The sequence below is a fragment of the Paramormyrops kingsleyae genome, chromosome 9, assembly GCF_048594095.1.
Source record: "Paramormyrops kingsleyae isolate MSU_618 chromosome 9, PKINGS_0.4, whole genome shotgun sequence".
Lineage (NCBI taxonomy): Eukaryota > Metazoa > Chordata > Actinopteri > Osteoglossiformes > Mormyridae > Paramormyrops > Paramormyrops kingsleyae.
Window position 1 is genome coordinate 2,783,734 of NC_132805.1, and position 72,089 is coordinate 2,855,822.

Here is a 72,089-nt window from a genome sequence, read left to right on the forward strand (position 1 = left end):
AACATAAAACAAAAAAATGAAAAAATTCTTGGTTCTTATACATAGGCATAGGTACATAATAATAATAATAATAATAATTATTATTATAATAATAACCGCCTAATTACTATATATCTGTATATTAACTTGGCAATAAAATATTTATTTGGCAATAATAATAAATTTAGCCAAAGCACTCCTGTTAGGTCATGTTTAATATTGTTCTTACATAAGCATAAGCCCTAATTGTGAAACCAGGCAAACAGAGAAGAGGCAGACCCTAGAATGCGGGAGAACGGGACTTTAGGGAATCGGGTACACCTGTAGCCAAGGGGAGAATTCAAAAGAGTGGTCGTGACGGATGCCAGGGGTCGGGCTTCGGAGAGGCCAGTCCTACGAAGAATGACGGGACGGAGCAACGACAAGACGGGAGGAACGAGAAGGACGGGTCCGGAGAGCAGGTTGGGCAGGCAGGGCAGGCGGGACCTGCACAAGACGAAAGAACGCTCAGTGAGGCTCACATACATGGCAACAATATTTCGCAATATGTGTGATGTCACTTCCGCTTTAAGTACCGGAGCGATTAGTCGGAAATTAGCTGTCCCGGTGCCCTGTCCCTCTGGGCGTGACACTAATAATACTAATACTAATAGTAATAATAACAATAGTGGTAGTAGTGTAATAATAATAATAATAATAACAGGACAAATACGTTTGAGAAATGCTGTACTAACCAATAAATTTGGTCTTGTACCAGCCAGCCTTGCATCTGCACCACCCCCGTCTTACACAAGGGTGTGACTTCCTGCCATTTTTGTGACTGTGAAACTGGTTCGACAAGATTTCTATTTATCTATCGATGTTTTTACACTAATTCATTAAATTCAGAAATTACATTACTTTGATATTGATTTACAACATTTTTTTCCATGAAATACCATTATTAGACTTTGATATACAAATATATAATTTATATATTAATTTAATATATATATATTTATATGTGTATATATAATATTAATATATATTTAATATATAAACTCATATATCTGACTGGCACAGCAAGTTCCACTGGTATGTATGGCTTTTCACTTGTAGTATTTCAGTTATCATGAGAGAGAGAGAGAGAGAGAGAGAGAGCACGATAGAGAGAGAGAGAGAGAGAGAGAGATGCCATAAGACACCATAGAATACACTTTTCACTTGTGTATGTATGAGGAGATGTCCAGCTCCTCTCTGGAAGCCCATAACCTGAGGTGAGATAGATAAAGGAGCCCAGAGTCCAGGCACTGACTACAGACTGGTCATCAGCACAAAGGCGACATGGCAGGTAAGCGGAGAGGAAGCTACAGATTACACACCTCGTCAGGGAGAAGCCACCTTCATGTTCAACTTAGAGCTGATCAGTTACTTATATTGAAGTTCTGCTTTTCAAGTGATTGAAATGGAGGTAACAAAACAAAGTACAGAATTAGTGCACAAAAAAGAAGGTGAATTTTATTTATATTAAAAATGAAAGTAATGACGTAGCTATTGTTACAACATGCGGGATGAAGGACTCAAAGATGGACATTAGACAGACAAAAGGGTCTTTTTTCAACCACGCAGACAGGGAAACAAAGCAAGACTGGGAGGGGTCAAAACGAGAAGGCTAGTATGGGGAAGGACACGGGCTTACAGGAGGAAGGACATTAATGACCAGACTGGGGATAATGAGACACATGGGTACTTAGATACAAAGACTAACAAGCAACAAGCACAGCCTATGAGGGTCACATTAGGGAGGAGCAGGAGGGTCAGGCGGACGTGACCAGCAGGATATAATTATATATATTACAGTAAAAGAAATGATGGTGTTTCTGGTGTTATATATACATTTTTTGAGAAAAACACGTTACAACCTTTTTCTTATTCACATCATTATTGTTTTGTTTAAAATATGTTTTACTTGATGACATGTTAACATAAAAATAAAAGAACCAGGAAATTCTTAATTATTTAAGTATTAGTAAGTTCATAATTTCTGCACTGCTGACCTCAGTTGCTAAATTGTCTGCAGTGTCTCTGAGTATTCTGGGGCTTCCTGGTGCATTCCTGCATTTCAATACAACTAGACCCAGCTAAGCTTAACCACAATATTCTGTTTACACATAATGGATGATCGTAATGCAGTAATAAAGGTCGACGTCTGGAGCGTTTCTTGGCCATTTATTAACCAAAGACAAAACAGGATCACAACTTGAAGTTGCAAACAGGCAATCATCAAAAAAACAGGACAGGACAGAACAGCAGCAGAATCGGAATTGAAATGACAACGGCAAGAAACAGGTAGAAGGCTGATAAAGAAAGGCAGCTAACAATGGAAATCACAGAAATACTCACTATGGTAGATACTCAGAAAACTTCACTTGGAAGTGATGGAAAGAACTAGTATTTCACTGATCAAACAGGAAATGGAGCACTGGTATATTTAATAAACCGATGAGACGATCAGTGAAGCGTGACTGTGGCTTACAACACGTGAATTCATGGGTGTGGCTTACAAACCTTGACAGGTCACACCCTGCTTTTTATTTTAAAACAGGTTTTTATATAATGCTAACATGCCCAGGGGGGGTAGCAGCCAGTCGATCTTGGAATCCGCAGTTTTTTTTTTCTCCCTACTTGGGAGTTTTTGATTCCTCTACTCAGTTGTCTTCTGGTTTTCCCTCTTTCTCTTTCCCCTGTTTCATGCACCATTTTGTTCAATTGATGTACTGTTGTAATGGATACAACATACTCTTACCAAGTGCCTTGGAGTGACTGTGTTCTTACTGGCGCTATAAAAAATAAACTGGATTGAACTGATTATTATAATGGAAATTTAATTATAAAACACTTACTGAACTGATTTGTCTTGAAATTCAGTAAAGTCTTGTCCATTAAAGGTTGTGTCCGTGGTACAAATTGCCATTATGAGAATGAAGAATGTACATTTAAGAATATTTATCTCTTGAAAAAGTTTCCCAATTATATTGTTCTACTGAAATGCTCTTACCTGAAGTCTAGACCTTAAAAAGGTCTGTCTGCTTCCTAACACATCCTGCTTAACCCACAGTGTCAAATGATGCCTCTGCAGTGTCATCCATGGATTTCAAGAAATGCAGAAAGTTCCATGTCTTTTTGGTTCTCGTCCTGGTCTTTGTCATCAGTTACAGCGTCTCATACAAGTGGTCGATCAGTGGAAGATGGCGGGAGACAGTACGCAGGAAGGTCAACATTCTGATCTGGCACTGGCCCTTTGGAAACATCTCCACATTGCAGAGGGACGAGTGCTGGGACAGTTACCATGTCCCTGGCTGCAACCTTGTGGACAACCGTAGTCTCTTCCCTCAGGCTGACGTGGTGATCTACCACAACCGTGAACTGCAAAATGGCGTTTCCAAGCTGCCCCTTGACCTTCCTCGCCTGCCAGCACAAAAGTGGGTGTGGCTTTCCCTGGAGTCTCCAGCCCATAATGGGGACCTGAGACGTTATGGAGGCCTGTTCAACTGGACTATGACATATCAGAGTGATGCTGACATCTTCCTGCCCTATGGGGAGCTGGTTCCCAGAACAACCAAAGGTAATTATACTATCCCTGCTAAGAAAACCCTGGTCTGCTGGGTGGTCAGCAACTACCAGTCAAGTCACAAAAGATCTACAGTATACATGAGTCTGAAGAGCCTGATCCCTGTGGAGGTTTATGGACGATGGGCTAATAAGCCACTAAATGACGACCAGGTGTTACCTACTATTTCTCAGTGCTACTTCTACCTGGCCTTTGAGAACTCAGTGCATACAGACTACATAACAGAGAAGCTGTGGTACAATGCCTTTCTGGCTGGCACTGTGCCGGTGGTGTTGGGCCCACCTCGAGCTAACTACGAGGCCTACATTCCTAAAGACTCCTTCATCCACGTGGACGACTTCGCCTCCATTACAGAACTGGCCACTTTCTTAAACGAGTTAGCCTCAGACAAAGAGCGATACAACTCATACTTCCGTTGGCGCAGTGATTATTATGTTAAATTGTTCCATAGCTGGTCAGAGCAATTTTGCCAAATTTGTCAAATATATGAACGCCTGCCACCCAGAAAGATCTATGATGACCTGGATTCCTGGTCCAAGCATGAACCATGAACTTAATCTAGGACAGCATTCCTATAGCTATGAGAAAAAAACAAGATATAGTGTATGTGGTTTATTTTTATTAAATATATATAATAATTTAAAAATCAAGCCTTTATTAATAAATCATTATGACTAATGCATTACAATTTGTTAGTAGACATTTCACAGATGTTGATAATACTGTTGATGTTGATATTAATGCTGATTCTGCCATTCTACCCGATTCATGTAAATGTTGATGTGGTTTTCTTTTACATAGACTATTTTTGTACATATTGAATTAGTCCAATTTCTAAATTTCCATCTATTGCAATGAGTTCAAGAACTGAAACTCATAACTTTTCCATAATTTAGAAACAGTAGAAAATTGAAAATGTTGAACAAAGACAAAGTGGCACCTTTCTGTTATGGTATTTTGTGAATATTTCAACACAGTGGAGATATTTGACTTCATTTGATGGAACCTAAGAAGCTTTACTGTTGAGATCATGCACTTTGGTGTCCCTGTGTGCCAGACCCATCCAAAACAAACCCAGGATTGTCATGACCTGCGTTTACGATCCTCGTGTGTGCCACGCCCCCTCATGTGTGCCACGCCCCCTGTTCAACCACGTGTGCTCCCGATTGTGCCAAGCTGTTTTCCATCAGTCTGATATGTTCTGTGTATTTAGTGCGCGTCTGAGTCCGTTTTCCCCAGATCTGTCATTAATGTTACTTTGTCGCTGCCCTGTACTTCACTGGTTTCCCCATAAATAAGCCCTTGTGTCCTGGATCTTCGCCTGCCTGCCTCGTCCTTACAAGCTTCCTGCCTGCCTCGTCCTTACCCGCTTCCTGCCTACTCACCGGACAGCGGTCGTAACAGAATGACGGATCTCCCTCAAGATGCACCGCGGCAGATCGAGGACCAGCGCCTGGGTCTGCTGCAATAAGTTTTATACTGGCTCAACCAACCCGAGGTCTGGGAGGACCCCGCAGCCGGAGTGGGACCCTCCTCAGTGGGATGTCCCCACCCAGAAGCACGGACACATTTCGTGCTGTCCGTAAAAATCTCTGGCAGCTCACGGACATAATGACAGAGAGGCGGCTCCGGCTGGTCATGCAGCCTGCCAGGGAGGGTACCGACTGCCTACCTGAAGTTTCTGAGGTGCTTCCAGCTTCACCGCCCCAAAAGAACCGGAGGAAAAAGAAGAAGCGGAAAGAGAGAAGACCAGAAGGAGAGTCCACCATCTTTCTGGGGTCCGTCTCCATTGCCGCTTCTTCCCCTGCTGAATATCGGGAGGATGTTCTATCAATCAGACACCCAGCGGTGTTCCCCCTAGACGTCGCCACAGCCGCTTCGCGGACTCAGGTGCCCAAAGCCCGCATTACGGCCACTGAGCTGCCACCGCTAGCAGCATACCCCTTCCGGGAAGCACGCCTGGATTTTAAAAGGGCCTGGTCGGTTTGGGATGCCATTCCACGGGCTCCACAGGGCTTTAAAAGGGCAACGCCTGCTGCCATGATGCAACCCCTGGGTCTGTCTTTAGCAGTTCCTGTCGCGGCCATCGATGTTCAGCCCCCTGCGGGGCCTCACTGGCCCATACCGGATGTTTCTGACCTGCTCATACAAGATGTTCCTGACCTGCTTGACGTGCCTGTCCCGCCTGTCCCGCCTGTGCTTCCTGTGCCTGTCCCACCTGTGCTTCCTGTGCCTGATCCGCTTGTCCTGGTGGCTGCCGCACCGCCCAGCGAGGCTCCGCCTGAGAACCCTGCGGTGCCCCCTGCTGGTCCCGAGTCGGCGGTTCCTGCGGCGTCGGCGCCCTCCAAGGTTTCTGCAGCATTGCCTCCCTCCGAGGTTCCTGCTCCACCTGCAGCTCTGCCTGAGGCTCCGCCCGCGCCTGGTGCTCTGGCTCCAGCTCCACCCGAGGTCTCGGCTCCGCCTCCTTTGATGGAGGGAGAAGAGGACCTAGAATGGGACCCCTCGGGGATCTCCTTGATGGCCCCAAGGTGCCCCTCCAAGGAACTGACTCCTCTGCCCTCACCCCGGCGCGGTCAATCCCAGCCAGAACCCCACCTATCGGTGTCCCGGAAAGGGAGAGGACATAGGCGCAGGGGTCGGGTCCCGCCCACCCTACCCCCCTACTCGCCTGTGGTTCCTCGGGCTCCTGCTTTGCTGTCACCTGCAAGTCCCCCGGCATCGCCTTGTCGACCACCTGCGGTCCCACCTCCAACGCCTCATCGGCCCCCTGCGGGTTCGCCCGCTCTGACTCATCTTTTTTATTTTTACAATTTTAGTAATCCTCAAGAATTTTTTACTGTCGTCACAAACAAGTTGTTGCAGCTGACAACAGCACACTGGGCTATGAAAAATGCAGTAAAACAGCACAGACCGTACACACAGAGTATTATTCACCAGACGGGAAACTATGCAGCAAAATGGCAGATGACAAGCTCTGCTAAGTGTAAATTTTTAATTTTATTTTTATTTATTTGAATCTTTAGTAAACTAGCTTCAGATGAATCTATGACTGATTCATATATTCACCCCACATATACAAGTATGCGACTCCTTGCCATTTTTGTGACTTTGAAACTGGTTCCACAAGATTTTTATTTACCTATTGATGTTTTCAAACTTCCTTATTAATTTACATTCAGGAATTACTTTTCTTTGTTGGAAAGCTGGGAAGCACTACAGGATCCAAAGAAATCGAGTGAACACGGGGATTATTAGAAAGCGCACAAGAAAGACTGACGTTAGACTTCATGACAGCCCCCCACAAAGGCGCACAATCTGGGCGTGCCTAATGGTAGCGAAGAGATGAAACCGGAGACACAACGGTACCTAGGGAAACAAAAGCAAAAATGTCAACGAAGCACAGGGAATAGGACCGACACACAAAACAGGCACCAGGACACCAACGGACACACCACAGGGAACAGGACCGACACACACAGGGGCACCAGAAACAGGAACACGGGACAACGATGGGACAACAGCAGGGGACAAACCAACAGGAGGAGGAGCAAAGGAACCAGGTGGGAACAAAGGCACAGAGGGACAAGGAGCAAACACAGGGGGCACAAAGGCAGGGGGCAAGGAGGCAAAGGATGGGGGGAAACGAGAAGCCAAACTGGAGGAGGCGAGGAGGGAACAGAAGCCGTGGAAAGCGAAGGCACCGTCACAGCAGCGACCGACGAATTGGAGCCGGAGGACCCACAGGCGACCGATGAGGCATCGGAGGTGGGACCACAGCCATCCAACGAGGCACTGCAGGTGGAACCGAAGGCGACCGCCTAGCCGAAGCCAGGGAGACCGCAGGCGACCGCCGAGCAGGAGCTGGATGAACCGCAGGTGACCGCCGAGCCAAAGTCAGGGGGATCAAAGGTGGGCCGGGGGGCAGGGCGGGTGGGACCCGACCCCAACACAGGTGCCCTCTCCCTATCCGGGGGACCGAGAGATGGGGACCTGGCCGGGATCTGCCACGCTGGCGTGGTGGCTGGGGTGATGCACCGGAGGGGTTCAGTGGGGCCATCAGGGAAATCCCCGAGGATGGGAGTCGGGGGCACAGGAGTGGAACTGGGGGGACTGGAGCCGGAGGGTCAGGAACCAGGGGGGCTGGAGCAGAAACCATCGGAGCAGGAACCACGGGGGGCAGAGCCCCTGGAGCAGGAACCTCCAGGACAGGAACCACAAGCTTGGATGTGGGCGCCACCTCAGGGGAAGGAGCAGCAGGGACCTCAGGTGCAGCGGTATCTCCTGATGAGGAAGCTTGCTCCTTCTTCCTGAAGCGGAGCAGCTTCCTCAGCGTTTCCTCTGCTCTCTCCAGCAGATAATGTGCAGTCATTATCTGTTAATGCCTCAAAATGCATGTAACCATGGAACCATGGAGAAGGCTGTCTCTGCTTGAATATTTCACTCTTCTGAGGCCTTCCAATGCGTTGATGGCCCTGGAAATTGAAACATGATTCTGAAAGAGAAAAGGTAAGGAGCTGGGCAAGGAGAGAAAAATATAGATCATGACGATCAAACAAAAAGTAAACATGCAATCAAGCTTTGTATTATGCACATTCATACGATTTTCTTCACATCAAAGAGATATTGCGTAATGGACTGTGCAGCTGAATGAACCATTGTTTTTCTGTTAAGGTGCATGGGCAAGGCCACTCACACCCAACATTGTGGCTTCGGCTTCCAAGCCGCCTCACGCCTCCTCCCGGCCGAGCAGCACTGTCTCATTGCCCCATACTGCTGCCTTGGCCAGACACGTCTGGCAGTCGGCTTCTTAATTTATTCCATGACTGTATTTCTTATTGTTTAACAAATTATGATTGTGTATGAGACAAATAAACACTTGAAACTTGTATGGAGCCTGGTTGTATCATAATATAAATCATCTGGTCCTACCTTTAACTGGCTGTCAAGTCAGTGTTTTTAAAAGATGTATTCCTCAATATTATTCCTCCTCAATCTTATCAAGGCAGAAATAATTTACCAGTAACTACTGAAATATGTATAAGCTTGTAAAGCATGAGTTTGGTAAATCAAAGTTTGCAGGCCTGCAGTTTTATCTTCCATCCATTTTCTTGACCACTTGTCCCATTCAGGATCACATGGGGTCTGGTGATGTCATGACCCTGTGTGTGAGCCTGCATGTTCGTATGCATTACTTCCAGGTTCTCCGCTTTCCCCCTACTGTCCAAAGATTAGCTAGGTGAGCTGGCACATCTAAACTGTCCTTAGCGTCTGATTGTGTGCATGTGTGTGCCCTGTGATGGACTGCCTGCCGTCCCATCCAGGTTGTCCTCTGCCTTGTGACCTTGCTGTCTGGAATAGAATCCAGCCCTGTCACATCCCTGTACTGGATAAGTAGTCGGAATAAGGATGGTTTGGAAAAAATGCTGTGCAGATGGATTATAGCCAACAGAGGGCAGTGCAGCACAGGGTACTGTAGCTAACGTTGCATCATCTATGATGTTTCTCTTCTGGGAAGCCATGGTTCTTTTGTAAAGGGAAAGTAACCATTAGTAACAGTTTGGCTCTGTTTCAAATCAGGCTGAATGGATTTGTGTCAAATTCCATTTTCATATGTAATCTAATTTTCCCACGTAATCCTGAAATAATGACAACTGTGACAAGAGTAACAAGATTACTTATTATGTGAATATTTTTCCTTATTTTACCATTGATTTTATTTGAACATTTGTAATGAAAAACATTTTATAATCGTTTATTTTCCTGAAAAGAAATAGAAAACACTAATTTTAGGCAAACATTTGTTACATTACACTTTGTTAAATAATGCTCCAGATGTTTGTAAAGGAGCACCCATGATTACAGACACTTATAGTATTGACAAACATTTCTGCTGTATAAATGAAATATGCAAAGATCTCACAGCGGAACCTACATGCACGTTAAATTAAATTAAACATTGTCTTATCTTAATAAACAGGTTGCAATGCAAGTTGCATCAGTGCACCCAGGGGCAAACTTGGAAATTCTGGGGGCCCTGATCAAATGTCATCCTGGGCCCCCCGAAATGTAATTTTATGTATTGAAGAGCCCCTGTCAAGCACCAGGCCCCCTGGATCTGCCAGGGTATCCCAGGCCCCCTGAATCTGCCAGGGTATCCCAGGCCCCCTGAATCTGCCAGGGTATCCCAGGCCCCCTGGATCTGCCAGGGTATCCCAGCCCCCTGAATCTGCCAGGGTATCCCAGGCCCCCTGGATCTGCCAGGGTATCCCAGCCCCCTGGATCTGCCAGGGTATCCCAGGCCCCCTGGATCTGCCAGGGTATCCCAGGCCCCCTGAATCTGCCAGGGTATCCCAGGCCCCCTGGATCTGCCAGGGTATCCCAGCCCCCTGAATCTGCCAGGGTATGCCAGCCCCCTGGATCTGCCAGGGTATCCCAGCCCCCTGGATCTGCCAGGGTATCCCAATCCCTCCAGCGCCCCTGAGTGCATCCGACTGGCAGCTTTAAATGTGCTGAAGTCCCTTTTGTAACTTTGAGCACCTGCTTCTCAAAAATGACCAGTACAGTGGGTATTACACGGGCCAACAATGCAGAAAATGATTATTTGAGTATTTAGATCTAATCTACTTGCTATATAACGGGGGAGTTTCTAGCTTTTGAAAAGGCCAGGGTCTAAGTTAAGTCTACCTGGGGCTTGACTTTTTGTTTTGATTGGCATTGGGGCTAAAATACTCAGCTAGGCTTAAAATACTTGGGGCTAGGCTTAAAATACTCAGGGCCTAATGATGCCCATGCTATATAACAGTAATTTAATTTTTTCGCAGATGTTCCAGTTTCGAATTACATATTGTTTTATATTAAAAAAATCCTTGCTCATATAAAGTTTCTCCAGTCATAACTCCTTGCAAGGAAGATTTTTTTTCCTGCTTATATTAATATCTAGGCTACCCATATTTCAATCTGCTTTGCAGGGAAGGGGGTGTGGCGGTGGGGGTGCTATAGGTTAAATAAGCATGTAATCCTATGGGGAATCAGTGATTTGCGAGAAAACTGGGCAGTTTCCTTGATGCTGGGCTTCCAGTGAGTCAGTGAGCAGACTGCAGGAAGGACTGAGGGCGAATGTTTGTGACACCTTCTCTGGGGTGATGGAGGCCTTTGCACTCAGCACGTCATGGTGCCAGATCCATCGCTGATGTGTTATTCATCCCCCCCTTTGAAACAAACGTCCACAAAATAACAGTATGACAAAATAATAAATTGCCTATTGTTTTCCGCTTTCCCTCGTCCGTGATAGATAATTAATTTATGGTAATGCAGCTTTATCAGATGCGATCCAGACATAACCGTGACAGTAGTTTCGCACAGAGGAGAATACCGTGAGCCTGCTAGGCCTATTTAAAACCAAGACGCCAGTCAGTTTGTAGCGTGTGACAGAAACCCAAAGCCCATAACAAATGGTTAGGGTCAGTCCTGCAAGACACAGTAGACAGGAATGCAGGGGGAAGACGTCATCGTTAGTCTGTGCCTTAAGCCCGCCGTGGTTTACTGCATTTTTGGATGCAGCTCTGAGACAGCTCTGTCTTTCTCAAGACTACAGATTTATTATTATTTATAAAGAAAATAAGAGCTGCATGCTGATCCTTTAAGGTTGGGCTATATAAAGAATCATCGCTGAAAAGAAAAAATTAAAATTAAAGGCATACAATTTAATACAATATTATATTTCAGCAGTATTATCAAAAGTTATTGGAGTTATATTGTGTTTGCTTAACGTTCAGATGAATTACAGCTTATCTAAAATGGAAACAGTAATATATCACGATCACCGTGATGGGCTGGGAGGGTAACAGAGAGTTCTTGCTTCCCAGTTTTCAGTGCTAGCAGAACATACAATCTGATTTGGTATGCTTCCAACTTAATTATTTATGTTTTTAGGATTGTTCTTGGAACATTACAGTTTATGTTGCCCTCCGATGAATTAGATGAGTTTTGCATGCATTTAGGGATGTTCTGTTAAGCCAACAGCAATTGTCCCAGATGCCAACTCTATATGTTGAAGAGAGTTATTTGGCAATGTTTCCCTTGGCTGTTTGAAACCTTCTGACAAATAGTTTGGGCAGCAGCAGTTGATCTCTCTATGAGCAATTATCTCAAAAACACAAGCTTCCTGATTCTCACCATTTCCCCTGTCTGTAAATTGCCAGATCCTGGTCAAATGGTGGAACAGTGACTGATCTAGCATGTTGAAATGTCAGCCATGAGAAGTTCTTATGTAGATATTTAAGAAACGGGACAAGTGTCCATGTCCGACCATCTTCCAACTGCTTACTGCATGTATGCTGGGCAAGGTCCCGGTGGGAGGGGTACATATACAGTATAGAGTATAAAAATCTTGCTATTCTTGCCATACATTTGATGGTAGACTATGCAAAACAACTCAACATGCCCAGAGTTATTTAATGTGTATTTAAAGTTAAATTATTTAGGGAACATCATTATTGTGGTTGTCAAAGTTTTGATGATCACTACTAAAAAAGAATGCGAAAGACAAGGCATAAGACTGCCAAAGATGTGTTTTAATGAGGATCAATTAATGTTTAAAATACCCACAGCAGTTAGATGGCCCTTTTCTCTCCAGAATTAGAAGTTACGTTCATTGTGTTACTGCTGCCGGTCCTGGATTGGTTCTGACTTGTAATGTGTTACTGTGGCGGAGTTTCGATTGGTGCTGCATCTGTCTGGCCCTGCGGGGTGACCTGTCACATCTTCACTAATTGGGTGATGAATCGGAGCATCTCCGTGCTTTACGGCCAATGGAAGGAGAGCCTCAGCCCCGGGAATAAGCTGCTCATAAACAAGCACCTCAGTGACAGGGCAATTTGGGGAGCCGCGCGACCGCAATTACCTTCAGTGCTGAAACTGTAGGCGAGCCTTTGAATACATACACTTTGGAAAATGCTCCCACGCTCCAAGCCTTCTATTTAAGTCAGGGGACATTTCATGCTCAAGTTATTGCTGTTTCTCCATTCGGTTTATTGGTCCATTTTTTTCAGTTTGTACCGGGCTTTTTCTTCTCTGCCTTATGCTTCCTGTATATATATTTACTACTTTTTGTGCTTAATGCTAATTCTTTTATTCTTTTGCTTGCTCATCTGTTTCTCCTTCCTAATTTTCAATCTAGACTTACCTCTAGTGTAGCTAACTACAACAACAATAATAATAGTTACCCTGCCTTGTTCCATATGTTGATGACTACTACTACTACTCTTACTACTACTATTCCTGCTACTCCTCCTCCTCTTACTACTACTACTAATTTTACTACTACTATTCCTACTACTACTCCTAATGCTACTACTACTACTACTACTAAAAAGAACAATATTATTGTTATTATTATTATTATTACATTTAATATATTTAACAGAGGCTTTTGTCCAAAACAATGTACAAGTGAGACAAACTGCACATTACAAATATAATGCTGTCAAGGAGTCAACTTATGCATAAGTGCAGCTAGACTGAGCTTCCAACGAAGTTCCAGTTACTAGTGTAAGCAGTACTGGAGCAGGAGCTACGCAACATCTTCCAACAAAGCAAGAACCTAATAAGACTATTCAAGGACCAGAAGTGCACCATGAGAACATTCAGAGAATCTAAAGAGGCATTAAGCTAGTTGAGGAATTCATGGAACAGATGGGTGTTGAGGCGTTTATAAAAGGTGGAGAGGGAGTCTGATGACCAGATGTGGTTCAGAAGCTCATTCTACTGTCAGGGAACCAAATAAGAGAAGTGCAGGAGAGAGACTTCTCACATGGTGGAGGGGTAATAGTAATAATAATAACAATAATAATAATAACCAACTCTGTTTGAGCTTTTTGTTTTTTTCATCAAACATTCATCTCGCTGGAAATCTGCTATTGTCCAGATGATTCAGTTGTACTGGCTCCCAGTAAATACATAATCTGAAGGACCATATAAATACAGTGAGTTAAAATGCTCTGAGAGCCTGGTTACTTTAAGGGCTCAGGTCCTCGTTAAAGCAACGCCACCACTGGGGGGCTGAACACACTCCACCGAGGATGGGACACTGTAATTAATCAGGGTCTCGAGGATAACTGGTGTGACGTGGCTCTGTGGGCCTGTCAGGCCCCTACAAGGTGAGGTGCTCATGGCAGCTCTGGGGTCATGTTGCTGCCCCGATCCGCCGGGCTCTGCGGCATGGCAGCCATTCAATCATGACCCAAAGAGAGACCAGACCTGCGTTCTGATAGGTTCCAGACCTATGTTCTGATGTCTAGGAAGGCAGGAAGCAGTAGCGAACAGGGAAATTCTCTGGAGTCGTGGTGGTGGGGGGGAGGGGGTTATTGTAAGTCTGTTATCTACCTCAGGAGAGTGAGTAAGATGGGTCCAGTTATCCATATTGATTGTTTCCACCTGTCTCTGTCTCTCCTGGTGTTTTGTCCCCAGCTCCTTGACCTGAAGTACAGAGCTGTTACCTCCCACGCCACTAAAACCTACTGTGTACTTGGTCCACTCCCCTATAAAAATGATACAAATTGTCACTTTATTGCCATTTGCACTATAATTGCCACTGTTATCAATACTTACTTACTAACCCTACACTTCCATCAACGCTCATTCTAAACATTCCAATACTGTTCACTTTATCATTGTGTGGCAATGTGTCACCCCCACTGCACTCTTCCTGTCCATCGACATACTGTACTTTATGTATTCATGAATATGCACCATGGTCTGCGGAAGGTTCATTAAGTGACTATATGCTGTGTACTGAATATGGCTGGCGTGACAATAAAGCCCCAGTTTACTTGATTTGATAACATTTTTTTCTTCCATGTTATAAGAGCCAGATCAGCTTGGTAATAATAAAACAAGCAGCACAGTATTCGATAGCTGACAAAGTGTAATAACAGGGCCTGGCCAAAGTGACCCTCCACTCCGCTGTGCACTTGAAATAGATCCGAACAGCAAGCGTCTGCTAGGTAATTGTGAAAAAAGTCAGGCTGTCGGACCGCTGTGAACGCCACCAGGAAAGCCCAGATCTTCACACGTCTCCACCGACACCGTCGCTTGGCACCTCTCAGCACAGTGAGGAGGGGCCGTATGTCTGACGTTAGCGCAGTGCCACCCCCCCAGACCGTGCGCTCCGACGGCCCCGGAGCGGGGGAGCGCCGATCCCCCTTCTCTTCAGGTACCAATCAGCCGGCGTATTTTTAGCAACTCCGAGCGCAGCAGAGTTTGTGACGGCAGATGGTCTTTGAGCGGGAGCCGAGTGCAATTTACAGTAAACAAATTTTTTATCCTTGGCAGGTCATGGGGAGAGTTAAAACGCTCGGCGATTTGATAAGGGGCGTTCATGAAAATACTGACAGGAGCCAGTAATGATGGTGAGAAATTTCTGAGCATCCTCTGCTGGGAGCGAGCGAGCGGCTGAGCGAGCATACACTGCAATGCCGTAGAGTAAAGTAACGTAACATGCTGCATCATGTTAAAAAGGAAGGGTATTGATTTTCAGTTCTGCGTACTTATTTTGGATGCGTGCTCAATAAAATCTCACCTAGAACCACCCATTAATCTGACGTGCATGGATTAATTTGGCTCATCATCCAAAAGAACTGCCTGTCGCAAAGGATATCCTTTGCCTCCTCATACAGTTACCTGATGAGTTTTCCTGGCTGTATACATACTGTACTTATCGCTGCCTGATAAATGATCAAGGAGAAGTGAAGAGGACCTTGCGGCTTCCCATGTACTTGCATTTTTTAGCAGGTGGGTTGCGATGTGATTCCCCCACGAGGAGCCACTCGGGGCCAGAGGGGCCACCGTCCAGCCGGGCAGATTAGGGTCTGCAGGCGAGCTCACTGCTGCTTGATCTAGTACTGATTCGGATTCGTGCGGTGAGCCGGTCTGTCGGCGATCATTCCCTGCGTCCCGGGGACCTCTCCCCACTGATACGTAAAAGTCGACCTGTCCTTCACTGCGACCCGGTGGCTTTTGTGGACGCCGCCGTCTGGCTGTACTTGACCCCAGCATCTCCTAATTAATTCTTTTCACTCTCGGTGTCTCATATTTCAAGGTGCCCCGTTCTGGTTTCGAATGCACCGCCGTTTAATTCTACGTCATTGCCGTCTATCTGCAGCTCGTGCAAGAAATATTACGACGTCTATATTATTCCATTAGTAACCTAAAATTAGCTATAGCAAATGCATTACCATAAAACGAAAAAGACATCGAGGGGGAGGAAATTTTGCAACTCCCAAACATAGCAAAACAAAACCACTTTTTCCAGTAAGATCTTTTGGAAAGTCTGTCCTTCTAAACATAGGGAGTACTGCGGCATTTTAAATGATAACGAGGAAATGCTTGTATGAGTATAGACTCTGTGTGGGAATTATGGGTATTTTTCAGGCTCACAGGCTTCACTGATTGTCATAAGCAACAATCTGTTGTGAGTTCATTTCATGTATGAGTTTACGCTGAGCTTCATGAACTGGAATGTAAATGCTGAACATGATTGCAAAAGCATGAATAGTTTATATTTCAATCATGACATTAACATGTCCATTGAGAGGCAGTGATCTGTAGTCAAACCACTAAGAATTAAAAATAAAAAGGTTAAGTTGAAATAAATATGACAATAATTAAACAGCCTCAGTTACTGAAAGTATTGATTCTGTGCCGCATACTGATAAGTTGGTTTTGTAATGGAACCAATGTTTATGTGCCACTGAAAATTCTAGATTGTTACTGATTCGCGTGAATTTTAAACATGTAACTCCGTTGTAGCAGAGCAAGCTAGAAATACACACTCAATCAAACCGTCTGTCCATCCATCCATCCATCCATGGACATCATCGATGTCAGTTTTCCTTCAGAAAAAAAAAACAATGGCAAGCCCCAGATAAACATGACTTAGCCCCCTGATCTTTTCAATAGCTAGAAACTCCCCTGTATCCATCCTGGCTGGAGCTTCTTGCAGGAACCACAGGGAGAACGTACGAGCTCAACACACACAGAGCAGAGGTGTCGATTAAACAATTTGTGTAAATTCAGTCATTAATTAAATTAATTAATTAAACAAAAGAAAAATCAAGGTGTACAAGATTCATGGGGGGAAATGATTAAAAAAGAAATGCAGCCAAAATGCCTGGAATGCTTCTGTTATTCGTCATGTAGGTCAGTGTCTCCCAATCTGGTCCCCTGGGACTCACAGACAGTCCACATTTTTGCTCCTTCCGGCAGTTGAAAGGGAGGGAAAATGTGGACTGTCTGGAAGGAAGTTGGGAGGGAGCAAAAATATGGACTGCTATGGGTCCCTGAGGACCGGATTGGGAAACATTGATGTAGGTCATAAGCATCAACTGTGAACAGCACTCAAAGGGAACACTTTCTACTTAAAAGGAAAAAATATTCCTAACGTGACACTTTAGGCAATGAATAAATAGCAATGATGACAAAGAACAACATAACATAACAAACTGTTAAAGTAAAAGCACTCTCATAAGAATGTACCGCAGCAAACTGCTTTTTACATAAAACGCATTTCAGCCAGTCTGATCACACCAGTTGTACTCTTTAGGTCATTATCCATTTATTATCTATTCATGAATAGGATTTAATTATAGTCCTGTAGTGAAGACATCGCCGCAGGTCCACAGCCATCCGGACTGAAGCTACTTTATTATTCTGATGGATTCTGACAATGAACAACAGGAGGAATGACATTAAGCGGCAGATAGTTCCGTTATTACAGGTCTAATGACATCCACGGTGGACAAGCGGGCCGCAGCTCACGCTGTGAACCTGACCGCAGGGGCTCAGACACCACACGCTTCCCAGATTCCCTCCCGAATTTCAAACAAAAACACCTGCTACAGATCATTGGTCTCAAAGGATTCCTTCTGCCTGGCTTTGAAACCAACGACTCAACAGCTATTCTGTAGCCACTGGAAATGTGCCTCTGATGCAGTGTCAGAAGCAGAACCAAAACTGACAGTCGGGCCCAAGATGTTCATGGGGGAGGGACGGGGTGGGTGGGTGTGGAGCAATGGCATTACCAGGATGCCACTGGGGGCAATGGCACTGTGATAATGGTAAAAGTTGTCGAGCAGCAGCCCACCCACCACAAAGCCAAAAGATACATCACCTGTGCTCAAGGCCACTGTACAGGAGGGAAAAGTTCAGATGATTCCAAGGGTCTCTGAGTGACAGGGGCCCTAAAAAATTTGGAGGATGTGGCTAGGGTTCACTTCCTCGTCTCCCTGCTGATGGGAAGAGCTTGTGAATGGGCCACTGCCCTCTGGAAAGAAGACAGCCCACTACTCAACTCAGTGACAGAACTTCAATGTGCCGTCTGGGAGGTATTCGATCACCCCACCGTGGGACGCAGTCTCGGACACCTTTTTGTGATCTCCGGCAGAGAACAAAGGCTGCCAGAGTATGTGAGACTTTCCATCACTCTGGATACCAAGATTCATGATCACCATCACTAACACTCTCGGGCAGAGACACAGGCAATGGCTGCCGTCTCTCAGGCGGAAAAGTCAGACCCCATGCAGCTTAGTCGAGTCCCCTTCTCCTAATCAAAAAAACAGAGGAGGTACCAGAACCATCTCTGCCTCTATTGTGAAGAGTCCCAACATCTCCTCCCAGCCTGCCCTGTGTGACCCCAACACCACACTGACTCAAAGTAGGCCTTTCTGTTCTTCTCAGGCAAGGCAGACCCAAGTTACTTTGCAGATCTTAATCACTATCGGGGGACAAAACCCGCAGGTGGATTGGCAATGGGCACCCTTGTGTTTGTCTTGATGCCTGTCTCTGCCCTGTAAAATCTCTTCCGTTGAGAGCCCTGAACTGGAGGAGCTATCGACGATATCCACGGGGTACCACGATTACCTGGATGAGTTCAATACAACTCAGTAGTTCCAGCTACCTCCACATCGGGTGTGTGAATGTGCTATTGACCTCCTGTAGGGGCTGCCTGTTTTCCCCCTTGCTACCCTAAGAGGAGGCCATGAACATCTACATCACTGAGGGGCTGAAGCAGGGTATTATCCACCCATCTTCCTCACCCTTGATATCTGGGTTTTTATTCGTGAAGAAGGAAGACGGTGGGTTGCGCCCATGCATGGATTACCGGGCATTGAATGCAATTATTGTGAAGTGTAGAGAATCCTTGCCTCTTAGACTATCCTCTTTGGAGAAACTGCGTGAAACTGTGATATTCAAGCTTGACCTCTGCAGCACTTACAATTTGGTACGAATACATGAGGAAGACTAGCAGAAGACATCTTTTATAACACATTTGTGGCATTATGAGTATTTGGTCATGCCTTATGGGTTTGCAAACAGTCCCTCCATCTTCCAGATTTTGACCGAGGTCCTATCCAGCTTGTTGAACAAATGTGTGGTGGCGTATATTGATGACATCCTCATTTATTGTCTCTCTCCTGAGTAGCATATCCAGCAAATCTGTGCAGTTCTCCAGCGATTATGCGACCATCAAGGGAGAGAAGTGCGGATTCCACCGCCAGACCATAAAGTTCCTGGGGTATGTTATCTGACCTGGATCCCTGGCAATTGATGATGTCAATGTCAAAGCAGTCAAGTAATGGCTGCTTCCCTGCACGGTAAAGGAACTGCAGTGGTTCTTGGGGTTCGTTAACTTTTATTAACGTTTTATCAGAACTTTCACCCTGGTGGCTGTGCCTCTCATGTCTCTCAACTGGGGAAAATATCCAGTCCTCCAGTGGAGGCTGGAGTGCCACCACACCGACACCCATGTGCCTCTTACTCCAAAAAGCTTCTCCAGCCAAATGTAATTATGATGTGGGAAACTGCGAGCTATTGGCCATAATGCTTGCCCTCGAAAAGTGGTGCCACTAGCTGGAGGGAGCAAAGCATCCATTCCTAGTGAACACTGACCACCATTTGCAAAATGCTACACGATCGAACGTCCGCCAAGCATAATAGTTCCTGCTTTTTACAGGCTTTGATTTCAAGATTTTCTACCTGCCTGGTGCAAAAAACCAGAGAGTTGACACCTTGTCTCGACAATATGACCCACTAGAAGCCAACAATCAACCTGATCCAATTCTTCCACCTTCGTGTTTCATGGACCTGGGGCCCGTACTACAAAGCAGGGGTTACCCCTGGGGAACCCACAGGGTCATATACGACCCTTCCTTTTATTTCTGCCTTACATTCAACCCACTCATCAACACTTTACAGCCCATTGTACCATATACAACCCAGTAACTGACATTTAGTGATTACTGACTGAATTAACCAGATTTTTTTCCACAATAAATATGGCCCCCAGCGTGTTTGAGGTTGTTGCTGTACATGCTGCAAAGATTCACGTGTCAAGCTGTGAATAGCTAAGTGGCAGAAATTTGCATGATCAGTTATAATGTTTAGATGTTATGGAACATGTACAATTAGTCCAAAAAGTTATTGCCTATTGCTGCCTAGTATGTATTGTCTTTTCCCTGCTTTTCATGCCTCTCTGCTTAAGCCTGTGAAATACAGCATGGCACACCCCCACATAAATGCCGTCATACTGCCCCCTTGGATGCTACAAGACAGGAACAAGGTGTTTAAGGTCAGTGCCCTCCTGGACTCCCTCTGGAAAGGGAGCTCCAATTTCAGATGGACTGGGAGGGTTACGGGTTAGATGTCCTAGATCCTGACTTGATTGCCTCCTCCTATCATTGTGATCACCCTCAGAAACTGGGACCGTGTCCTCAGAGCCAGCCCCGACGCCTGCTTCGGCCTCCAGGAAGTGGCTGCCGGGGGGAGGGGTATTGTCATGCCCAGAGGGGCGGGCAGCATGCAGCAGCAGGAAATTGGCTCCCTGCCCCTCCAGCAATATAAAAGGAAGCCGTGCCGAGTGTTTCAATAACCTTGTCTTTCGTCTTACCCATTCAGTCTCTGCCCTGCCTCATGCTCTTGCCCTGCTTGTGTTTGCCTGCCTGTCCAGATCCAGCCCGGCTTGCCCTCATTGTCTGGCGTCTTGTCTCGTGCCTCCCTGTCGGACAGCCTCCCCCATGGCTTCGGACTTACCCAGCTCCTCCTTATTGACTATTGCTTTGGATCATCCCTTGGGACTTGGTTGCTCAGGTTTCAAAATAAAACTCCCTTTCTCCTTTATATTGGAGACTCCTGTAATTCCTGTCCGGCTGATGTGACAATGATAGGTCTTTATGCAGCAGGTTTGTGTGTATGATTATGACCTCATATGAAACGGGTGAAATTATGCAAACTAATGCGCAGAAAATATCTAACAAGATTTAAAGTAGGTGACAGCCACAATAAGGTCAACTTGGACTGACATTGAATGAAAAATTAGCTTTATTAGTCACTATCATTGACCGGGAAATTTAAAGTTAAAGATAAAAGTTGCTACTATTCAAGAAGAATTTCTCACAGGAAGTCCCTGGAGTACTGCTGTAGAAGGGGGTTTGACACATTTTATAGTATTACTGGAGTTAAATGCTCTTCTTTCATCAATTCCCCACTTGCAGTGTTTCTGTCCTTAACAGTTACCTGCAGGCCATTTTATAAGCATTTTTTTAAGCGTTTGTTTAGTTTAAGACTGATCTGGATTAGTGGAGACTTCAGAAACTTGAAGTTCAGACTGAAGGTATATATCATTGTCAGAATTTGTGAGCCGGTGGTGAAAATATTTATGTCCTAGATGCGTTACATAAGCAGACTATTGACCAAGTGGCACAGATGTAAAAGGCACATTTTGTACACATCTGCCACATATTTTAGTATATTGTACGTAAGCCTATACATTATTTTCATTGGCAGATGTTTTCTGTGTTTTTTTTCCGAAATAAAAATATTTTGAGCTATATATTTTCCTTTTTTTGTTTTACTGAAATTCTAAACCAGATTTTTCACTATTAATGTATTTTTCCCTGAGATCGGAAGTCCTTCACTGGGGAACTCCTGCGTTTTCCATACTCTCCTTGTCTAGGGACTGTAAAGGTAGCTGCAGGCTGCTCAGTCCCACTGGATACTATTAACTGGGTGTACTATCGATAGCTTACCCTGCAGTATATTCCGTGAAAATGTGACCCAGCTCTTTAAGAGATTTAAAAACATACAGACGTGGTGCAGTTATGAGCACACATCAATTTGTGAAGCTTTTTAAAGTTATATATTTAAAATTACTTTAATGTAATTTATTCATAAAACAAAAACTATTACACAGTAATACATATTTTTATTGAGTATTTTTCATGCTGTTGTATATCTAGGTGCTTAAAATTCATGTAACTCGTCCAAACACCCAATATATATTCAGGATCCATTTCAGAGACGTTGCAGCAGCCAGAATCACCCCCATGCAAGCGTAAGAGCAGCCATCTCCATGGCCGACTAACAGAGACGTAGCATTTGGCCGGGCCGGACTCTCAGACACCGCTGTGCTGTTCAAAGTTGGCGTGGTTTCAGGACAGGCGGCACCTCTGCCAGCTGTTTGTTTTCCAAAAATTGAAAATGTCTTCGGTACTTAGACTTTTCAGGCCGGACTGATGGACTGACGCAAGCACTTTGTGAAATATTCCATGGCAGCTGTCAAGAGAAGCTTTCCCTCTAGGGGGATCCATCACTTTTCATGGTAGAAGGGCGTTGTTATGGCGACACCTTCTACCATCCTCTTACCCCGAAAATCCCCCGAGACTGCCCAGAAAATATCCGCTCTCTCTACCTGCAGGCGATCAAAACGGCCGTATGGTAATGAAGCGCTGCGTTTCACTTTGATGGGTTGAGTCCCGTGTGAAGCTGCTACTGGGAAGTGACCCCTAGGTGGCGACAGAGACCCGTGCAGTAAGGACCGTCCTCCACCGAAAGCTAGACGCCTGGGAATGTGTCTCCCCGCACTCGTCCCACCCTCTTATCTGTAATAAACTAGGATGAAAATTAAATAACACAGAGTTTAATTTTGGAGTTTTCCCACTTGCGTTCTTCTATAGCTCGAGTACAATCCTGCCTAGCGGCACAGTCCTCGAGGAATTAAAAATTATTAGGTATGATCCTTTTTTATTTACCAGGATTTCAGGTTTTATTTTATGTACCTCACAAGTCTTTGCATTAATAGATAGATACAGATACAGCACTGACTGTCGTTTATGAGAAAAAGCAGAAGTCATTCGTTTTCTTTTGGTTATTAATGAATATTTGAGTATGTTTTGAAATTAATGTTTTTTATGTTCACTGTTCCCTGCAAGATGAGGTGTTTAGGAAAACGTCGTTGGTTATTTAAAAAGGGGGAAACAGCAATGCCATCTCTTGTCACTTAACCTTGTTACTTTTACACCCGAAGCCAGAACTCACGACATCAAGAACGGTTCGCGAGAAAAAGAATTTATGCGAGAATAAAAGTTCTACCCTCGCTTCTACGGAAACAATAAGGCTTGGCACAAAGCAAGAAACTACAACATTTCAATAGCAGGGTAATTAAAATAAAGAATGGGCAAAAACAAAGAAACGTAGTTTGATGTGGCCTCATAGAAAGATCTGCCTCCCTTAAAAAGGCTCATTAAGCCGAGGTCAGATCGCAGTACATTTAAGAGGCTGCGCTCTCGCGGCTGTGCGACCCCCCTCCCCCTCCTTTTCCCGCGGGTCCCGACTGGCCACCATAATCACAGCTCAGCTTCATGACTATGCACATTTTGCATCTTTTTTATTTAATTTATTAACGCAGTGAAATTAATCTACGGTGCAGGCATTGGATTTTAATTCGCTGTAGATACTGCAGTCAATATTCCAGAAACTCTTAGATAAGGCATAGAAGTATGCTATTTTTTTTCCCTTTGTTTTAATTCATTGTGTAATACTGTCTGTGTGGTATGTGTTTCAACGTAAACATAAGGCACAAGCCAATGGCAGGCTATTCTGCAAAATGCCTTCGTAGGGGACTTTATTAAGGAACACAGGGCAGGTTGACGAACACAGACAGCTGACAATGGCCAAACGGGGAGCACAGGACTGACTAACAAAAGGAGCAAACACAAGGCAGCTGTGAGTGATTAACAGGGGGGCAGGAACGAGAGGTGAGACTAACAAGCCCCGGGCGCAGCTAGTTTAGATCCACACCCAAATGGAAACGGGGGGATCAGACAGGCCAGGAGGGCTGGACGTGACAATATGTGAAACACTTAACAACTTTAAATGTTAAATGTTGAATTCAGTACTGAAATGAAGCCTTTGGATGTCATAATCCAGTCCGTATACTGAGCAGACCTTCGTGGTTACTGGTTTTGATGAATGTTTTTAGTTCTTAATATCATCATTTACCATTTAGCATTGAAGCATCATGGGTACAAACAAAATATTAAACAAACTTTTGGTGATGAATATGAATAAAATGTTAGAATAAATATGATAAAATGGGTGCCCTTTATGATAATGCTACAATCCATCATCGGATCAAATAAACTTACATATTGATTTTAACAAAACCTGATGAATATTACTGCAGAGGATCATAGTCATGAATATATAAAAGAAATGTAAGATCATGCTAATAGTTACATTTATTTTCACCGGGTATTCTGTTTTTCTTCCACAGTCTAAATACATGCAGTCAGATGAATTTGATATGTGCAGTAACTGTACATTCATTGTTTATTGGAAAGGGGGCCCTTTTTTAGACATAACTGCTTATCCTATATTCAGGGTCACAGGGGGTCCAGAGCTTATGGGCACAAGGCAGGGATCAACCCAGGATGGGGCACCAACCCGTCACAGGGCACAGTCACACACCATTCACTCACACACGCATATCTGCAACCCCAATTAACCTCAGCATGTTTTTGGACTGGGAGGGTAAAGCAGAGTACTTAAAGGGATCCCCACAACAGCACAAGGAGAACCCTGGTCCTGGAGACATGAGGCAACAGTGTTAGCCACTGTGCCACCAGGCCATCCCTTTTAGACATTTCATGCTACGGCGTTTTTAAATGTAGATGTTACGTCTGTCTGTATTTAGGTTATGCTTACGCGAGCCTTGTCATAAGCATTTCAATGCATGGCCAAATCTGCTCATCACGCACAGAACAAATAACGGACTTTGACTTTGAAGTGGCATCGCAAAATTTTCCATAGTGAGGGTGTGCGTATGTGCCTATGTCTTGTGCGTATTGCAATCGGCTACGGGTCCCACTGTGACCCCGTACGTGATAATTGTTTGGAAGAATGATGGATGGATTAAGGTCCTAGAAGAAGGGGACAATAAGAAAGTCAATGATACACCCCGGGAAGTTGCACCCATTCATTTTTATTAGTGTGTCACCCCTCAGTGTGAGACTCATATATTCATACAAGCTTTATGTGAGGATTTGCGATAAAAAGTTAGGAAACCTGAACCTTAGTCCCCAGTCTTCTGCAAAAGGACTATCGATGCTGTGGGAACAGCAGTCATCAAGCTGCCTGCGTTTACTCCTGCAAATTGGCCCTTGAGCTGTGTAGCTCCTCAGTCTTTCTAGTTAAAGTGATGGAGCTGACTTGTCCATTGATTTTTTTCTCCCCTGTCAACAGAGTCCGGCGAGCAGCGGTCATTAAACACACTTCGGCCCCATTGGGTTAGCCTTGTGTTTGCAGCTGCCTTGTAATTTTATTACATCAATCTAATGTCTAATCTTCTGCACTCTGCCCCATTATGTTACCATATATAGGTTTGTTACACTTTCGATATCTTGATTAGTATGTACAGCTAATTTGCCCCTTATTTGACAAAACAAGATGCTTCATCAAAGATTCACCTTTCAGCTACCTACCGTGTGATTTTGACGGACACACTTGCTTGCAGCCGTTGATTGTCAAAGTTCCCAAAGACCGTTATCGCAGAGGTTTAACAAACTTTATTTATGGAGCAGTTGTTGCCACATATATAAAACTTCTCTCATAACATGGTAGCTGATTCCCTAAAGCACGTTTTGGGATGAGTCGAAACCACCTACTGTGGGCTGTAAATAATGCTTAAACAGGTTAGTCTTCAAGGTTCTGTCATTTTATTACTGCAATCAATGCAAGTGGCCAAGGGGCCAGTGTAAGAAAGCCTCTCCTCATTTGTACAGACTTTATCTTAAAGAACAAGGCCTCCCTCTAATAAAGCTTTTATTACTGGATATAAATTTTATATAGTTGAGAAACAGACTAATAAAAAGGCCAATAAAAAAACAAACAATTCATGGTGAGAATATTTAAAAAAAAATTCCTGAAGCAGAACCAGAAACGTTTTTGTGATCTGCATAAAACATAACATAAATGAAGAAATTAATTAATTGGGTATGGTGCCACAGCACTGTTCACCCAGAGCTCTGGGGCTGGCAGTTTGAATCCTCCTTCTGCTGCGTATGTGGGTTTCTTCTGGGTACCCTGGGTTTCTCCTGCAGTCCAAACACCTGTAATTGACTAGTAGTGTGTGTATATGCCCTGTGCAGGACTGGCATCCCATCCAGGATGTACACCTGCCTTCTGCCTTACACTGCCTGGGGTAGGCTCCAGGCTACCCTATCCTAGATAAGGCAGTTGGAGGATGGATGCATTAATTGAAAAAAGAAGAAAATCAGAGATTGAGTCAAAGATTTAAAATGAAATTCACAGAGAACAACAAAGAGCCGCAAGCCATACATTCATCTCTTAACATTTCTTTGTGCTTGGTTTGTTGGAGGAACCACAGAGTCTTGCCAAAAGTACTGAGGTCAAGTTACTGACCTTTAATTAAAACAAGGAAGATGAACCCGGAGTGCTTTTAAACCACTGTTACTCGGGGCTAAGTAGCGCTTTAATGTATATTCATTCCTCCGGTCACTGAAGGGCCAGCAATGTCTGCTGTAACAAATTACCCCGGGCTTCATGCTTGTGACCACATAGCTCTTCCAGTTTGCAGTTCAGCATTTCTTCCCATGTAGACCAGAGTGATGACTCAAGAAAAAAAAAAAATCAGAGAACGTAGAGATGATCTCTGGAGGTGATATTTAGATATGCTGAAAGTACTCATGACTGAATTCTGTTTTTTTCTTCAGTTTCTCCAGTGACAGTAGTTTGTTAAATGCAGAATTTCAGTCTAACTGCACCCCATTGCAGCCTCACAAGACTAAGGTGTCATTAAACTCTACATCATCATTATTCATGTGCTTAAGAGGCACCTTTATGCATAGCATGATAGTTTTGACCCCAGGACAAGTAGGCTTAATTACTTCAATCAAGAGTACCACAGAGTACCACAGAGTACCACAGGTTCCTTTTGGTTTCTTTTGGCATTGAATATTTAAATAAAGCTAAATAAATACTTTATTACTCAGTTAGAACAGAAACTGACACCTGATGTAGTTCTTATAAACATAGATTGGAACTGCAGGTCCAAACATAATATACCAGTCATAGGCTGGTAGAACTTGATAACTGACAAAGAAAGAAAGAAAGAAAGAAAGAAAGAAAGCCAGACAAACAAAGAAACAAACAAACAAGCATAGAGTATTTTTAGGCAAAGTGCTAAATCTCACGTTGCTTGTGGACTGAAGGAGATGATTGTTAAATTGAACTTGAGGTAGATGCTGTCTGGTTTTGTAGGGGATTAAAGGGGGATTAAAAATAATCTTCACCAAACTTCAAACTGTAATTTTGCTGTTTGTCACGGTGCAAATGAAGCTTGGTTTGGAGGAGGGGGGCGATGAAGTGTGCAGAATTAGGAGGTGTGGGCAGGAACCTCGGTGAGACAGATACACTGATGCAGATAAAAGCCCCCCCAGTCCATTCTGGGAGGGTAGGGGAGGACATCCTCTGTTAAAGGCCTCCAACACATGTTTAGGGGAGTGCATCCAAGACAAATTTCTTAGTTTAACAAAAGGGTGTCCGGAAACACTTTATACAACAAAGGCATAATCTCTATGTTCCTCTCATTGCTGATGCTGAAGTCTCATATTTTCCACAGTCTGCTTTCATGGCAATTGTCAATTATTTGTCTTCCACTTTGATTCGGAATAGCTGCCTAATATAAAACAATACAAAACAATAACACAAATACTAAAATACATTTAAAATGAAGAAATAAGCTGTACTAACTACATAAAAGAGAGCCATTATTAAGTTTTGTAGCCTGACAACAATGCGAAGGTCATAGGTTCAGATCCCAGTGAATGCATGTAGATTATAACTTTTTATTTGATAAATTAATAACTGTGAATGAATAAATCCACCTATCATTATATTACCAGTTTTTCAGTACAGGGGCAGGGTGTGACCTCACACCTTTTCCGGGCAATACAGGATGCAGGGTCACCTTGAGTGGGATGCAAGCCAATCACAGCACAGACCCATGCTATGGGTAATTTCCCAGGGTGCCTAACTGCTTGTCCTTGGCCTGAGGAGAAACCTATACACCTCATGGAGAACATACAAAGTGCAGATGCAGAGAGTGGGGGGTAGGGGAGTGGGACACCAGTGCTACCAGTGAGCCATTATACCCCCAAAAAGCAAACCCAATGCACTAGACATCTGTCAATTATTTTATTGAGCTTTCACATTAGTTTAATATTTTGTTTCAAATACGTTTTTATTCAGTATCTATAAATATACATCATAAACCACTGTCTTTTTAGATGAACTTGAATTTGATAACAGTTTTAATTATCAACTTACAGTAAGAATTCATGTAGTCTCAGGTTTTTCATTTGCTAAGACGCCAGGTTCCCTGTGAGACGCTGAATATTTGGTGTCAGCTTCCTGTGTGACTTTATGTGCTTGTCGCATTAGATTCAACTCCCAGAAACACAGACGGTATTCAAACTGTCCGGATTGCTCCACTAATTTTGATATTCCCAAGAAAGGCACTGATAACTAGCAAAGAGCTACCAAGAGAACGGTTAAAAATAGAAACAGAATGTTCAAAACACTTATTATGTAAATTAGGCACCGATAAACGTGCAATGTTCAGTTAAATAAAAATCCAAGTCCTGTAAATCCTATAGGTGACACAGGCGGCTCCCTGGGCGCCAGCTATTGTTGGGGGGGGCACCAACTAGCCAGGTAACTCCACTTTGCCTCAGATGGGGGTCGGCAGCACCGATGCCTGCCAAGGGCACCACATGGGCTAGGACCAGCCCTGAAAAACTGTACATGTGGCGTTAAAAATCTGTGGAATGCACACACACACGCACACACACACACACACACACACACACACACACACACACACACATGCAAATGTACTATTCATGACAGAGCTCATTACACTGGATGTTCTTCACTAATGTGTCTTTAAATGTCACTGGCCATCGGTTTCTCATAACTGTCTGTAACCACGACAACACTTTTTATGCTTTCTATATATATCGAGTCACTTGTCAATAATCCTCTTAGTGCTGGCTGGAAGACACAGATTTTAAAATGGTCCTCACATATTTTATTCTATTTTTTGATCTATGAATATGCATCAGATTTTCTCTGGGTCACTACAGTGTTTAAAGTCTTTGTTGTTCATATTCTATGCACTTTGCAACATCTAAATGTTTCTAGCTGAAGGCTAGGAGGATCCTACTGTACTTTCCTTAAGAACTTTCATACTCATAAATAGTCTAAACAGCCAAGTAAAATACGGAACTGTGCATTCACACTATGAGTCACATTTAATAGTTTAGTAGTTACATGTATACGTCATAAACCATATACTACCGCAATATAATGCATCTATATTTTCAAGGAAATATAAGATGAAAGATAAACTGAAATATCTGGAGGAAATATACAGTTAAAAGATCTGACCCATTAAAACTAATCTGAATCTAAATAGAAGCAGGAAAAGTGCAATAGAACTAGAAAAAAAGTCATTTGCATCATGCCTTGTATAACATGTATATATAATTCGGGTTATCGATAAGTTAATGGTTCACCAGCCCTAACTGGCTCCATACAATGCGCACTTAAACAGCAACTGCATCTAATTGCCTCTCAGCATTACAGACATTTATGGGTCGGGGGTTTCACTTTGAAAACGCTTTTCATATCATTTCATGGGGAATTCGGCGATTCGGCTCTGCTCAGCAATCCTTGCACCTTGATTTTATTCCGTTGCCCCCTCTCTTCTTCAGCTAACCGATTCCTGCATTCGCGGCTGTAAAACCAGGTCTACGCTACTCCAGCAACTTCTCTAGGAGGCTGTAATGTTGGCGGAGGCAGGTGCCGGTATTGGCACTTAAATTGCGTATATCTGCTCAGCACGCCTTCAATATATTAGGCTGCTTTGTGTTCCGTTGTCACAAGGCGGCTTTGGATTTTATTACAGCGATCTTGGTTGTACCCTAATCTTTGATGGGAGATATAACACTACGAAGGGAATGAATTCTCTCTGGGGAGACTCGATGATTTATGCTGGTTTATTAGTGTGTGAGGAAACTTCCACTGATTGCTTTTGTGTTTCTCTCACTTTCTTTAGGCAGGACATTTTAGTCAGGTACGCATCATTCAAGTAATATTCAACGCCGGCATCGGCTCAAATACAATAGGCGCTGATTAGAAATGATGCCAGAATAGGAACAGTCTGTTATCTGTTCCGAATACATCAAGGAATAATCTTTCCTTTTTGTCCTGAAAAGAAATAAATGATTCATGTTATAATTATGGTCAATTTAATAATTTTCGCTTGATGAGTTCAAGCATTTGGAGTGACTTGCACCTAAAGCGCAAAAAATTATCCAACAAAGCGGTAAAGTTTTTCTTTTAGCTGATCTTGTATTCTCAAAGAGTAGATCATGATATTTAATCATATATAATTAATGCTGGTTTATGCAATGTTTCTAAACAATTAACTAAACCGAGTTCAACAAAGACTAGAAATATTACGTGTCGCACTAAAATATTATAGTTTTCTATTTTGTACAAGTAGGCTAATAAAACATGGTTACGTGTCACTACGGAGTGTTTTTTGACCAAAATACATTAGCGTAGCATTTTTGTCGTTTCAGTAAGTTGATTAAAGCCACGTGATCCTATGCCTACTCATTCCATCTACATAGTTATTATGTCAACAGAACAAGTGGAGAACTTAATTGCTTCCATATGATTTTATGTACTACTAAAACTAAAGAAGAAATTCACAGCTGAAATTCAAATTGCACCTCAAAAATAGTTTAACTAAACCACCAGCATATGTAATATGGACACAAACATGACCCAACAGTGTTAATCTGTAGAAATCCATTGCCTGGATACTATTATTCTGTGTCGATATGGCAGTGGCAGGTATATTCTGGCTCCTACTAGCTGCCTCACCTGGGAAAGGCAGTACATGTCACACATTACAATAAACATGCTAAAATGCATTCATTGTCAGCTATTTTTATTGCTGGCAAAAATTTCCATGGATTTTTCACGCCTCAGGTCCCACACATTATCCTGTGGCAGTACGCAGAGCAGAACCGGCCCTTTCACAAGCAGCAGTGCTTCGACGGTGAAGCTGAAGCATCGCTGCCAGCTGGAAGCCGCTGTGGCTTGGGCACGCTCGGTCTCTACTTCTTTATTTTTTCAGGAAACACTGATTTCCCATCACTTCCGGTACACAGTCGCACAATTTAAATCATGCACCAGCCAAAGAGCAAGTCTACTACGAAACCATTGCAGGGGGCCAGAGGGTGATTGCGGGGGTTACTGGAAAAGCCACGCCAACAGAGGAGACTCCAGAAGAGCCCAGAAGCCTCTGGTAATAGAACTCAGATGCTTGGCCACTCTTTTCACACTGTCCAACTTCAGTCCCGGTATTCTTTCGAATCGGAAAAATGGGAAAGTCAGCAAAACAAAATGCCACCATTAAATCATCCTCTAGAATCTGGTGTCAGAACGGTAATGGGAAATTTTTCTCGTCATCGGAAAGGTTACCGCTCTTCCAGAACATTCTTCCTCTCGGTACCAGGCTCATCCCATAATACAGCTGTAGCGGTGATGCTTTTTTTTGTCCCCGGATTTCAGATAAATGATGAAAGATTATGGCATTTACAGCTTGCCATGGTGCACCGATTTTATCTTTCTACCTCACCTGAAAATAACACCACGATCCGGAGAAAACGTAATTTTTTGTGCGCATGCAAAACAGCTGTCTGCCGAGATCGCACCGTGTTTGGAACATTTATGCGGTGACTTGGATTTCCTCGGAAAAGCCTCTTATTTCCAAATGACAGACCACTGGGGAGTGAGGGAGGCTGCCTCTCTTTTGCTTCTCAGCCAGAAGGAGATAAAAACTGCTGACCCCTTACACTCAGGAAACCGCTTCCGATAAGTAAATTAAGTGCGGCAGCCATGTATGGCTGATAATGATGACGAAAATTGTTAAACGCATAAAACTTTCAGTCCAGACTTTAAATATTGTCTTAAATGTCACTTTTAACACACTACCTGCCTTTGCAACTATCAGCAGAATAAAAAGTGAATCGACTCTACTGAGTGAACTCTGCATATAGAAGTATATACCTAGTACAGAACATTTACGACCTTTCTCCGGGAGATTATATGTGAACAGTTTTTGGGAGACATGCTCCACACATCCAGAGATCAAGAGGTTCTCTGGATGGGAAGCAGTTGGCACTGATTGATGACACCTGTCAAGAAGTCTGTAGTGAACTACAGAGGGTAGATGTGCAGATGACAGCCTGCAGTGCAGAGCACAGCAGAGAAGCTTAGTTCCAGGGCCTCTCAGGAACATGTGAACAGGATTCACATTCTGCTGCTCATGTTTTGGGTCCCATAAAATGATACGAGTCAACACACACGTACAAATGCGCTGATTGTGCCCTCTGTTCCTTAGTTCCATCTTCCAGTAGTTTCATATATATGTCTGGCATAAGGAAGCTGTTGTGGGAGGTAGCCATCAGAAGACCCAAACAAGACACTGGAACCAGAAGGCATGCTTGCTATCTTCAAGAGCTTTGGCGAGACGATCAAGATTAGATCCTCCGCTGAGCGGTTTTCTGAGGTCCAAGGAAGTAAACGGCCGCCAAGGAGGTGAGAGCAGTTCAGCGTCTCTCAGCCAACTCAATTTGTCTTTCATTGATATCTAATACATGTGCTGGGATGCCTGCTCAGATGTGCTACACGGTCCAAAATAGTGAGCTGGAGGAAATAGACAGTGAGTAGGAAAGTCAATAAGGAATCGTTTTTTTAAAGGAAGACATGAACTGAATTCTGCTTCTGGCATCAGATACTTAAAATAAATAGTTACTACAAACGCTTACATTTAAAGGAAGCAGGAAGTCTATCTTAAATATCAGTTATTGACATTTTAAAGCTAATATGTTTGTATACAAACCTTTATATTTATTAACACGTTCATTTTTGTATATTTTAAGGTTCCATTCTGTATGTATCAATCCCAGGAGAACATTATTAAATTAAATTTCCCCTTTTGAAAACCATCCCCTAGAACTGTGAAATGATACGTCTAGGTCACTGAGTAGAACAGCAGCATCGAACATCTTTTGAAATGCAAAGTAAAAACCTACAACATATTTAAACAGATTGTGAAAACAATTCCATCTGTCGCCTTTGGCTTGCCACCACGTACCAGATGGAATGGTTATCATTATAAATGCTAACTGCTATAATGTTGCCAATTGGCATTTAAATTCACTGTCAACGCTCCCTCTGCAGCAGTGCCGAACAAAGAGATCAGTTAATTCAATTACTTATTCATTACAGTGAACTCAATTAAAGCAATTATAAAGGCATGGATAATATCAATGAAAGTTCAATGTCAAGAGTGACTTCTTCCCGGAGTTATCTGTCCTTCTGGGTTCAGATGAAATGATGAAGGATATCCTGAAACATGCTTTGGTATTATATCTCACACCATACAAAAAAAATCTTTGTCATGCTGAATCATTCATTCATTCATTCATTCATTCATTTATTTGTTCATATTCTATACTGCTTGTCACATTCAGGGTTGCAGGGGTTCCAGAACTTATGCCAGAAACAATGCGCACAAGGCCATCTCAGGCAAAACAATACAAAATAATGCTGAATAATAGGGGTGTAATTTATATGCGGAAAAAATAATGTCTGGCTTCAGTTGCATGAAAAGCCCTAATTGATTACGCCATGTAGTGGTTATATTTATTTGCAAAAAAAAAAACACACTCACACCCGCTTGCTACATCCTTTGCAATTAAAGAATTTTGAAAATCACGCCACATAAAGACAGCTGATAATCCATGTGAGCGTATGAGAGGCAGGGAACCAAGGCTCCACGAGTAGTGGTAGATCATGGAGCTCCATCCAATCGCGGGCACCTGGCCGCGGCACTGCAGGGCTGCCTGCTGCCATCATTGCTCCCCAGGCCAGCAGGAAGTCTATTATCTGCTCCCGCTCAATTGAAATGCCGGTTTTGAGTGCTGCAGCCGCTGGGGGACTCTGTTAAAACATTAAAAATGCAAAACAGGGGCTTTCATTCCTGGCCATCTCACAGCTTGCATTTGAAGATAATTCCACACTGAAGCTCCTTAACTGGATATGGGGGCTGGTGCAAATCAGAATGGCTTAATCCTCGAGCCCTACAGGAAAGTCCTTAATGCACTTCAATATAGACATAAAATAACTGCAAAACATATTAACATTTTACTGAGCGACTACTGTGTTTGATTGGCACATACTTCAGTTTTTACCACCTTGACATTTGCCGCAAGGAAAAAAGATTTTTTTTCCCCCCGTCGTCACTAAAAGGGGGTATTTCTTGTCCCTGAGCTGTTTCATCCAATTATATATTCAAAAGGGCAACTAGCAAAGTTTTTTTTTGCCCTAAAGAGTAAGAAGCTCATTAAAAAACAAGATGACAAACATGAGGAAGTAAAAATAAATAAATACTCGGTAAGTATCCCGTTAGCAAAGGTCTTTAAATTGCATTTATTTTCCATTAAAAATTGGCTCTAAACACAATGTGGCCGGCTGTTAGACCTCTGCAGAGATATGGCCGCCTTTGTCTCCACGGAGAGCTGGGAGAATGGGCAGTATCAGGCTATCTGGGCATGTTTGACAGTGATAAGTAAACACAATAGAGTGATGGAAACAATGGAGGAACGGGGCAGAAGAGGATACAAACAGACTCCATCTGTATAGCAGGGTGCGAAAAAAAACGAAACACAAAAGAGGGCAGAAATACAGTGGCCCTTCATGCAAAGGGTCCCGAAAAAACCCCAGTAACACCTTCATAAAGTATAACCTTCTCATGAATGGTTTGCACTGCGCTTGTTATGCTTAATTAGGCTCATGGTCATACATGAAATTCATCTTTTAGCACTCAGTAACAATATTAAAATATTATGGAAAGGATGCAGAACACTGGCTATAGAGTGTGAGTGGAAAGAATACAGGAAGTATGAGGAAAAGATGGGCCATTTCTTTCACTATATAGCTGTAACATGTAGTACCGTAAATATGCATATTTTATATATACAGTATATATATAATGGTATGTAGTCCAGTGATGGGCTGGAATCTTTTCCAGGGTGTAACCTTGCCTTGTGCTCTGTCCCTGGCATAGAATCCAAGCTACTGGCCTCCAAGCTACTGGCCTTGTACTGGATTTGGAAGATGGGAAGATGGATGGATGGAAGGAAAATGCGATGATTGAGAACAAAATTACATATTTAAATGACTATGGATTTAATCCCGGAACTCATACATTAAAGACTGTCTTCACTGATGGTTCAGTACAAGCAAAAATGACCGAGATCAGCAAAGCTGTAATTCCCTGTCTCCGTGGATGAAGTTCTACCACTTGAAAATCACTGTCAGATTGGCATTAGGCTGGTATTTAGCAAGCGTCTTCCATTAATCACCAGCCTTAATGAAATGCGTTCGGAGTTATGGGTTTATATGGCTCCTTGAGTGTCCCATAGACATATTTTTGCCATCTGGCTGTGTTTCCATGGTGACGCAGCCTCTTTGCCATTGGCCGGGTCGTGTTGTAGAAATGTCTGGGGATTTCGGCAGTGAGGACCAGGGTCAGCTTGACACGTTGGTACAGTGTCATCCCTGTAACTTTGTTGTTTTTTTATATCGGTTTCCCCATCTGCGGACATTCCCAGACAAGCCATTAAACTCTCGCTCCATTTAATCTGCTGCGTAAAACGTATTACCCTTTCAAAATGACAATTGCCTTAATGTTGAATAAAAAAAAATGCAAACAATGTCAGTGGTATTAACGAAGATCAGACAGAACGATGCTTACTGTACTTTGGTTTTACTCAGGGGTCTTGCATTTCCATCCAAGACCTTTGTTGACGCAGGTCGGTCACCTGTGTCTTTTCTTTTTTCCCAGTTCCGTCTAGATGTCATAAGGTGACATTGTATAAACACAAGGGGGCCGGTTGGGCACATGGCTCTTCCTCACTGTCCTCCCCTTCGTTTCCTCTTCCTCAGCCTGGCCGAGGCGCGTCACGCTCTGCTAGCCTCTCATTACCCGGACCAGGCTCACATGTAATTAGTCCAGTTACTGTGGCATTCTCATATTCAGCATTTCCCACTTTATTACCCTTCCAAGCCACCCAGGGGACAGTATATTATCATTAAAAAGACAGAAAGCACAATCATTTATTGGTTACAAGAATACATTTGTTATGCGTCCTGTCCTCCAATGGATGTAGCTTTGAGTCTTCTCAGCCTTCATTAAATAGTGTTGATATGAAATTAACTGGAATGGATCAATATATTTGCAATTAATTTTAAAGATGCTTTAAGTGATGCACAGTTCAAAATAGGATCAGACAGTCTCCATACCAAGTGGGTCATTCAAGACCTTGGACAAAAGCTCAATGGTGACATCACTCTGCTGACCTTGAGGATTTGAACCAACAACCAGCACAGCATCCTAAGCCAATGAGCCACACACTGCCCCAGTTTCTGGCAACGGATTCCATATTGTACCATAGTATGTTTTCATGAATGTGGCATAAGTGAAGTCTGAATTCTGCAAAGCAGCATTAAAGATAAGCTGTCAGGAGGAATGTGGATTAAGTACAGTGACTGTCCGGGCAGTTCCACTAGATGTCCACACTGTCACTGAGGTAAAAGTCACAGACAATCGTGATCTTTCTAAAAATCTCTCCTCTGTGAAAAAGACACCTTATACATATGGATTAAATGGCGTGTTTACTTTTGGGTCCATTCCAGTTTGTACAATGCTTTATGTCATACGTTTACTGAATTAATAGTTGGACATTCTTTGGTTTGACCATTTATGGAGCCTGAAGAAACAGAACTACTTCATAAAACATTTTTAGGAATCCTGAAAGGATCAGGACCCAACTGTCCCCTGGTGTGAATCTGTGTGTGGCCTGGATGGACTGGGGCCCCATCCTGGGTAATTCCCTGCCGCTGGCGCCACAATGATCATTTGGTGACACTACTTGATGGGGCAGAAATACTTAGTAATAACTCAGTTACTACTGAAGTACAAATTAAGTTCATGATTTGTAGTAACTAAGATTTTACTAAGCATTTGTTCCCTGTCAAGTAAAGCGTTACCGTTAAAATTAGCAATATAAAATAATTCATACAGACAACTATTATAAACACAAATGTTAACTAGCAAAATAAAAATACTAGTTAAATAAATGACTTCGCAAAACATATTTTTGTCGGTCAATTTGATGTCAAACGCTGTCAGTAGTCAGAGGGAAAAGGCTGTATTCCATCTTTATTAAAAAGTCATAATCGTCAAAAAGTGAACATATGCAGTTTTCATCAAATAGCAATGGTATGTTTTTGCTGACCTGTCCATATTTTCTGGGAAGGAAGTAGTTAATATTACTTACCTGTATACTTGGATACTTAAGGGTTAAATGCTCCTTCTCCAAAAAATAGATTTTGAGGAGGCACAACAGTTTTTTGACTTGAATATGTATAAATGTCCCTTTTTCAACTTCCAACACATGTGACCCTGCATAGTGCAAGTGAGTATGGGAAATGAATCAGTGAGTAATTGTAAGGAGGGGGCTATAGATTTGTTTCCTTGTTGGGACATTGTCCATTGGCTGAACGGCAAGGCACATGACCCCTGCATTTTAACCCGAAGCAGTCGTGCAACCAGCAAGTAATGAAAATCCATACAGATAACATAATCTACTATGACAGTGACGTAATGGGCTGCCAAGAAGGAAATTAATTTACTGCAGGCTTTCTTGCAGTAAATGCAAGACCCTGTTTTAATATGCCTGATGTGGGTTAAAGAGGCATGAACCATTCTGCTGTTCAGTTTACTGCGCATGTGTAGTTTTTTTTAATTACTTTGGATTTGCTGTGGCACACTTAATATCTCTTCTAATTCTTACTCAGCAAGGTGGAACTGCATCTCTGATTCTCATTCAAGGATTAAATTAGTTATTCCAATCGCAGGCAAATCGGGTAACTGTCTTTTTGCACCAGAAAGCAATCTAAACAAATACACAAAACACACGAAGGCCTGCTGTACATTGAGAAGGCATTTAATATGTAATACTTCTCCAAACTGCTTCCAGAGTAAATAACACAACTCGAGACTCCTGCCCTTAAAGTTGCAGAAAATGATAAAGATACTTTTACTGCAAATGACAGAAAAGGTGGCCGTTCCATGTTCTTGATTCATGGAGTGGAGATCAGCACAAGGCCATCACAGTAAGGAGCAGAGAGAATCACAGAAGATGGGCTTCTGTCCCAGCAGTGAGCGTCCCTGCTTTTCCGTGGGCGTGACGGCGAGCGGCAGGTCAAGCGGGGCAGCTTGCAGACGGCGCCATAGCGGGGCGGAGACCCTGTCCTGCAGCTCCTCGCAGAACCAACAGTTGGATCTGTGCAGGAGGTTTGCACAAAATTTCATTACATGAAATTAAAATCTTGCATTAAAATTAAAATGTTCCATCTACTATGTAGCAGGTGTGCTTATCTAGAGCACAGGATCATTTTATTAAAGCCGAACTCTTAATTGAATAGACTTGATTGCCCACGTTTTAAATCAGACTTGGCTTTATCTGGTGACATTTCTGACGTCCTGGAGATGTCAGCCAGCACTGCTACCCGCGGAGCCGCCACACAGCCCTTGATAGCGACATGTCCTTCAGGAATCATGAAAGTGAATGTATACCTTTTTAATATCGTCGAGCTTCACAAATAAACCAAATTAACAAGCAGGAGAATCACATTTTATCGTTTATTCACAGAACTGTACCTATAATATTCCTGAGGGAGCAGTAGCTCGTAACTGAGAAGCTGCAACCTTTATATCATAATAACAGCCCCATCCACTTTCATTAACTAAGAGGCTATTTAATAGAATAAAATGCTTTTTATTGTCATTGTACGGATAAAATCAATCACAATTTAATTTCCACGCAGCCCATCCTGCTCTCCTATGAGACACACACATATATAGCTGCTGTGCTGTTCAGAGATTTTTCAAGGCATTGGCGCTAGAATGGGTGGGGTGGGGTGGGGGGGGGGGTTATGGAAAATGGGCACTAATACCTGTAAAGGGGGGGGGCATTTTCAATCATTCGGCCGAAAGGTGGAGGTGCTCAGGCACCCTAAGCTACCCCCCCCCCCCCTCACTTATCGGTACGGGTGTGAGTAAAGCTTGTGGTCAGAGCACAGAGTTTATCAAGCATCCCTGGGGTGGTTTGTAGGGGCCCCATGAAAGGGGTCCTATACTACAGAGACCCCCCCCCCCCCCAGTCCCAAACTATTGGTGTAGATGAACCTTTGAATGCATGTTTTTTGAAGGTTACACTCTATTTGTACATTTAAGTGCCAGTTTCTAGCTGCACCAAAATGAAACAGAAAACATATTGCTGTCAATACACCAGAGAGGTGCTTTATTCTCCTCAGCACGACTGTGAAATCGCTCTTCCCTGGGTTAATTAGGACAATTATCTTATTGGGTGAAACACTGCCGCAAAGCAGGCAGGACGCCCCCCCCCACTCTGAACTGAGCACGCTCACAGCAGCCGGCCGTAGCCATCCATCAATGTCAGCGCAGCCGGCCCCCACAGGCCCGGGGGCCGTCTGCGGGATTAGCAGACAAAGGCAGCCAGCGCGGCAGCATCGTGACCGAATGCAGAGGGCCGCGGCTTAAGGGCTGCTGTCCTTTATCTGGAGGGGCGTGTCCCCCAATCACAGGGTAAATGGCTCCGAAAGGGCATCTGCTTCCAAGGAAATGTCACAGCCGGGGGCCAGCGGGGTCCGTGGCGATGTAGCGATGTAGCGACGTGCAGAGGCAGCGTGCAGAATGAAAACTCATGAGGGAGCTGCTCTTGAACTTTTGAGAGGAGTCCTTAAAGCAAATCATAAAATCCCTGGCATATAAAAAAAAGCGAGTGCTAAACAGCTCAATGCTAAATGTGTGCTAAATATGACTTAAGAAAGTTGGTACAGAATAAATAATAACACATTGTACTATAGAATAAAGGTCATGGGGTCAGCTGGGCTATTGAGTTTCAGATGCTTGTGTTAAGTTTCATATTTTCACAAAGTACATTGAAATAATAATAATGGATATTAGAATAATAATGGATGTGGGTTTATTTTATCATTCTGTGCATTCTTATAGCCTGGGTAGGGGACACCATGGATGGGAAACCAGCCGATTTCAGGGAACAGGCACACTTCAGAAAGCTCACAGGTGCCATTTTGACTAAATGCGGGTTTTTGAACTATGGAAAAAAAACTGGAGTAGTATTCCCCAAGGAAGTACCGAGTACCCAGTACCCATGGCTGCTCTGCAGGCATTGAGTTTGCATGCTCTCTCAATTCCCAACGCTGTACTCTGTCTTTGCCCATGACTGTGTGGCCATATTCAGACGCAAACGCATTGTCAAGTTTGCTGATAATACTGCAGTAAACGGTCTCTTCATCGATAATGATGAGCTGGCATAACTGGGGAGGGACACTAGGAGTCACACACTGACCACCACTGGTGCTTCTCCAGTGGAAACTGTCAGCTTAGCATCCTTTTACATGCATTCCAGCCAAGAACTAATCGGTTCTTCTTTGTGACTTCATCCCTCATAAAACATTCCTGGAGTCAGTCATTCCCCCTGTCTGTCACAGCAACAGTGAAGAACAGTGATCAGTTAAAAACCCCCAGAACATTTTTTAAAATTAATTTAAAGCACTTTATGTGGATTGTTATACTTGCTTTCACTGCACTATCGCTTGTGTATTATCTATTTATTGTTTTCATTTATTTGTATACAGCTAGCAGTTGTACATGCTGGTTAAAGCTGACCAAGAAGGAATTTCAAGGCACTTGTTACACACAGACAGCAAAACATCCTGAAATATAAAAAATTGCGACATTTCTAAATTCTCTCCACATGAATATATCCCGTCGACATGTATAATCTGTAATGTACATCCTAAAGTATGCAACGCAGAAATTAATGTAAAACAAACTGCATTTCAGTGATGGAGGAATATAGTTTTTGTGCATGTGATTTTGATCATGTGATTTATGTCTCTCATAATGACAGTCATACCTCCATCCCAGTGATGTGAGCTGTCACCGGTTTTCCACGCTCTTCTCCTTGCAAACTCCCATAAACCCTACGCTCTCTTTATCATCCCCACCTCACCCCACCCTCTCTTTTCTCCAGCTTCCCCCCATCTAGCGCTGTCCTTCTGATTAACACTCTGCCAAACATGGCTGACTCCTTCATCTGTTTTCTGTGACAGTGCTCTTTCCCGTGGGGCAGATACCGAGCGTTTCTGAGCGGAGCGCGGCGACCCTAGCGGTAAGAGGATGAAGCGTGTTTCTCGGGGCGACGGAGCCGGGAACGTCATGCTTAGCCATAGTCCTGCATGTATGAACACTTTCTGTCTCCATAGGCAACAATCATGTCACAACAGCCGATTGCAAAAAAGTAGTTCTGACAGCGACCCCAAGGTCCTGAGCTTTAATTAACAATTACATTCAATACAAGACAGGCTGAGGTACTGTAGATCACTGCATTTCATCGCTCAGCTGAAAACTATGTCAGACTTGTTGTTGTCAAGAATAGGAATTTCGTTTGCTGTCATGGAAATAATGACAAAAATAAAAGGAATAAGGAGATGATACTCATTTTTACCAATACCCTAATAAGTAACTTAATTTTAGGCGTTTTTTTGGCATTTTTCTCATTCACCACTTCTCTGCACTTCAAAAAGAGTGGGGCTGGGGGGGTTAGACACCCTCAATTAGCTAGGTAATTTTTTTCTGTTAATTTTAATGATAAACTAAATGCCGCTCATTTATTTAAATCGATGACATGATGATATACATTTCAAGCCTGAAGGGCCATCATGCCTTAGAGCTTAACGAAACCCTAATGATGCTGAAGCTAGTTACCTAATATTCCCTTATTTGATTTGTAATACACAGAACAGACTATTGGATTACATTATGTGGTCTGTTATTAGGGCAGCATGGTGGTGCAGTGGTCAGCACTTTTTGCTTTGCACCTCTGGGACCTGGGTTCGAGTCTCTGCCTGGTTTCCATGTCTGTGCAGTTTGCATGTTCTCCTTGTGTTGTTGTGGAGTTTCCTCTGGTTTTCTCCCCACAGGTCAAAAACATGCTGAGTCTAACTGGAGTTACCAAATTGCCCATGGATGTGTGTGTGTGTGTGTGTGCCCTGTGATGGGTTGGTGCCCCATCCTGGGTTGTTCCCTGCCTTGTGCCCTGTGATGAGTTGGCACCCCATCCTGGGTTGTTTCCTGCCTTGTGCCCATAGTCTTTGGGACAGGCTCCGGAGTTGAGTTATAGCCAGTCAACACATCAGATCATCCAGTCAAGAGACCCCTGAAAGCAGACATACAGGACATTAGCGGCTGTACCGCTTAGTGTAACAGGTGCAGGAGACTTGGCAGCACCGCCAGCCGTATAATGACCCGCTGTCCATATCTAACTTGTAATACAGTATGCATACAGTAATACACATGTGATGGGCAGCTACAGTATCGAGATACTTCCAAATTGACTTCAGTCTGGTGGTTCCGGTCCCAGATGCAAATGCAAGTCATGTGTCATGGTGGCTCAGTGGGCAGCATTAAAGCCTCACATTTCCAGGGCTTTGGACTCGAATGCAGATTCTGTGCATGGACATTGCATGTTCTTCTTGTTTTTGCATTCCTGAGGTGTTTCCAGTTTGCTTCTGCAGTTCAAAGACATGCCATTCTGTGCACTGCGTTTGTGTGCATGCCCCGTGCCGTCCGGAGATAAGCATGGAAACCCCTCTATGCAAAAAGCAGTTACCAAAAGATGGAGGCACCGTTTTTCCTTTGGCCAAACAGATGGGTGATGCACGTTTATACTGCCTGAGCGAGATTACAGGCTATAGTATACAGGTCAACTGAGCTCTTGTTTCAGCTGCTTCAGTGAGATTATAGGTTACAGATCACTGTCTGTAGTGCTGACCTTGCTTCCAGCAACAATGCAACAGGAAGGAGCCGATCGAGCAGTGCTGTACTTCTCATCTTCTCATTTTACTCTCTTCCTACGCTCCTCTGGTCATGAAGATGTATTATATATGCAGTGTATTGTGAGCTGGGACTAGAATCAACCTCACCGTCTTTCAGCACCACGGACAGAGCCCTGTACAGGAAAGCCTTACTTCCATGAATGATGAATGAACAACTTTTGAGCGCCATCATGGTCAGCTGGTACTGCCCAGTTGCTAATACAACACCCAGTACTACCCTGCTCTATCATCTACTGTCTTCCCAATCCAGGCCTTGGGGACCTGCAGATGTTTTTGAAAAAATGTGGACTGTCCGGCAGGTTGCTGGGAGGACTGGGTTAGGAAACACTGCTCTACTGGAATTGAATTTTTGACGATTGACTAGTAACAATTCTAGATGAATCCACGATGAATCTCCATTGGAAGTGCATTAACATGGTGGAACTCAGACACTCATCTGAAATAAGCAGGAATAGGAGCCCCCCAGGACACTGCCACCCCCCACCCCCCACCCCCTTATTTGAGGTCCGTGTTGAGGAGCTCACCTCTCTGAGAGGGTTGCCATGAAGGATGTGAGGCAGCTGACAGTTTCCAGTTTAGAGTCAGGTCTGCCTCCATCACTAGAGACAGGTCAGTCAGAATGTGCAAATAAAAATATTTTACAAACATAAATAACGGTTACAGCAGTGAAGCCGTCATTTCAGCAGGTAGTGTTTTTTTCAGTCAGTCTACCATAGAGAATCAGCGGCCTTCCTTATCATTATGAACATGGGCTGCAAGGTCCATATATTTTATTGCAGTATTATTTGGCTAAATAAAGACAACATGTCTCTAGGAAAATATACACTGAAACTATTTGTAAACCTACAGTATGTGACTCAATATAAATTATACAAACATTAAAAGTGTAAAATATTTAGTGGTGTGCTGACACCTCCTTATGTAAAATTTTATTTTAACCCACCTGAGAAAAATAATGACTTGACCATGCGTTTTATTAGGTAGCTTCACACGAGGATTCCCTGATGATTCTAAAGACACTCAGTTACAGGACTTAGACTGCAGCACCTTAGACTAAAGACACTCAGTTACAGGACTTAGACTGCAGCACCTTAGACTAAAGACACTCAGTTACAGGACTTAGACTGCAGCACCTTAGACTAAAGACACTCAGTTACAGGACTTAGACTGCAGCACCTTAGACTAAAGACACTCAGTTACAGGACATAGACTGCAGCACCTTAGACTGCACCAAGAGCGACTTATTGGGCTTTATCAGTGTTGGCTTCAACTTACTTCCGGAAGAACTGCCCTTCCAAGAATATAATCCTGCACATGTAAGTCATACACATTTTAGGTTTTAGAATTTACATCTGTATTTTAACAATGTATTAATATTCAAACAAAAAGGGTAAAATAAAATAAATTGTAATAATGTTATGGTTCAGCGACGGATTGGCATCCCATCCACGGTGCAGCATCTGACCACAATGGATGGTTGGATGTTATGGTGGGTGTTTCAGCGGGCAGCAGTATCTAACTCCTCCATGACTGCAGGGTCGAATCCCTCCTATGCATTTTGTATGTTTGCATGTTCTCCATTGGTTGTGTTTGCTTTGAATATTGTCCTGTGTTGGGTCTCCTCCTATGATCCAATCGCATAAAGTTACGTGGACTGGCATCTCCAAATTGCCTTTGGTGTGTTTGTGTGCTCTGTGATATATCGTGCCCTCTATAGGGTGTTTTATTGCCTTGTGCCCAATGTTGCCTGAAACGAAGGTCCTTTACTTCAATGCAAGGTTAATCTACACACAAAACCGTAAACTGGTTTACTGGCCTGTTCGAAAAAGGCGCTAATGGAAAGACTTGTCGTACTTGTGGTTGGCTACAACACATTTTCGCCTGGCATTCTGAACAACCAGTCCCAGCTTCCTGCAACTGATGTCAACCAATCGGCATCTGGTACGCTGACCCAGTCCACCTCACAACCACACAGAGAGATGGAGCTGTGTGACTCAGTGTAGATCACGAGTTCCAGACCACGCCCTGTCCAGCAGGCAGTCTGTGGATTTGCCTTATCCCCGGGAATCAGTGACAGCGTCTGTCGACGGGAGCTGACCGCTTCTGTGGGTATCAAATGCTGAGCCCCAGATTGGTTTCCATCCAAAAGTCCAGATCTCGTGGCGAGCCAGCTGGTGCACACACGTAAACACACAGCTATATCCCATATAAGTTTACTTTCTTAAGCATCTTCTTCCGTGGGAGGTGGCAGTTTTCTCAAGGTCTTCACTTTTCCTTGGTCCGCTTCTTGGAGCCGGAACACCAACAGCTACCAGATAAACACCTAGCAATATAAACAGCCTTAGCCTTGAACACAAAAAAACTTTATACAAAACCACTATAGTGCAAACTGGCTAATCCAAGCCTAATGAATCTGATTCAAAGAGGATCAGATGAAAAAAAAATGTCTCTGGCATCAGTCAGTAGCATGACAGACAAAAAGACAAAATGTTGAATTTCCCACAAGCCTGTGCGAGTGAAACAGTAGCCTATCCTGTGATCACATGCTGCTATACAAAACAGCACAGCAGGGATGCTGCTCTGGCCGTATTGTAGTTAGAAGCCCCGTGAGCAGGATTACTGTGTATGATCCCCTTTCCTCTACTTATTAAGCAAGCAGGAACAATTTTACTTTAAGATGTTTCTCCAATATAGAATCATTATTTTAAGGATTTTGCCCGTGACTCCTTGTCGATAAGAAAATGCCATTTGTATTGCTCTAAAGGATACTGTGACTTCTGTAAAGAACCACGGAATTATTTTTAGCATTGAATGGTTGCCATAGAAAAAAAGGTTTTAATCTCTAAACCGCTTTAGTCTGAAGCATAGGTGAGTCAGGGGAAGCATGAACTACTTAGAGAAATCCAGAAGTGAATAAACAATTAGCCGGAGGACCTACTCTTAGCGTTTATACAAGGTCATGACAACACAATCACTTTGGTGTCAGAACATTTATTTACATATTCATTAGTGGGCATTCCAACTTCCTGTGTATCTAGTGGAAACATTTTAAACTCATTCACGTTGCCGTTAAATACAATTCATGTAACTGAAACTGAAATGAGCAGCACCAGGTGAAAGGATTGGCTCTTACAGTATATTACCCATCCATCCATCATATAACCTGCGATGCAGCAATGGATACAGCTTGTACCCTGGTAACTTGGCATTCACTGGAAGTTACTTACGCCTAGTTGGCTCCTTGACAACTGTATGTTTGTAATGTGCTGTTTGTCTCACTTGTATATTACTTTGGACAAAAGGACCTGCTAGATAAAGTAAATGTAAATGATTGTGATCAGCCAGGAGTCTATCTTTGGAAGCACAGGGAAGGCAGGAGACACCCTGGGTGGGGTGCCACAGCTGTTAAGTTATATTTGTGTTATTTTTATGTTTACTTAAACCTGCACGCTTTGGGATACTGCTGGTAAGACTGCCCTAAGCGCTGGGAAAAAGCTGAAGGGTATGTCCACTTCCGTGCGTGCCAAGGTGTGTTGTTTTCAAACTCTCTCCTCGCTGATGAAAGTCACAGTTCGGTGTCACCGCTGAGAGAATCCTGGGGAGGAGGGCGATCTGAGCGACCTGAAGGAGAGAATGAAAGAGAGGGGAAGACATGAAGCGGCAGACTCCGGCTGCCCGTCCAGATGGTAGATTCTGTTGTGCGTCTGCATTTTTTGAGGAAGATAGTCCTTTTTTTTTTGTTATTTTTTTACCCCCCCCTAAACTTGTGGTTACCGCCCATAATTGACCCAACTGACACAACACAAGCTTGTTTAAGTTTGTGATTTTGAGATTGTATTCCCTGCCGTGTTCCCATAGCTTCCAGGGTAGGCTCCAGACCCCTACGACATGGAAAATGAATGGATGGATGGATTTTGAAACTATTAATGAAAGACCGATACAAAAAAGATGCAAACAGTGCTCACAGAACTATTAGTGGTTTTGGTTATTTTGAGTGAATGTTTAGCCTGGACCTAAATACAAATAAAAGTTAAACCAGACACCTTGTCTCCAGTCCATGCCTTCAGCTGAACAATTTTAATCTAAAGTGGTTCTGACAATTCTATCAGTAACTTCTCATCTAATCATAACCGCCCTTATCACTGCCTGAACTAAATGTACACCTTTAAGTCCATGTTCATTGCTGTGAATGGGGTTGCAGTGTCTTTTTAAATTAGATTTAAAAAATAGAGGCAAACGGTACCGGGGAAAAAAGCCCATAGCTGAGCCTAGAAGTACTATGATATAAAGCAGATCTTTATTCTTTATCGTGAGGCCTTGAGACGTAAATGGTGTTTTGTGACATTAAAATTAAATATCAGCTGATTTATCACATGGCACACCGCAGCTGACCACATAAAGCTGACCACTGCAAGGAGGCTTGTTCACAATAAAGGGATTTATTAGAGACAATAAAGAATTCTGTAAAGCATGAACTTGTTTTATGTCATCGATTGCCGCTGTCCGTGAAGTAGGTCGCAAACTCCCCGCAGTGAAGCCACGGGCCATTTTTTAAGCACTGCTGCGTCTTTTTGAGCCGGGGCGACCCTTGGGAAGGGGCCTAAGTGAAGGATGCAGCACACGAGTCCAGGAGATGAAGCTATAACTTTAAAGCTGTAAATTCACCCTCTTGTAAATTCACCTGCTTCTGCTTAAGCATCTGCCTGTTTAAATAAGCAGGATATCAAATACACAAATTAGGATCTGAAGATGTCGCGTTAGTTGTTGCGCTTTGGGTGTGAAATCAGTTGCTTTGGCTAAAATTGACTGCTGGGGGGTATAATGAACTACTACAGAAATCAATGTGTTACGTCCTGGGCTGGAGTTTAGGTACAGTGCTAAATATTTAAAAGTAAAATACTACTTGCATGACACAGATGAGCTATGATGGAACTGCATATGCACCCACTGGACAATTTGGATTTAGCTTTTCCATTCCTTCATGAAAGAGCCTTTGGTATGAGTCACAAACACTTTCAGAATTAGACAGAATGTGGAGCTGCTCAAATCAGAAGACTGAGGTTTGTAGGTATATGCTATGGTGATTTAAATGTGTAATGTACTGAAACTAGTGGTCTGTCTGCCGAAATTGCGAGTGCAGGGGCCGTGATTGGTCTGGTCAGGATCTCGAGCTAGCATGCTTACTCATCATAAAGCTAATGACAGGCGGCTAAATAGCTACATTTCCATCCTTCCCTGAAGGTGGCAACCGGAAAAAAAGAAACGACAGAAGCTTGAAAGTGAGACTGCAAAACAACAGGGGACATCACAGACACATACTGTAGAACATGACCATTCCTCTTAGCCATTGGCTAAAGCAATTTTCGGCAAATTGGAAGGCGCCATAAAGGAGATTGTCTTACGGGTCAAGGAGTTCAGAACTTTTCTCCCCTGCGGTGGTGCCCTGCGGCGTGTCACTAAAACACCATCATCTCCCTAAAGAGGGAACCTCCATTAACAATGTGAAATAAGGTTCCCATAAAGGGGAGAATTAATCTCCAGCTTTGGCTACAGTATCATTGGAGAAGCACCATTTGTTGCTTTGTAATATCAGACGAGGCCAGACCAAAAATCGGCAAAAAAATCTTCAGGTTAATTTGTAAATGTCCATTACCAGATGGCTCCTTGCTGCTGGTCTTAATTTAATTACGTTTCTCATAGTCTACCGAGTTAGCACATGTACGTAAGAGCTGAGAAATACTAATGCTGATGTCCGGGTTGGTGTTTCCATCTCATGAGTGATTTCTAAAGTCAAGACACTAGGTGCCTACAGTACATCTCCGTCGGTGGGACACACAGCCATCTGTGTAGCTCAGAGTGCAGGGGCTCCATCTGTAGATGGGGAAGCGCCTGGCTAACGGAAGCAGAGCTGTTACAATGTACTTAAATTAAATCACACAGCAAAATACATCCTGTATGTCATCACTGAGGATGTTGAGGCAGCGCAGAAGATGTGAAATGAAATACTTCTCCACTGGCCAGTAATATACAGATATGACCCAAGCATGTGGCATTGAAGTCAAAGATTATAAGGACAATTCTGATTGAAATTTACTTGTTATGATCTAAAAATCCTGTGGGATGAGGGGGGACAAGGTCATAGAGTTTCTGTTGTGCCTTGTACCACAAAATGGGCTTAATGGCATAAATAATGAAGGAATTTCTTGTTTCCTGTCGAAAGAGGGAAACAGCATGTAATCCAGGCTGGCGAATGGAGAAATGGAAGGAAAATTCGCAAACTTTAATGTAACGCAGGCACAGAAATCAAATTTGAGAACATTCCAGATTAAAAAAAAAAAACTGTCTGTCATCAACAGCTAGTGTAAATATTGTCTATATCCTGATAAAAAAGGAATGTTTATTTCCAGGAAGTCATCATACAGGCACACATTTGTTTACAGTAAATACATGGGAGAGGCATGGATCTGCATGAAAGCCAAGCCAACATATACTGTGACAGTTCCATTTAGTTACTGGAAGTGCTTATTTTCTTAAAATAATATTCCTGACATAAAGGAAGATGAGGTTTTCAGCTTAATTCTGATAGGACTTTGAACCATGGGGATTGCATGCTAAATGATCAGCGAGTGCGTTTAATCTGCTTACCCCTGAACTGCTGTCTGAAGCTGCTACGTTCCTTTTGAACTCAGATACAGAGCTCAAATCGCTTTGCTATGGGGTGTTTGCTAATATAAACTAAGCTGACAAAAAGTGATGACTACTGGATAACTTTATAATCTCCAAAGTAAAGATTATCCTTGTAAGGAATGACAGTTTTCCCGTTTTAGTGGGGGGTGGGGGGGGGGGGCGGACAAAAAAAACTTTTCCAAGATTGATGGGGCTTCAATTTCTCAATTTGGAGAATGTTTCTCTCCAGTACTTGTTAACAATGGGAGGAAGTCTGCACATTTCATATTGTTGAATGGCTTCTTCAGAAAAAATATTTTAATTTTATTTTTAGTGAATTTCTAAAGTCCAACAAATTTCTTGACGATGGAATTTTTCTTTCTATAAAAAATATATTATCAATCAAAAGTAAACTGAACTATTAATTGATATAGATATTTAAGAAGAAACACACATGTTTCATTTATAATTCTTCCCTTTTTTTCAGAAAATACTGAAATGACCATCCCTCCACCTGCTTATTCTTGTCAGGCCTGTAGGGGGCGTAGGGCACAGGTGACCCTGCACAGGATGTCAGTCAGTCACAGGGTGCATGCACCCTTTCATGCACTACAGGCAATTTAGAGACACCAATTAGCCTAATTGCATGTCTGATTGTGGGAAACCAATGTAGCCAGAGGAAACTGACATGAGAAAAACATTGAGGCATGCTGTCTCCCTGACAGAGAGGTTATCAATGTGTAAATGTAAGTATAATTGCATAGCTATAGCAGTATGGAAGGTGTATTTGGTGAAGAGGACCAAGCTGGGGATTGTGGATCGCAGGTGAGTGGCCCCATTCCTGGAGACAGGATGCTGGGATTGTGAGGGATACAAAAGGCTGGCTGGTGATAAGGAATCAAGTTTGAATATTGTGCAGTTTGTGCAGTTTCAGAACTTCAGGTCAGACCTCCCAGAGCAGGAGGGGAAATTTGCACTTTTAAAGCAATTACTCCCAGAGTCACTAATCTATGGCATTTTCTCATTACCGAGAAAATCTGCCTCCTCATTATAATTCAATTAGTGTGTTTAATTGCGCATTTTAATTTGATTTTTAAAACTGACTTTGAAGGGAAAATAATAACAAACTTTAATTCAATAATGTTTCTAATTCAGTGATCCCTGCCTTCCAGTCTCATTCACATGCAGGGGGATGAAATTGCTGAACTGGACATCGGCTGACGTTAGGAAATCTTTACCTAATTTATTTCTCATGCTCACATGGCAGAGGCAATTGAATTGTGTTTGAATCTTAAACTGTGATGCCACATTTCTTAGGGAGGAAGGTACTTTTCAGGTAGGTTAAACACAATGCACAGATCATAATAACAATCATATAGGGGGGCATCTTCAGGTTTTGTTATGGTTGTATAGTATATAGTGGTGTGGCAGGGTGGAGAAGTCTCTTTTAAATCACATCTCCTTTAAATTTAGATCAAATGCCATGTGTGCTGAAAAAACCCCTATATATATAAAGCAAATGTTAGGACAACAAGAAAGAGTTAAAGATAATCAAACTTTATTGACAAGGTCCTGAAAATGGTGCACTCTCGCAGCCGAAAGGGCGCACCCTGAAACACACATGCCCGCCTCCTCGTGTTTCCTGCCTGTCAGTCCTCCATGCTTCCTTTCCTCTGAATTCTCACCCTGATGGTGACATATGTAGCTGAGGAGGCTGAGAGCAAAATCACAAAGAACAGACCAAAAACCAGAACCATAACCAATCAAATGAATCCAAATCATAGGAGCAAACAAAACAAGAGAGGCAATACATTACAGGAAAATGAAATAAAATAGGAAACCCCAAGACTAAACAAGGAGTTGGCCAGAATGAGCTGAAATACGCTGATTGCATATGTGGATGATTATACATTGGGATCATCTGGTCGTGTGTGTGGAGAATAACCAGGTAACTTGTGAGTTGGATTGTGGAGCTGATGTGACTCTAGACATTATGCTGGAACATCAGAAAGACGGCTTAATTCGTAATTCATTCCAAAAAGGGCTTTTTTAATCTAGAAATGATGGGCAGAGATGGTACGCGCTCACATTGGACCTCAGGCTGCCTTGAGGAAAAACAGCTGATGGAAACTATCTCCAGGACGGCACTTGCGGGATGTGCCAAGTGCTTTGATCATTCTTAAAAATGCTTTTTATCTAAAATGATTCAGAATGTAGTAAATATTAATGAGGTCTTTACACAACTTGTGTTCTGATTGCTTTACTGTGCCATCAGACATTTGCACCCTTTTTATTGTCAGTCACACATTCGTTTGACAGAAGACATTTGTATATGAGTAACTGCTCCTTGAAATATATAGGTAGGACATGGGTTCTGTCACGTCCGTGTGCTGGGCGCTGAGCGAGCGAAGAGTCAGGATTAGGCAGCAGAGATGCAGGAAACGGGGTTTATTCAGGACAAACAGGCAGACAAGGTAAAACACGGTAAAGACTTCAATGACGGAACTGGGGATATAAACTCTGACGTGGACTTAAATACACAAGACTAAATGAAACAACAACAAGCAGCTGGTTATGTCAGGATATCACACGGGGTTAACGAGGGGGCGTGGCACACGGGAGAATCATACGAGCAGGTCATAACAGGTTCTTGCAGGATATATTATGACTGTAACATTTATATTGCATTACATACATTTATTTAGCAGAAACTGTTGTCCAATGTGACGTCTAAATTAATTTAGGGTAGGCTTCTGGGCTAAGCTTTCAATGGGAGACCAGGAACATACGCAAAATGGTTATGGGAACAATAACATACAAAACACTGAAAAGCTATTTAATAAATAATTCAAAAACATGGTAACAAATTAGTTCCCCAAATAGAGTACTGACTCAAAATGGGTAACGAAGCACAGGGTAATAGAATTTTATTCATCACCATGGCAAAATTCTCTTTTTACCTGCCCCATCTCATTCTCTATGAGATACATGTACAAATGAGTGCAAACCAGGGGGTCACAGTGCAAGGTCAGTGCCCCAGGGGTTGGGGGTTAAGGGTTTTGCTCAGGAGCCCAATGCCCATTATCCAGCTGGCCCCGACCCTAATATATCAACATGGGCAATATATCAATTAATATGGGCTAATATATCAACGCTATGGGCAATTTAAAGAATACAGATTAACTGCATATCCATTGACTCCAGGAAGAACTCCAGAGGAATCCCAAACAACAAGGGAAGACAATGCAAATTTCACAGACAGGGTGGGGGAGTGTGACACAACCAGCAAACAAATAATTAATTCCTTTGCATACATAAATAGTATTTGAGCTGAGCGCAGACTTTATACAGCTGGGGCCTGTCTGTGTCAGTCTGGGGCAGCCAGCTTCCCATCAGAAGAACGTCTTCTCCAGACGTCGGAATGTTTGACATGTGACACATGTAATGCACAATATCACAGACTGGCCCCGACTGACCCCTGCTTGAGAGAACAATGGTCATTGTGTTGGCAGCGTTAGCTGTCACTACCACTCTGCAAGAGCAATCATCACAGGAGTGTGTCACAATTTTATATATGAGCGCTGTTAATTCGTATAGTTCTTGAGAAGTGCAACACACCTGTACTGTATGTTCATAATGCTGGGAACAGTTACAACAGGTGGGTTAAAAGGACGGTGGCAGGTTGATTTAGTGGATTAATTATGGCCTTATAAGCAAACAGGAAGCTCAAAGTACCATGCAGAGAAGATTCATGAATCCAGAAAGGCAACCGTGGATGAGATATAATTTTACTCCTGTGTCACTGCAGTCTTGCATTTCAGAGTGATTGCACCACGATCTCATCTAACTCACACTAGGGGCACTGTTGTTTCAAAACCCGCCTATTCCTTTCCAGAATAAGTCTACTGAAAACTTCCACAGAAGTTTCCTCAAAAACATATCCCATGGACCGAGTGAGTTTTGAGAATTTGCTCTTCAATTGATGAATTCTGCAACCAAACACATGTATAAATGAATAAAAGGGCCTCATGCATGCAAGACACTGAGTACATTGGGTGGTTTCCATCTTAGTAGAGGCATCATTTGCTTGAAGTTTTCAAAGCAGAGTCAGACTTCTGATCCCTGCCCTCCATGTTTCGACACGCTGTGATATGGCTCATAAGCAAAGCCGCGGGGTATTTTGAGGGACAGCTGTTATCAGTCAGGGGTCTCCAGCAAGGAGCTCATACCTGCTGCAATGCCACGGCATCCACTCCGTCTTCAGGAGAGAAATAAATGGGTAACAGTGTGTTCGTTCTCCTTCTTGCCTCATTCGTGGCACATGGCATGGCTGCTATTGTCAAGAATTGCAACTTGTGCTACTTGTTCGCAAAATGTGGCATCCACAGCAAGTGTTTTGACCAGCTATCTCTGGCATATTCATTAGAATAAAATTACTTAACAGTTGTTATCCTTGTTCACGAAACATGGCCCTGGCTGCAACGGAAACAGATTTGAGCAGTTTCTGCTGCCTGTGATCCCTGCAGAACAGAGACTGAAGCTTCTGTTACACACTGGGCACGGGACAGGGGGCAGGGGGCACGCTCGAGTACGGCTGGTGAGGGTCTGCTGATCCAAAATCATCGTTCTCCTCTTCTGCACTCATCTTTGCACATGGTGAAAAGTGTATTGCCCGCCAAGATATTTAAATGAATTTCAAATGAATTAAATATTTAATAGGGGTAAACAGTGGGAAATGGCCTTCTGGCAAACAAAGCCTGATCGGGGAGTCCTCTAATGCAGTCTTGTCGCCCCCCCCCTTCCTCTATCCCAGAGCAGTGTTGTGGATGATTATCACGCTGGCGCCTTGGCACGGAGACCACCGAGGCCTCAAGGTCGCCTTCTGATTTGGTCCTCCTGAAAGCTGCGGTATCCCTGTCTAAGTCTGCCACTCATGCTGTTCTCTCATCTCATATTCCACTGTGGTGCTGGGAAGTCCACTGGAACCCGTAATCCATTCATTTCGAATATGCTGACCCCAAACTCTAGACCATAATGCAGCACCAGAGGCAGGATCTGATTGTAGCAAACGCTTTCAGATGTACTGTACACCAGGACCAGGCATCTGCTGGGGGGCTGGAGGGGTTGGGGGCGCCTCAGCATCTGCCCCTTTTGCCAGAAGAATTGAAAGTGCCCCCTTTTCATGTTATAACTGCCCCTTTTCTGAAAATTGATCATGCAAAACTGCAAAATCTCCAATCAGGAAAGCATACTGAGGGGAACCTCCCCCCCCCCCTAGCAGGCAAAAAAAAGTACTGTGGGGGACCCCCCCAATCAGGAAAATTTACTGAGGGGGGGCAAATTGTACTGGTTACTGTAGCTGCGCCCCACCATTCCAGCACCTGCCCTTTGAAAAGTCTGTGCACATCATTGGCAAGAACCGATTTGTTTGGAAAGTCAGACAATGTTTTAGGAGATTTTAGTTTTAAGGTTGATCTGGGACACCCTCTTCACTGCAAGCCCGCTGTCCTAGACATCCAGAACTGTCCCAATAGAACGAAAGGTCATCTGGCCACATACCAGTGTCACACCCTGCAGTGGACAAGATGCTCATATAAACTACAGCACCACGCTCCTGGCTGCCAAATAAGCAGGTCTTCTGAAGAGACAGGCTCCTGTCCCGGAGCAATTTATTTCTGCCCTTCCATCCCCGTAGAGTCAACATGGCCACACCCTGGGCTATTATGGCATTCTTCAATTCCATTATTAGCTTTTGGCCCATCTGCACCTCTGTGGACCCCGACGCACGACGGCATCTCCTGCCCAGCCTGGGTCGCCATCTGGTCAGTCCAGCCTACGAAGATGGGCTGGGACTCCCCCCACCAGAGTGGGGTGGTCTTCCATCGTGCCCGGTGAGTGCCGGAGACATGGGAGCAAGCCGATAGAAAAATGACTCAACTGGTCTAGGATGGCTGCACCTGGTCACTCTGGTCAGCATGGTGCAGTGAAAAAAACGCCTGGCAAGGACAGTGCCTGCCATCTGCTGCAGATGTCCCTAATGGAGCTCGATCACTGGTCGAGTTGAGAGTAAATACTGCAGTAGAGAGTGATAACATTGTCACATCCTTATACGTAAAACAGTGAAACCAGCTTTTTTCAGTGCCCTCTTTTTATCAGTTTAAAACCAATAATCCATGCGTGAGTGTCGTGTGGGTTACACTGTTATGCCTGTGATTGAAAAGTCGCCAGATTAAATCCCAGCATCGGCAGAGTACAGTCACTGCTGAGTCCCTCAGCAAGGCCTGGAGCCCCAAATTGCCCTATAGACCAGCTGACCCTGCCTTGTCTATTGAAAGAGTTCCTTTGCATTCATATAAATACCCAAGTTTTTTACATGGAAAAAATGGGCAAACTTCACCTCTGATGGGCTGAAAGCTTTACTGAAGAACATCCCATATTTAAAGACTATCAATTACTTGTTGAGCTACTCTGGGGAGCAGAGAAGTCAGGTGCTCCAAATGGGCTCATGCTGTTTCAAGCCATCATGTCCTTTCACTTTAAATAATATTTCGTTTAACACATAAAATCCCTCTTGGTATATCTGAGCATTAACAGATGGGATTAATATCAACTGACTAAAATAACTAAACAAATAATTATGGAGATCTTATAATGCATGGCACCAAATACTAAAAGGATACCTTGGCTTTCTCAGACCTCACTATTAGCTGGAAACAATGGAGTTGTGGTGACTGAAAGCAGGGTAAAATTATGTTAAAATAATAATATAATAATAAAAGTGTTGATGGCCCATCACCACTAGCACATCTGCAACACAGTCAGCTGAAATTCAATATTTTCCAAGTAACCCTTCCACTGCTGTCTACTCCCAAAGCTTCAATCAAAATCCATGAATATGTCGAGGAGGTGAAACTTCAAGAAGAGGCCAGCACGTGTCTGACACCCTTCAGCTTCTTTTTAAATGCTATGCTATTTATAAAATGTCCTCCTGGTCCACGAGGTGCCACAGACTGAGCTTTCATTTGGATGATGGATGGACTGTCACCCATAAGAAATGTGCTCCTTGCTTTTACTATATTACTGCGATTTGACTCTTCATGGTGTGTGCTGTCATTTTCATCATACATCCTTTGACTGCACCCAAAAAAACTGCAACGTGCAAACAGAGTTTAACTTTTACTAATTTTTGAGTTGTTGCACCGACTACATATTAAATTCAGTAGCTGCTGTCCTGGGTATGACATTAAACTGCATCCAGCTTTGCAAGCGATCCTCCAACTTGCAAAATTTGGGAATTGGTGGCGAGACTGGCACTCACGCAACTCTGTGAGAGTAACTGGACTCCTTTCTGCTCTCTGTGAGAGTAACTGGACTCCTTTCTGCTCTCTGTGAGAGTAACTGGACTCCTTTCTGCTCTCCGTGAGAGTAACTCTGCTGTAGCCACACACAAGAAGGACACATACATCATGAAGGGGACGGGGGAAAGATCTTGGGAATGAAGGGAAGAGCAGTGGTGTAAAGTACTTGAGTAAATGGACTTCGTTACTGTACTTAAGTATTTTTTTGGCTACTTTGTACTTGTACTGAGTATCAAAAATATAAGCAACTTTTACTCTCTACTCCACTACATTTGTGACTGAATATATGTACTCTTTACTCCACTACATTTGAACGGACGCTTACCGTTACTCGCTACATTGTGATTGCGTGCGACAAGTCAGGATCTTTATCTACCACGGCTAATTTCTTCAAGTATGTCTGGCTGCAGCCTGCAGGAGGGCGGGGTTGGACATCCAACCCCGCCCACATCCAACCCGGCCCATTCGTACCGCGAAAGCCACGCCCTTGTCCAACACGTCTTAAAGCGGAAGCCAAAGCGAACTCGCAGAACGGAATCGTTGTAGTACCTGTTATGTCATTAAGTTAAAAATCTTTAGTATCCCAGTGTAATAACAGTGCTATCTATTATTTATTATTTTGTTTGTTAATGTTTCTGCTAGACACACTATTGACTGTCAATTACTGCACAAAGATTTTACTGTGGGACCCGCATGGTTGTTTGTGGTTGTTTTGCTGCTGGTTAAACGTTTCCATCAGTTAGCTGACTATCTAGCTGACTCACTACCAAAACTATGGTAACTAGGTAAAGACCTTCTTGCTGATAATATAGCTTCCATGTAGTTAACAAGACTTGACACTTAAAGACTTTGTGCGTCATCAGATATTACTGTCTGCTCAAACGACTGTTCAGCTTGCTTCCTATGGGTTACTAGTTATTAGCTAGTTAGCAAAGCCACTGTGGTAGCATCCATTAAGGCTGTGCGATATAGCAAAAATATTTTTATCATGATCATATCAAACGATATTGATAATTATCATGGTGTAATTCAAGTCATTATTTTATTACTAGGAGTGCTCCATTTTTGCTTGAAATACCCTTAAGAATTGCCCTTAAGACACCATTAAAGTCAGCTCTGAATTTGTTATTTTATTAGTTTTTTTATTGTTTTACCTTTTTTTTGAACATTTGAGTTTGACTGAGACTGACTTATTGTTCTATTTTCTTCTTCTGCCATTTTGAAACATTGAGGTGTTCAATTTAATGTCTATATTAGGAAATAAAGCCTCATAAATAAATAGTTCCTTGTTTTCCACATTTCTTGGTGTTCTTTGAGCCTACATTCAGTACGAGTAAAATACTTAAGTTCTTTTAAAATTGGATACTTTACGACTTTTACTCAAGTCTTATTGGAATTGGTGACTTGTAACTTGTAATGGAGTAATTTATACAGTAAGGTATCTGTACTCTTACTCAAGTATGGTTTTCAGGTACTCTTTACACCTCTGGGGAAGAGTCAAAACCATCAAGGAGCCAGTGGGGTCAGACTTGTTAGGGATCAGAACTGGTCTGGTGCCCATTGCAAGGCAGCACTTAGGTTCTAATTTGAGGCGGCCCATCTGGGTAGGTGCGTGGAACCTCCTGTCTCTTCGGCTATGATGATCATCTCCTCCTGCTGCTGTCGGGGGAGCTTCATAAACTCTGCATTTCAGTGGCGGTGCTCTCTGAAGTATGCAGGCAAGGGAGTGGCCAGATCTCTGTAGGTAGGTATACCACTCTGATGGCTGTCATACATCTTGATGGATTGGCTCCCCCCGATGGTATCTGAGGTCACTCCTTTAGGTGTCTTGTCTGTTGTCTCTGTATATACTCCGACTGCAGTGAGTGATTATTCGCAACTTTGCTCTATGATTGAGGGGTGCGCATGAGGTGACACTCCTCTAGTCACTGATTTCAATGCAACCACTGGTACTGACAGGGCTCATTGCCAGTGCAAGGCGACCTTGGTGAAAGTGGCTCCTTGTTGCTCGACTTTGCAAATGGTCAGGGTCTGCGGGTCACTGGATTCTGGTTCCAGTGCTCTGAGCTGCATCATTGGACTTGGCACTCCAACACTGGTTGTGCAGCAAAGGAGATCAATTACATCCTTGTGCAGATGCTGGATGCTCCTTCAGAACTGCAGGATCTAAGAATTGCCCAGTTTGTGAATTCTGATCGCAGACTAGTTGCTGCTTCTCTGAAGATTCAGTTTAGGTCCAGTAGGATACCACCTACTAGGAGACTGAGGCTGGACCTGGACTGTTTCTGTTTCTAATGAGTTTAAACACAGTTTGTGAGAAGATCTTGCATAGATGGGTGTGATTGCTGATCCTAACGTTATGTGGGTGTCCTTCTGTGAGAAGACCCTGAAGGTTGCTGAGGGTTGTGTTGGTGTCGGTGGTATTTCCTGAAGCAGTTGCTTCATCTTGCAGGGCACCCTGGATATTATCAAGAGTTGCAGCACACAGCTTGATGGCAACTCCGATTAGTACCAGGAATTGAGAAGGACAACTGTGAGGGCTAGGAGGGCAGATGAGGTGTTTGTTAGAGGAATCTGTGAGCAAGTCACTGACCATCTGTGGTCTAGCGACTTATAGAGGAATCAAAGCATTACACACACCCAAATCCATCCATCAAATTCCTCAGAGAGTCGCAGTCAGGGCAGGTGATGGAAAGATCCTTACAGATGATGCTGCAGTTGTGGGCCGGTTACTGTGAGCAGCAGTTTAAAGCTGATCCTCTGACTAGGATGTTGGACATCTATGGGTCTATGGTTCTTGAGGCTGGTCATTTGATTAGCTGTGAACCACCTAGTCATACATGATTTCATGGGTGGTGAACCAGCTGGAGGTAGGGAAGGCCACAGGGATCTGTGATATCTGGTGTGAACTTCTCCAGGCCAGTGGTAAGGCTGTCCTCCTTGCATTGCAAGCAATCTTTACTTCCATTTACGACATAGGTGCCATCCCAACTGACTGAAAACGGGACTTGTTTTCTCTATGCGAATATCAGCGGAGTTTCTTTGCAGCTCTTGTCAATCTTCATAAAGTGTTTGACTCAGTTGATTGAGTTGCCCTGTGGGACATCCTGAGACTTTGTGGAATCTCCCTGAAGTTTGCGGCCTGTACACTGGTACTGTGTAGAGTGGAGAAAGGACCTCTGTGTTCTTCCCAGCTGATTCTAGAGTTCACCAGGGGTGTGTTTTTGCTTCTACTTTGTTCAGTGCTTGCACGGACTGGGTGTTGGGCAGGGTCATGGGTTCCAGTGGCTGTCGGACATCTGTAGGTGAAAGATTTACTGATCTTGACTTTCCGATGATGCTGTGATCTTCATGGAGTCAGGGGAGGGTCTGATTGGGGCTCTTGAGAGACTGAGTGAGGAGTCTAAGCATGTAGGTTTTCGAGTGTCCTGGGTTAAAACCAAGATCCAGGCCTTAAATGACGCATAGTTGTCCACAGTGAGTTTGTCTGTAGAGAGAATGTTGACCTCATAGAGAGGTCCAATTACCGTGGCGGCGACATTCATGTCTCTGGTGATTCTTCCTGTAAAGTCAGTTGATGGATTGGGAGAGCATGAGGGGCCATGAAGTTCCTTCAAAGGGGTGTGTGGTGCTCCTGATGCCTTTGTTAGGGGATGAAGGTCCAAATCTTTAGAGTCCTAGTGCTCCCTGTCTTGCCATATTGCTGCGAGACAAGGACACTATCCAATGACCTGAGATGAAAAATGGACTCCTTTGCTAATGTTTCTCTTCATAGAATCCTGGGGAACCACTGGTTCGACTTTATGTTGAGTAAGCTGAGTGCAGACTTGCTTGGTCAGGTGTGCTACGCCATGACACAATACAGGAACATTTCAGGGATAAATCTGAGTATAATCTATCCAGAGATTCACTTTAAAGACATCTCTCTCCTATTTTCCAGTCGCATCTAATCACATCTTGGAAACTCCTGTTTGTTTGAGGCACAAAACGGAATCGCGGTGCAAGTATTGCACATAAGCCAACGCGATTTTGCATTGTAGTAATATTATTCCCTTGTCTGTGTATCGCCATGGAGATAACAGCATAAGAAATTCCAAAGCACATTCATTCTCGGCTTCCATACATATGAATAAATCTGTGTTTTACACACAAGTTATAGACTAGACTGTGCTTGTCTTCAGAGTACATGTCAAGGATGTCCGTGGAAGCAAGCGAAAGTTTGCTTCCATGTTAACAATTATATATATATATATATATATACACACACACACACACAGGCACACACATATGTGTGTGTGTATATATTATCTTTGTTTCTTCACTGTAACCTTAAGTACTTCATGCAGTTCAAAAAGGACAAACTTTAAGGTAAGTCAGTTATTTGAGTGTGAATCTAAATAGGTATTTTTGATCCTCCTCCAACTCACACTTCCAAACTTTAATATTAATAGGTCTCAAATGCCCATCCCTTTCTGACATGATTGATAAGACCATATCATTCTTGTTTATGGAAATAAATAATTCAATTCATCACAACCAGAGTCACAGTGAGAGCTTCAGAGACAAGACTTCTTCAAATGAGTTGTGAGGCAGACCTTTGAAAATAAAGGTACAATGTAGATGTTTCTGATTTTTTGTAAATTTTGAGTCAAAATTATAATTGTAATTCATGCCATCAACCATTTTTGCCAGTTCGGTATTGTTATTAGACCCAGCACTGGTCAAAGCCCATGTGGCCGCCTCAATGCTGGCCACCCCTGCCTCAGACAAAGAGAAATTTGGCTGCTCATTCGGCACCCCCTCCGAAGATGGCGGCCACCCAGGGTGCACGATGGGTTGGCCAGCTCTGATTAGACTTCTGCTATCTGTGAGTCATTCTTCATTCAGTTCATTCATTGAGTGATTCTTCATTAACTGATTGATTCATCATTCACTGAGCAATTCTTAGTTCAGTTTGTTCGATGAGTGATTTATTCGTTCACTGTGTGATTAACTGTTCAGTTCGTTCACTAAGTGAACTCGATTATGCCGTTCACAAGTGAGATACTCTTTCTCCACCCACAGGTGTAATAATATACGAATGTCAGAAAGACTTGAGCCAAAAAAGGTTATTTTTTTGTATTTACACAACATTTTATAATATATACTATTTGGATTCATTCATAAAGTATTTTTGGTCAATGGATATGTTTGTCGTAAAGTTAATTCACAAAAAAAAATCATTTAATAGAACACATTAAAAACAAACCTGAGCCTAGTAACAATTACCTATATATTATCACTCTGTATATAGGAGTGTTTGAGTTTTGGTTGGGTGAGAGATGTATTAAGGACAAGAGGGAATGAGTTCAAGCCAGTGCTTGTAGCTGCTTAAAAAGTTTTGGTGATGGTTTTTGAGTTTGAAATGCTTAAATAATCCTTGACCCCATTTTATTTGGTGTTTCTATTTAATCCAGTACTTCTCTGTTTAATCCCTGCTCTCCTGCTCCTTTGTTCCGTCCTTTGGCTGCCCTGCATCGCATAAAGTGCCACATTAGCATTAGCCACTGTTAGAGCTCAGGTGAAACACAAAATAATCTGTTATGCAGGGGTGTCAGTTAAGGACGTGGACATGTAACCCGAGGCTTGCCAGGTTGAGTAGCAGCAGAAACCCTCCTGTTACATCCTTAAGCAAGATGCTTAAACCAAATTAACTGAGTGAAATATCCAGTAGGATGAAAAAAACATGACTTGAATCTGATGCCACTGTAAATCAGAACATATTTTGAAGCAACATTCTACAATTGAACCTAAACAAAACCTAACAAAACAAAACCTAACATGTTAAACATTTACATAATTATCATATTTCTCAGTGCTTGACTGTGAGAAACCCACAGTATTATTGTATCTGTTCAGTTTGGTCCTTAGTGTTCTCTTTCTGAAGGTAAAAGGTAACTGGTACCCTGTAACATTTCAAGCTACTGAACATCACCAATAAAAGGTTATTAAGTGGCGTTACACCTTGCGAACACTGATGCATAAAGTATATCTACAAAAAAGAGTCTACATATTTGGCAGAAGGTAACTTTATATAATCTTTCTCGTGAGTTACGTGACCACAACTTTCACAGCTCAGTGGTTCTATTTATTCACATCCATGTTCCATTTTCATCTTTTTCTTTTTCCTGCTTTTTTTTTAAAAATCGCTGACTCAGATAGCTTAGGTGCCAAGCTGGTCACCAGCCATGCCCCATTGCCTTCTGGTATGCCATGTTAGCGGCTACCCGAGCTCACAGAGACTAGCCCCCGCAGGACGACAAAGGCTGTCCTCGACACTCCAGGTTGTTGCCAGTGGCTCTGAGAGCCTCGCACTTTCTGCGAGGTGCCGCGGCCACTGGGGGGCACCGCTGCAGTCACCCGTACTCCTCGTTACGTAACGCTCTGAGCGGAGAGCGGCCCGAGGCAGGCGCTCTGTGGTTTTGACTCAGTAACACCATCTGGAAAGCCCTCTAATGCCCCCGTCCCTCCAGCACGTCGTACCATATGCAGTCACACTGATCTCCTGCGGTTCAGGAAAGTCACTGAGTGCTGAAGGAAAACAACATGTGTGCAAAGTGTCCAAAAACTTAAACTCATATCTCAATTTGTGTTATTTGATTGGAAACTGGACAACCGTGCTAACAATTTTGTAATTGTAGGAAGGTTTACCGAACATTACGATTAAGGAATGGAAACATTCAAAATGTCCATTTTTCCTGAGCTTCCTCTAACGTTATCGCATTACTACAACTACTACTACAGATAAGACTAACTGGTGGCCTGTACTACGAAGCGGGGTTACTGGCTTATTGGGGTAACTTGTTGGATTTAAGGTAGTCTGGGCAAAATGTACTGTAAGTGAACGAATATGAAGTCCATTTAAACTGTGGTACCTTAAATCCGACAAGTTACCCCGATAAGCCAGTACCCCCGCTTCGTAGTACAGGCCCTAGGCCTTCAGAGGTCTTAGTTTTTCAGATGATTTTTTCCAAAGCGACTTACAGTAGAGGGAAGGGTTACAATTTATGTTTGTACCTTGGGACCTTCGCATCGTTCTACTTGTTGAACAGCAGGAGATCAACAAGCAAACTTGTGTATTTTAGGATGTGTACTTTTCATTTGGTTATGTGTGTTTGTCATGTTCATCTCCTTCCTGTCCCAATAAACAACACCTTCCATTCATTCTTGCACCAGCAAATGTGAAGATGCTTGAGATAAAATGTAATCGACTATTATTTTCTGTTATTTGGCTCTTTGTCTTGGAGGCTGCAGAGGGTGTGTTTGGTCACCAGACAGATACACAAATATTGATCATTTTTCATAGTCTGCTCCGCCGGGAATTCTATTCCGCTTTGTTGACTTGTAATTATCCAGTTAAAATTATTTTGCTATTTTTCTGAATGGAAATGTAATTTTGTTACCTTTGAGCTGCATGGTTATTATAAAACATTTTCATGAATACTTTAAACATATTTTTCAAATGTTTTCATTAACTTCATTGTCGAAATCTTTGCTCTGTCTCGCTCTCTGTTTCGGAATTGTTCGGTGAAACACGTCACAAATCATTAGCTTTTTATTTTTGTTTGAGTTGGTCTCTGCGTGACAGGCAGTGCTATTGTTGACTAAAATGAGATGGCACACAGACAAAATGCTGCCGTCTGATTTATTACTTAGCTGCTGTTGGGGATTTGGAATCTCTCTGTTAAGTGTAAGGGAGAAGTACTGGCTTCTGGCCTATCAGTTGGTGTAACAGAAAAGGCTGTTCTCCAGCAGCTCTTAACATTGTCAGTTTAATGAATTACCATAAGCATACAGATACACTTTGCCATATGACAAGCATTTTGTTAGATTTTATGGAAAAAGAATAAACAAACCTAACTATGAGGTTTCATATATGTATTGCAATTTTAAAACCCTTTATACGTTTGTTACAACACATTATGCAATAATGCCACATTCTCAACAAAATATTACAAATTTATAGACTACATTATAATTTAATATTGCAACATTATCGTTATTATCAGCATTGAATTTGTTACATTCTTTCGAGTTGTTACGTAATGCGTCGTTACAACATTTGTGCTTTTTTAATTACACATAAAGGCAGATTGCATCTATTCTTTTTGGAATGAACAGGATGTATCACCTACAGTGTTGTTGTAAAGCAAAGGCAGAATATGCATTACACTGGAGAGCAGGCCGACGTCGAGCAGCCCAATACGTACTGTAAATGTGCTTAGTCAGGAGCTACTGAAAGTTGCTAATCAGGGGTGTGTACAGGGTCAGTGAAAGCTGATTGGCCCCCAGAGTGCCCTCATCCCTGTCACTCACCAATTCAAAACAGATTATTGGCTCATGATAAGGTTGGCCCCGCTGTATGAATTACAGTCCGTTTTATGCCCCAACCTTAAAAAAATACTAGAACTGCTCTATCGCTGATACACCCAAATAGCATGAGGAACCTCAGAGTACCTCAGGCTACCTTTACAAACACGTAAATGTCATCTGGAGCTGGAATCAGAGATTTCCTATCATACAATGGCATCTTTCACATCCCTGACAGCACTGAACATACACAATGTACGGAACATACACAGGCTCTCGTGATGAGGTTCTCAGTTAGTAAACACACAAATGTTAAGGGAAGAGGGAGCACTACAACCGCGGCATGAGTGCGTGACTGGCTTTTCACCGTCTGCATGCTGATGAATTCCACGCCTGTCACCAGCGAGCTTTACAGGGCTTAAGCCCCAAACGTTTTTAATGCCCCTCAGAAACAAATCATTTCTATATGCTCTCATCAGCTTTAGATCATTTAACAGGATGTATAGATACTGGATTCCATTTCTAGAAGTTCAGTGTGGCTACAGTACATCAAGTTAATATAGGTTAAATCAGTTTGCAATGAATAGGAGAAAAGGTACCTATTGCAAATGACAAAGTTACTTCAGTCCACTGTGTCTGGGACCTGAAGTATCGGTTAATAATGAGATGGCTTGGAAGAAGTTCTGGAGCCAGACGTCCCTTAAGCTCTCTGTTTGCTCCAACCTGGAGCTCCATGGCGTGATGATCCAGGTGAACATGGGTGGTGGCAGGTGTGTGCATTTCTTTTGAAGTATCTCTTTCCCCTGTAAATGGGGAAATTCACATCAGAATCAGAAACTTTATCGTCATTATACAAAAGTATAACGGAAATGTGTGCAGTCCCTTGCAGTGCAAAAATAATAGAATATTAAAAGCAATAAAATAAAATTAGTTTCTTATTTACAAAAATAATATGTAACAAAGCGAGTTTAAGAAGTACTGCACAGGTTTAACTAAACATAGAAATTCTGATGTTTTTATTATTCCTGACATAAATGTAGTCGTCATGTCATGTGACGGTCAAGTTCTTCCCCCCCCCCATTTTCAGCCCGGTCTTATCAGACGGCATTCTCATCCCGGGCTTTTGCTGGACTTAAGAGCAATATTACTAAACTGATGACATTCTTCTGTTCACTGACTCGAATCATGATGTCTGTAAGTGCTTTCAGCTGGATTACTGTGGCATCCCATTGGTGGTGGGGGGGGGGTGTTCTGACCTTCAGTTTTACTCTTCCTTATTAATCCATGTGGATGCTCGGCATGCAGCCCGATTTTGGCAGACTTAAGGGACACTTATCGTGAAATTAATATTTTACTCAAGTACTGCTGATTTTGCAGGGCGCCCAGCCATTTCCAAGTAGATTTTATTGCTGGAGCCGTAGGTTTTCTGCAATATTCATTTGCCTGAAGGCAACCAAATTGTTTGGTACTTTCTGGAATGAGTCCAACTGATAAATGTTTTTGAGAGACTTGAAACCAGTCAGCATGAGGTTCATTTCATAAACAGAATAACTGATACCAGACAAAAAAGGCGAATAATGTGCAGTTTTAATTATAAAACCATCCATCCATCTTCCATGACATCTTATCCTGTATTACACTGTGATGAGCTTGTAGTATATGTCAGTAAGCAGAGAGCACATGGGAGAAAACAGCATTAAAGAGGAAACAAATGAAAATTCATCTTTTTCATTGCTAACCATGGGAATAAGCTTTTAAAACTGTTTTCTAAAGGTTATTTTCATGTATTCAATAATGAATGGTGGTTTTCCGGTTATGGGGCAGCACAAATTGGCAGTATGTTTTGGGAACTGTCACCTCTAGGCTTCCTAATGAAGCCAGCGATTGCCAGCACCACAATGACAATACTTCAGGCCGGTGACGTTCAGCTGGCTCTGGAAAATGTGCATTTTGTGTTCTCGTAAACAACGAGAAAGCCACTCAACCTTACTTTGTAGCCTTTCGCCGTGTATTAATTTTGGAAATTAATTTTAAAAACGAGGCATAAAATTTTAAAGAAAGTTTCAGCACTGAAAAGAAGGATGTTGAGATTGCCGTGACGAGTATTGACATTATATGTCTCTGTATGTCAGGGGAAGATGTTTTGCTGTAATCTGAAGAACACTTTACTTTCAGGCCGGACGGTTCTCCACAGCTCGCTACTTATCACATATGACAGTTTAGCTACCCTCCAGCGAGGAATGATTGTACCGTAAATGAAATGCAAACCGCACCGGCCTTGTCAGCTATCACTTTCTACTGGTATTTGAACCTGGTTGCCTCAGGTATGAAATCATCCACTAGTTTCCGGCGTTCGCTATAAATACCTCAAAGTAAATCACCATGGTAGAGGAAAATGAGAGAGAGAGACGGAGGGAAAAAAAAAAACTTCTGCAAAGTCAGTAGGATCCTTCGTCGAGAAATTGGTTTGAGAAACTCCCAGTAAGGTTACATTCTAGCACTTTCCCAAGTTTATGCCTGCTGCCGCTTTCTTGATTGCCTGAAGGTAGTGAAAAGATTAATTTTGAGTAGTATTTTACATTTTGGGGGACAGAGCTCCCAAGATCACAGTAAGGGGATTACAGTGAACATGCAATCAATCAGGGGCTTCCTCACTGCTGGTAGACAGTCACCTCATAGTCTCTAAAATGATGTGTTATTCATTTAAAAAAATATATAAAAACTTCCACTACACTGCAGGCCACACACATACGTTCTGCCTTAAATTCACTTCAGCTTTGCATTGGGTTCAGTTTCATGTTAGATGTAGCACCTTCAAGCAAACAAGTCACTGATCAGGAGCCCAAAGTTCACATGAGAGTTAGTATATATTTACATGCTGTGATACAGCAAAGCACCCGCTTACTTTTGGAATGTATGAAATTGTTATGACATGAGTACTGCTTGAGTTCAAATATTCTAATTTCTAGTGCCATTAAAGTTACAGTATTAATCAGTAAAGTCCATATGTCAGGTGTTACTATAAAACATCCGCCAACATACTTTATTGACAATTAATCTTTGAAAACTAGTGAACCAATGAGCCATACAGTGGCAGTTCAGTTATGGGTATGCCGCATGTGTAGAGAACTCACTTGTAAATTAAATAGCTGCATATATAAATTTCTGGCTGGGAAATCAATCGGTTTTCTGAGGGGACAAAAAGAACCGTGAAAATAAGTCAAACAACCAGGTAAACAATTTATAATTTGCTGATATCTACAAACACATCGAGTACAAGTCGTGAACACAATGGGGATCTTTTTTTTCTGAATTTGTTGGGGTAAATTGTGCCATCATACCTGAATGTTGCTTCTTACTGCGATTAACAGTTTTTATTTTTTTATCCCCATCAGGGATTCTGAAAAATCAATATTCAATAAACGTGCCTCTCTCCTCTTCGCCCCTTACAAAGTCTCCTGTGTAGCTCTGCAATACTTTATTTATTCGAATAAGTTTCTTTCCCACAATTTAATCCAGTTAGATTACTTATCTGATCTTTTAGAATTAGTTTTGGTTCAGTTGAATGGCAAGTGGATCAGTGCTGATCGACTTTTCACACTCAACAGTTCCAGACATATCATATTATTTGCTTGTTTTTAGCTGAATTCTGCAAAATACTTACTTTTGTTCTTTTTTGGGATTACTTGAAAATATATTAGGAGCATGGTTTTAATGAGCTTAGACTGTAGGCATTTAAATAGAACTACTTTGAATTAAGTGATCAATTGTCTCTGTTGACACACAACAACAAAATGTGTTCTCTGCATTTAACCCATATGTGACATAACAGGGGGCAGCTAATTCAGTGGCTGGGGAGCAGTGCTTGGGGGTGGTACCTTGCTCAGGGTACCTCAGTGGTACTTTGCTGGTTAGGGATTCAAACCTGCAATTGTTCAATTACAAGTGCGCTTCCCTAACCATTAAGACACCACTTCCCTATTTATAACCCCCCTTCTCCATTGTTGTGACAAAGTGAAGATATTCACAAACACAATGGTTATTAATGGTAAGTTTGAAGGACAATGAAACAATTCAAATATGAAAGTACATGAATTTAGGATTGCATTGCTTACACATCACACAATAAGCTTGGAATAATAATACGTTATATATATATATATATTCTAATTACTGATTTCCTTGTTTGTTTGAACCTATACTAATATGTCATATTCAGTGACATCAGATGGATATAATATTTTACAGTATTGTCGAATTCATGCAGATTATTTTGAAATATTTTTTCTAGATACTTTATTGTCCATTATAGGTGAAGCACAGAAAAAAGTTGTAAGCATTTCAGAGAAATTTAAGATGTCCTTAGTCAAAGTACAGCAGACAGAAGCAGATACTTTCTCAGAAAAGTTACTTTGCTGTCCCTGTTGAACCATTAAATATGTGATTGCATGAGCAGCTGAGACTGGACTTCAGCTCTTTATCTGACTTAATTTACAGCAGATCACCTTCCTGTTTCTGCTCGAATGAACGAGGCGGGACGGGTGATTTATTTCACGGTGAACAAGTACTGAACTAACACCCCCCCTGCAAATCCAGGGAATCCACACAATTCCTTATGAACTTCTCAAAGCATAAACACGGGTCCGAGAAAACAGGGGTGGATGGCGGTCAGGGCAATTTAATTGTAAACTTGCCAAAGTACTCATAGTGAGCTGTAAAGTCAGGTATTGTGTTCGATTTAATCCCTTGTATGCTGAGAGAAAAGGGGAGAGAGAGGAAGAGAGAGGGAGAATGAGAGAGAGAGAGGGAGTCAAACACTTTTGGAAATGGGCACAAATATCCAAGGTTAATTTTCTGAGAAGGCTGCAGCGCCCAGATAAGACCATCCCTGCAAATGAGTTTTGCCTGCCTGGATTACAGCTAAATATATGCAGCTCCCCTTATCCTTCCGCTTGCTCCTCTGAAGTGCCATAATTAACATAAAATGTGCAAATTTTATGCTTGGTTGTAACCACTCCTTATTTCATTGCTTGCTTTCATTTTGACTGTCTTTAAAAATATATATTTAGTATTGCGGAAGTTTACGTATTCCAGCTGACAAATACGTACTTGAAAATACAACGTTATTTAATATCTCCGAATATAACCTGTAAATAAAAAAGTGCCAATATTTGGCTTTATTTAGGGCTATACGTGGCATTCTTGGGTAATAATTGAAGTATAGCAAGAAACTGTACATTTATTGCAAGATTTAACATGGACAATACTTACGTTCAATACTAAGGTTATATATGTATAATATTCTGTCTATATGAAATACAATGAATTTCATGCCTCAGACTATAGTAGTATTGCATGTGTACCTGTTTATGATGTTTGTGATAGATTCCTCCATCCATTCATTTATCCATCCACCCTTCATTCATCCATCCATCCATCCATCCATCTTCCATTCCATCTCTTACAGTATTTACCTCTTACACCAGGAAATACAGGGTACAAAGCAGGGGACAGTAGATGGGATGCATATTCATCAAAGAGCAGTTTGTTATGTAATTCAATATTTAAATTAGCTGTAAAGTAAAATGAAGACAACTGTAGAAACTGCAGCAGTGAAGCATGCTTGAATAGGAAAATTTCTACCATTAATTATCATGAACGTCATGCTGTTTATTATTTTTTTTAAGCATGATTATTTTTTGGGACATTAGTGTAAAAGGTAATGCTAGTCATCATACAGTCTGTACTTTTGACTTTAACTATAACTTATGTGGGAGTTTAATTACTACATTACAGTTATACTCCTTGGAAAGTCTGATTGGCTGTGAGGTCCCCCTCCCTGCCCTTTCCATTTGACAATGTATCTGTGAAATCCCCGGAGAATCTCTACTTTCCAAAATTGCAATTGTCTCACAAAAGTTTGAAACACGTTTCTGCGATTTTAGTTTGAGTGCATTCGGGTTCAGGAGAGGTACATTCCAAAATGAATCATTTTTGCTTTGGGGTATAGGAAAGGCAGGAGAAATTATGCTTTTTGAGTAGTAATACGCTTGCTATCATAATATATTAGTATGAGTTAATAATACTAGGACACAGTTGAGCTTTGGTAAATTATAGATATGTATAGATTATACAGTATATGATGCAATATGTCAATTTCACATGGTCATCTTTATTACGATTCAGCCATAGGATTTTGAAAAAGTATGGCCAGAAGAAAAGCTTGGCTCTACTTTATCCAGGAACATTCCACTGTTTCTTCTCTTCTTCCAGCGATTAAAGCTGCCAATCTTTAACTTTCAGCTTCATCAGATGAAACAGCAGTAACATTATTCATAGGTTTTTGGAAACGTTAATATGGATACATACATTTACAAAAGCTTAACAAGCTTGCTATTCATAAAATGTGAATAAATCCTCTGATATGCAACAATAGTCCATTTACCAATATGTAAACACCTGAGTTGCTATGAGATACTTTGTGCACAGGCATATTCCAAAGAGGCCAGAGCCTCTCAGTGCGTCTGGATCCATATCAACCTGCTTTGGTTGCTGCTGCTCTCTCCATAGATCACGGCATATCTGGTCCTGCAAGCTTCAATTAAATTATGTCATTAAAA

At 42.7% G+C, this 72,089-nt stretch overlaps 1 protein-coding gene across 4 annotated transcripts; it reads left to right on the forward strand.

Annotated features, from left to right (window-relative positions):
- The first annotated feature begins 1,111 nt into the window (after positions 1–1,111).
- LOC111839088 (alpha-(1,3)-fucosyltransferase 7-like) lies at positions 1,112–21,473 on the forward strand. Of its 4 annotated transcripts, none has more exons than XM_023802711.2 (3): positions 1,112–1,309; positions 3,077–20,213; positions 20,339–21,473. In XM_023802711.2, the coding sequence occupies exons 1-2, from the start codon at positions 1,303–1,305 to the stop codon at positions 4,138–4,140; spliced, it is 1,071 nt and encodes a 356-aa protein (XP_023658479.2). In that variant the 5' UTR covers positions 1,112–1,302; the 3' UTR covers positions 4,141–20,213; positions 20,339–21,473. The 4 variants fall into 4 exon arrangements, with proteins under 4 accessions (XP_023658479.2, XP_072572135.1, XP_023658478.1 ...); XM_072716034.1 differs by lacking the exon at positions 1,112–1,309 and having other exon boundaries at positions 4,141–19,160; positions 19,599–20,213; XM_023802710.2 differs by lacking the exon at positions 1,112–1,309 and having other exon boundaries at positions 4,141–8,095; positions 8,261–20,213.
- Positions 21,474–72,089: the final 50,616 nt, after the last annotated feature.

What these genes read in the sequence shown, in the direction of transcription:
- LOC111839088 (XM_072716033.1), top strand. Translation starts at nt 5,132, where the DNA reads ATGTCCCCACCCAGAAGCACGGACACATTTCGTGCTGTCCGTAAAAAT.